At 40.5% G+C, this 60,948-nt stretch overlaps 2 protein-coding genes across 5 annotated transcripts in view; one reads left to right on the top strand and one right to left on the bottom strand.

Moving 5' to 3' along the window:
* Positions 1 to 9,954: 9,954 nt before the first annotated feature.
* PIP4P2 (phosphatidylinositol-4,5-bisphosphate 4-phosphatase 2) lies at positions 9,955 to 35,116 on the bottom strand. 2 transcript variants are annotated; one of them, XM_075743749.1, is made up of 7 exons: positions 34,784 to 35,116; positions 28,687 to 28,832; positions 27,202 to 27,308; positions 25,306 to 25,429; positions 19,588 to 19,640; positions 12,678 to 12,768; positions 9,955 to 11,534 (listed from the first exon to the last, which is right to left on the bottom strand). In XM_075743749.1, exons 1-7 carry the CDS (start codon positions 34,887 to 34,889, stop codon positions 11,391 to 11,393), a joined length of 771 nt encoding a protein of 256 aa, XP_075599864.1. In that variant the 5' UTR covers positions 34,890 to 35,116; the 3' UTR covers positions 9,955 to 11,390. The 2 variants fall into 2 exon arrangements, with proteins under 2 accessions (XP_075599864.1, XP_075599863.1); XM_075743748.1 differs by having other exon boundaries at positions 28,687 to 28,835; positions 34,784 to 35,113.
* Positions 35,117 to 52,161: 17,045 nt separating this feature from the next.
* Positions 52,162 to 60,948, top strand: part of OTUD6B (OTU deubiquitinase 6B) — a 13,420-nt gene continuing 4,633 nt past the window's right edge. The window contains exons 1-4 of one of the 3 annotated variants that reach the window (XM_075743745.1): positions 52,162 to 52,337; positions 54,853 to 55,079; positions 57,003 to 57,098; positions 58,532 to 58,844. In XM_075743745.1, the coding sequence (XP_075599860.1) occupies positions 52,247 to 52,337; positions 54,853 to 55,079; positions 57,003 to 57,098; positions 58,532 to 58,844 (727 nt within the window). In that variant the 5' untranslated portion in view covers positions 52,162 to 52,246. Of the gene's footprint in view, positions 52,338 to 52,513; positions 52,637 to 54,852; positions 55,080 to 57,002; positions 57,099 to 58,531; positions 58,845 to 60,948 lie in introns of those variants that run through there. The other 2 variants (XM_075743746.1, XM_075743747.1) reach the window with 2 other exon arrangements.

Genomic DNA, 60,948 nt, shown 5'->3' with positions numbered 1-60,948 from the left:
AAGTGATCCAAGAAATAGCAGTGAAGAGGAATAGAGAAGAAAGTCTAGCACTGGAAGTTCAGTCTATCCACTTAGCAGCTGCCTTTTCTCTGCCAGAAGCAGCAGTTTGAGAGAAATAACTCCTGCCTGGGCAGGGACTCCTTGCAATAGAAACTAATTGCCAGAAGCAGGAAGGCTCTGGCAAGCGAAGGCTTGCACTGGGGTGCACCAAGGGAAAATTAATGCATTGTGGGGCTTGGCATTGCCTACGGGAGATTACCCTGCTAACAGAAGCCAGAAACTGTACAGTTTATGCTCCGATACACTCAGCATTTACTTACTCTCAGTTATCTAAGCTTGCCACTTCATTGTAGCAATGGACCCATCAAATTTCAGCTGTTTATGTACTCAGGACACCAGGTTATTCTGGCCAAGAAGGTTGTTTTTCTCACCCACGTGCTCTGGATCTTCTCTTGTAATTTACTGTGTGCTTCTTAATCACTGACAAAGGCAGGGGAAAAGCAAAGGTCACCAAACAGCAAATGAGAAGGAACAGGAGCAGGCCATAAACAAAAGAATTGCTGCTGTCATTAACCAAACATAGGATTAATTAAAATACCACAAAAAAGCCAAAATAGTGCCTAGAAGCCCTATCCTGGAACAGAAGCCATACAAGCACCACAGGAATCAAAATTAATTTGATTTTTTGAATACACAAAAGTCTCTTTTTCAGTGTATGAATTGGAAAAAGAAACTCGCCGCCTGCAAAATGAACAGTTGAAATCTTCAACGCCATTGAGAATTAGCACAGAATGTGGCCCCCTAACTGGGAAAACCAAAAGGATTTTAGATTCATCTTATTAAAAATAAAAAGGAAATTGAAAAAAATCATAATGTTCTCATTTCTGTGTAGGGAATATTGTTTATTAATCACTCTCTTCTCTGAGGGTATGCTTACAGAGGCATTTGGCCACGCAAGGTAGTTACATGTGTTCCTTTGTTTTCATTTATAAATCTTATTTTCAAAGGCTTTAAAGTATTGCAGTAATACTATGCCTTGGTCTGGAACAAATTTATATCAGTACATCATAGCTCTCTATGTTATATTTTCCTACCACAGCTTATAGTACGAGTTTTTAAAAAAAAATATTTTGGGATAAATATTTTTACAAAGAGTTTTAATCCAGATTTAATGTTTATCCTACAAGTGTAGTGAAAGTAATTTGAAAAAGAAGTCTGTTTATATAAGATGTAGTAAAAATGACGTTGTTCCTCAAAGGTTGTAAATATAAAAAAGATTTTTAGACAGGTATTTTACTTTTCATGCTGTCTTTTAACTGCCACTGCTAATTAAAAACAAGGTTTGTGAGAAACCTAAACTTTTATGGAATAGTCTTTGTAATAACATATTAACTGCAGGTTAGTCAACAAATATAACGTCTTTTCAGATTTATTTAGTTTTGAATCCAAAGTTTTTAATTAAGCACAGAAGCATTTAGGAAGTTGAGATTTTGAGGGAGTCTTCTCAGCCATTCTTCACAGAAGTCTGTTACTGCTCTTTGGAAATCAGTTTCAACGAGAAACAAAGCAGCTTGTGAGCTGCTTGGACCTCCTCTCCACCCCCTCACAACCAGGAGTAGATACGTGTGTTTTGGAAGTTAATCACGGATGTCGGTATCCCACTCTAAACATTAAGCATTCCCTGGGTCAGGAATTTGTTGTTCAGTCTGATCTCGCTCCTGGAAAGCGACTTCCAAGGACTCCAGTCTCGTATCAGCAATAACATTTTTTGCAGGATCAGTAAATCATAACATTTAATGTCTTGAATCCAAGCAAAGTTAGGAATATGGCCATCGTTGAAACTGTATTATAGATAGGTGTTCTAAACAGAAAATGTTATATCACTCTAGTCAAAAAGTATCGGAGAGAAAGAAATGGTTATATTCACGAAAGCATGTTCCTCATCAATTTAGAAGAGATTAGAGACTTAGAATGGTAGGGATTCCATAAATAATGATGAAATAGGAAACTCAGGGTTCAGTCAGCTCACATGGATGTATCATTAAATCAGCTCACACCAAGGCTTTCCTTCAAGCCATGATTAGGATCTGCTGCTATTTGAAAATTCCATCCAAGCTTCCTAGCTCAGCCAGCCTGCGCACTTAAAAGCGTGCAACTAAAAGCAGATAATCCTAGAAGGGAAGTGTGACGGTGTGCTCCCCACACCCCGTTCTTTATTTCCCATAACGTCGCTCAAACGATAACCACCAGTGGCGATGGTAACGGTGTTGATGGCTGCATCCAGCTCAAAGTGGATTCAGAGGCAGGTAACAATGCAATAGCCAAGGGCTAATTTGAGCAATGCACCCACCTAATCGCAGTGCTGGTCAATGTCCAACTCCAGCCAAATTTGGAAGAAACTAACATCTGTGGTTGGTATGCGAATATGATGAGTAGTCAATCATCTCACCCCAATAAATAGTGAGCACCCAAGAGCACTTTGAGCTCTCCTGCACGGCAGCGGGCTGCACACCAGGATGTCTTCTTCAGTAGGGGACACCTCTCAAGGTTACTCCTCGAGGCTGAGCAGTTCCTTGCCACAACAGATTCTTGGTAAGTGAATTGGGTTATTCCCAACTTTGAAAATCTGAGCTAAGTGATATAAAGGATCGATTGCGCACATACAATCCTTTAGACGTAAACCATTGACCAAGTCTGAGCCTAGGATTGGATCCAGCTGCATGTAGACTCCTCTGCGCAGGAGTTGAGAAAGCAAGGGGGTCCCCTCTGCACCTCAGGGCTCAATGGGAGGGTCTCCCTGACAGTTTTGTCTGTCCCTGTCCTCTATGCAGTAAATAATCAAGTGTACCTTGCCATCGAATCTCGTTAAACCACTGTCGCATTTACCATCGAACTTTGTTATTAATAAAATACATTGCTGCTTCTCTCTTGCAAGTGAAGGGTATCACTATCACTCCATCCGTGACAGGAAATAAATTAAATTTCATCAATATACACACTGAAATTGTAAATTTTATCATTTTCCTCTTCTTGGCCTACTCCCCAGAATCTAATCAGTATTAGTTACAGTCCAATACACTTAATGCAGTATTAAAAATACATGAGCTGTTTTGGGCACAACAAGATTATAAGGGCAGCGTCACACCAAGCCAGTGCCATGCTGTCTGTGCAGGACAGAAACATTACTTTTCCCACATGCGGTGAAGCACAGCATTGAGTTCTCCACACTCTTGACCTGCTCTGTCTTCTTAACACTAAAAGCATAGGAAAATTCAGTAGTTTGTTTGGCAATGTCTGAACGAGAGGAGGCAACAATGTTCTTTCTGTAATTCATCAGGAAACTATGAATTGGAAAGCTTTCATTTATTCTCTCCCAAAATAAGATATATCCCAAGCTTTCAGTTTGGATTTCTCTTTTTAAAAAAAGGTATTTAATTTTTTTCCAAATCAATTGCACTAAATTTTTGTTTTAAACTAAATTGGAACAGAAGGGCTGCAGTAGTTTTGTTTCGGTTTAATGACATTGGTTTAAAACTCACTATATTTAATAAATTACATTTTCTGCTTTTTCCTTTAAAACAAAGATGAGGAAGAAAGGTTCATTCTCACTAATTTTTACTTCAGTAATTTGGAAAAAGCATTCTTGTTAAGCTTCCTGCCACAGATGTAATACCAGAACTATATAGCATCTTATGACTAAGCCATTTCTGCCTTTGCAAAGTAAATTATAGTGTGTTTGTACATCTGAGGTTTTATTATCGGTAGTAGCTGCTACTATTATTGTTATATTTTCCAAATTTGGAGAGAAAAACCTATTTGTAAGGTTGTGTCGTCTTTTCACTGTTAACAGTCACAAAACACAGTAATTTGCTGCAAGCCTACCAGTCACTGAAGTCTGTTGCGTGTCGCCTCTGATATTGGTGAGAGGGCACTTTAAACAAAACTGGAAATATTTTGCATAGAAATGCAGATTCTAACGATTTTTCAGGAAACCTACAGCATCTTTTCTGTTCAGCAATATATAAATGAGACCACTCCAGTGTTTTTCTAATTAGAATCAAATTCATGAATTTGGGGACAGCTCTGATGTTAGCACTGTATAAGACAGTAGGTACACAGTGATGCTTACAGTGATGCTGGCAGTGATGAGTGTTTCATCAGCCTTGTCAGGGCTGGTAAAGAAGGCTGCCTGCACACAAACTTGGACATTAATGCATAACAATGATGAGAAATCTTTTTTTTTTTTTTTTTTGTGAGAGCCAGAACTCTGAGGAAAATCTAAGCCATTTCACAGCAGGCTCTGATTTTTTATTTTATTTCTTTTTGTACCATGTATGCATTTTTAACAATTTTGCATAGTTCCATCAGCTTCCTAGTGTCCAGTTTATACAATCTAAATATAACATTAAATACAACAGCTTTGTAAGTGACATTCATTGAATTTAAAAAATGCAAAAATCAAGATTGCTCTTGTAGTTCTTGGTTTGGCCCTTTGGAGGTGGATTTAACTCTAAAGTTTATATAGTCTCCCCCTTTTCCTGGGACATGCAGGATGTGCTGGCATGCTGTCAAGCTCTGGGCATTTCTGCCAGCAACTCCAAGATGCCTCGGTCCCGTAGGACACTGCTGATGGAGGGAACTTGTGGGGATCACAGGTATGCTTTTAATCTCAGGGAGGGATGTCTTGCTTCTACAGGTCTTCCATCTCCCGTTACCCGATACAGGACAGATTGATGCAGACAGTGGCACTACCCCAGATAAAGCTCAGAATAGCAGCTCATAGCCGAGGTTCTCTCCCCCCTCATCCTTTCGTGGTGAAGTCAGGTGGATAATGATCGGGAGTTCTAAAAGCATCTTCTCAGAGATGCTGCAATCCTCTCTGGACTAGATATTATGCCAAAAGGCATAAAAAAGTAGCAGTCTGTATGAAGTTGGTTTAAGAATTTAATGTTGATAAGAAATTATTAGGTATTTCTTCCTCATTTTCCATAGAGTGATTTCCTCTATTCCTATTCTTTGGTGTGACTCTTGCAGATTGTTTTGTGCCTGTGTTTTTGTATCACTATCCCCCTCCAGGCTGCTGCTTCATCCTGACGCTCCTTGTTACTTTTTTTTTTTTTTCCTTCCTTCACATTGCCCATTTGCCAACAAAATAGTCTGCAGTGCTGGAGGAGGCAGTCCTTTTCTTCTTTCAGGTACGGTAGAAGGAGTCGTCACAAAAGCCACGTGTATTCCCTGCACCTCCAGAATGAAGGTACCCATTTGACCAGTTCAGAGAAAATAGGAAATGTTCCAGGATTTTAGCTGATGACTTCTAACGAACATCTGCAGCGAACACATAGGTGAATTTTTTCTAACTCTCATAACTCAGCCATTTTTCAACTCACTTTCACAGGAGAGTTGAAAACATGTCTGACGTAATGCCAACTGATGCTGCCAAACTGCTCCAAAGCATGGGGCAGGGATAGCTGGAATTTTCTGGCTACGTGGTTTTATTTAAGCATAAACAAATAAAGAGGTTTTCCCCTGCTCTCATTCCTGGAAAACCAGTGCTATTTAAACTGAAACTGCACTGAATATAGGCCTGAGACACCTGGGATGGAAAATTTTCATCTAAATGGTTAGCATTTGACATTATAAGTATCAAAACAGAAATAAGAGACAAATAAAGCTCAGCGAATGGAAACGTTAGGCAAGTTAAATATTTTTTAAAGCACGCTTTCAAGTTCATTGACCTTTCCATCAAAATAACAGTACCGTGCATTTATGTTAGAAGGAATGTAAAGTACTGTTCTCTTACTCCTAAATAAGAAAGGTACACAAACTATAAATAGCACTGTAGGTTCTTTCAACCCTCTTCAGCACTGATTAGACCTAGCTGAGTAATTTCTGATGGAAAAAAAAAATAATCAGAGAATGACAGTTTGTCAGACTCAGATTCCTGAAGAGAAGCCTCCCAGGGTGATTGCATTTGCAATGAAATACAGCCAGAGAACCGTGAAAAGCGGCACGCTCTCCGCTGGCTCATCTGGTGGGTGTTTGGGGTTCCCTGCCACGCAGCCTGCTCAGGGCGAGAGGCTCCAAGCTTGCAGAGCTTCTCAGGAGGTGTGTTACAGCTTTGAAATTCACACTCAATAGAAATCCTGTTATTAAAGAGTCCTTTCTTCAAGGTGCTTTATGTTTTATCTCTCTGAAATGGTTAGAAATTACGTTCAGTATGCTGTAAAGGCATCCCTTAAATAGGCAAGAAGTCGAAGTATTTCAAAAGTTTAACTCGAGAAACTGGCAGATACTACACACAGTAGTATCAGTTACAGGTATAAAATTTAAAAATATCTGAAGAAAAATATGATAACCATATTACAAAAATAAAGAGGACCCAAAATACTCCACTAATACTACATAGGCAAAATTTTGGAGGCAAATATAAAAATCAAATTATCTACCTATTTCCTATCTAGGCAACTATGCTAATTTTTTAAATGAAGTATGACAAGAAAGATGTATTATACACAGGTAAGAGACTTCATTAGGTAACAGTTCAAGTTTAAAGGTGTCCCTTTGGAAATACTAGAAATTCAATCTGATCTCTCTGTCATGGTAAGTTGCTGTTTGTCATTTGACCTGGACCCCCAAGCCTGATAGCAACTTCTTTCTCACACGGTTTTTATTCAAACCAGTCTTGAAATTCCATCAGCCACATCATTTTCCCTAGTAAATATTGCAAGAAAAATAAGCAGCATGCCCTCAGAGCTGTTTTTCTAACCTCAGTCTCTTTGTCCCTCCCCCAGTTTTTTTATAAACACTAAGCAGCACACTGAAATTCAAGTAAGCTGGAACTATAACCATGTCATTACAAATTGATATAAAGCTACCATTACATTTACTTTGAAATAAATTGTTATTTCTCCATTACAAGATACACTGTTATCGGATAAAACCATAATATACAACTGTCCTTATGAACCCACGCTTCTCATCCAGTTTAACTTCTGGCCATTATTTACACTAAGTGTTCTTAAACCCATTTAATAATCATTTTACTAAATCATTGCAATGACATACTACTTGTCATCTGGATCAGCAATTTCCAGTCCATACTCTGTCCCGTTACTTCTGTTCACAAGATTTAGCTGAACACAGTTCTCGCTAATAACCTGTTAAAAAAGAACCATAAAACCCCACAGTACAGGTCCAGATCCAAAATCTGTTTAGGCCAATGATTTTCCAAAAGCAGCCCACAGCGAACGCCTACAGATGAACATAAAAGCAGGAGGAGGGATACAGGGATACCTCCCTGGTAGGGTTCTCCAGCTTCCAGTGAAGTGTAACATGATGAGTTGCTTGCTAATCAGGCTAACGAGTAACTTTATTGTTCTAAAATAAAAGCCCTTTTGTGGTAAAAGCTGTAGGAAACTGAGCCTAGGTATTCTTTGCTTGTTGGCTCAAATAACCATAACAAAATCTTGCAAATAACTGAAATCAGATTAAGTTCCTCTCGCCTCTCTCCTTCACGACCTCCAGCTTTTTGTTCCTTCACCTTCATGCCATCTGCTGCACATGGACTGCACCAATAAAATCACTGAAAGAATTCTGAATTAAGGAGGCACTTCTTAAGTTATTTTCAAGCAGGTTTCCCCCCCCCCAGTGACGGGTGTACAGAGCAGTCGCTCACCCTCCAGCAGCACAGCTCTGCCACCGGGCCGTGCTACAGGGATAGACACAGCTGGAAGGCGGAGGAACGGGGACACCTTAATCCAAGAGGGCTACAGCCACAAAGGTGGTTTGTAACTCCACTAAAAAGAAAATAATCTTTGGTATGAAGGGGTATTTAATATCATGAGTCCAACTTCCAAACATTACACAGTATACTGTTACGATTACAATTTTCTATTGCAAGTAGTTAAGTGATACTCATTTCTTCAACATTGATCTACTTCTCCACAAAAACTGTTTTTAAAGGGAAAGCCTAGTCCCTGGCCTTGCAAATCTGAGTCACACATAAGAAGGAAAATAAGCAAGAAAATGGGATGGGTTAGCTTAATCCAGTTGTTGAGCTTGCTCTCAGTTTCTGTCAGCTGGGAGTGAAATAAATGAAGTAAACAGCATGCTAACTTTACAAAAATACTGTTTCTAAATAGCTGGCTCATATTGCCACATTCTCCACTTTGATAATCGCTATCTTTGAATAACATTACTGATGTGTTTCTCAAGCTTGCTTGGAAAAACATTTCACAAATATTTTTAAAGGGCTCATTGCATTCAGCGCAGTATTTTTGCCCCATCAGAAAAGGCAGCTAGATTGATCAAACATCACAAATCATCTATGCTGCTATTTATTATTCAAGTCCTTCTAGTTAAGTCACAGGGATTTTCTAGCACTTGACGTGAACATGCTGCCTTGGCTTTCCCTCTGTTTGCGAAGACGTACACCATGTTTGAAATACATGAAATACAAGAAGCAAGTATTGCTCATCATCCATTTCTCAGCAATACCCACTCCATGGTTACTACAGCATCTTCTCCAGGCACTTCATGGTGAATTTCTATCAGGCTGATTTGAAACCTCTAGCTTCTTTCAACACGCTGCTTGTGACAAAGATCTGTTCACAATCTAATTTTCAGAAACGCTTCGTTCCAGCCTTTATTTTTAAAGGATGACCTACCAACACGTATGATGAGTACAAACAAAACCAGTGAAACGCTCGCTCATCAGTAGGTTTGTAGTTAAAAAATAAAACACAGTTTAAGGTCTGAAATGTTTCCTAGTGAACGCCACTCTGTTTTTATTTAAACTCTTTGGTGGGAAGGAGGAGAAAAGGGAAGGGGGAAGATAAAAACTTGAAAGCACAGAAGCCCTTTATTTTGAATTCAGGTAGCTCCTTCCCCCATCTAACACAAAAATAATACATTGAAGAAAAGACTATTAAAAGTCAACAAAATAAATGATTATAAAAGCTGAAAGTTGTTCTAGTGGTCAGTGTGCACAGTACAGGATTGTTTTGGTGTTTGTTTTTTTTTTTTTTAAACACAAACTTCTCTAAACTTTAATGGCTTGAGATGTCATTCAGCACAGAACATCATGACTGCCAGCAAACAAGCCTGCTCCACAAATGGCCAGATCTATTCAAGTCCCTTGTCAAGGCCCTTCAGATTCTAGCATTAATTTTTTTTTTTTTTTTTTACACATTTAAAATATGATGATTCTTATGTACCCAGATGTGGTTGAAATGTAACAACACAATACATCTCATTTTACAGAAATAACTACAATGTTTCACTTTGCAAAAGGAAGCAGTAGCAAATATCACGCTATTATCCTGATCCAGACAAAAATGAATTATTTATCTTCCCTTCTGCTCAAAAAGGTTAAGAAGAAAAAGAAGAAACACAAGATAGATAGGAAATAAAGTACAGCTTAACACAGGGGGGGCAAAAAAACCTACAAATTCCTTTGATTCATTAATGTAACGTTATATCCAGGCTCCCTGCCCTCACTTAAGTTAGAAAACCAGTGGATGATTTTCTGTGGAATCCCAGCCTATTTTATTTCAGGACATCAAGGAGGGCAAGCAGTTATTTTGAAATACAAGAAAACTGGAAAGAGTATTCAAAGGTTCAAGATGCAAATGAGCACAGCAAATCCCTACAGTGAAGGGATGTAAATAGCACTGGGAAAAAAAAAGACAGTATATTACCATATTCCCCTCAATAAGCCATTGACTGAAGACAACATAATCCCAACAGTGGTCTCATCCCTTATTTACGTCTTCATTCTTCTCAAAACATCAAGAAAACAGCAACTTGTTCTTGCTCTCTGATATTCCCGAGGCTGCCATTTGGCAAAAATGCAGAGCCCATCTCTGCTGCACAACACTTTTGTTGTTCCCATATCATTCTAGGAAATTCTTCCACTTGTGTATTTATTTATATAGTAATAAAAAATATACTAAGTTTGAATAATAATCTTTATTTCTTTATTAGTTTATTTGTAAAAGGTACATTGTAATCCTGAGCTACTGCTTTTATACATTTAGCATCATACAAAGACAAATCATTTACAGTTTGATCATTTACATTTATTGTGCTCCAAAATCCTTATCTGAATATCATTTTGTCCTATCAGGAACATAGATAATTTAAATTACATGTATCCCTGAAACATCCACATTAATTTACCCATCTGACCCCATTATCTAAATTACTACAGTCGTCTAAATCACTCAGGACATTCCTTCCAAATTTAGCAAAAACTTGTTTAAAACTATAAAGATGGGCAGTGCAAGAACTGGTCCCTCAATCCTTTGTGAATACATCATTAGAAAAAGTTTTCTGTTTCCGTATTCTCTTAGCAAGTCAGTGCTAAATTGACCAGATGTACTTTGATGGAATGGTCCAAGTAATAGTTTACTCATTTTCTTATTACAGCAGTTAATGTGAATTTACAGTGTCTCCCTTTGCAGTGACCAGTGCATAACTCTCCCAAACAGGGAAAATCTGACATGATCAGAGGAAAGTAAGAGCAACCCATCACCATCTTACAGTCACCTATGTGACACTGAACTATTATGAAACAAGTCGTATGAAATGCTTCCCTTAGACCCTGTAAAGGAACTCGTACGAATAGCCGGAGTTAAGTTCCATAATCCGAGCATGGCTTTTAGGATTTGCCAGTTAAAAACCAAAAAACCAAAACCAAACACCTAAGTCCCAGGATCCTTGAGAAGAAAGCATTTAACCTAACTGAAATCCAATCCTGGATAAATGGAAATTTTAATTAGACTACCAAAATAGCATCTCTCTACCTGAAAAATCTCAAAGCATACAGTGTTTACAAATGTCTCTCTAACAACAGTGTCAGTCTTTTAAAGTACACTCATAACTTTCATTTCCTGAATAAGGTCACTATGATCTTAGGCAAAAGATACAGTAAGCAGTTCAAGCAAAATGCTTATTGCTTAGGTTTTAAAGCAAGCCACTTTAATATAATTTTAGGTAAAATGTTAAGTACAAATGTGAAGCTACTGTAGAAACACTTATAAACACTCTTGCTTTTGAATTCTGACTGATCACCTAGAAAAATGGCAGACGGATTTTAACATAACAAAGGAAATGTAAAACTTAATACTGTCTGTTGAAATAAAATTCAACACCTACAAAGACAGAGTTATGAACATGTAAACACAGCTTTAGTATTCAGAGCTAGGGAATCTAGCAGCAAAACAAACTATTTGCATATTATGTAGTGCAATGAACATTTGTTCTTAGAGACCCCCAGTCTTAAAACTACTTTGAACAGAATGGAATCCTTACAGGAAAGGTTTTAAAAGTGTCCAAGATGCAATATCCAGAATTACTAGATGTTAATCCACTATAATCTAACAATTTCTCTATGCAAAACTGTGCTCTGGATAACTGACTTTAATGGCTCCCCAGTAGCAGGCTCGAATGAGGCAGATTAAACCTAAGAGATAAGCAATAGCCCAAGAAACGTATGTTGCATGAAATCGCCTGGCAAAATCTTGTGTACCAACCTAAAAAAGAGAAAACAAAAGTGTCAAACATACAGCACTATCTGCTCTTCAAAAAAGAGCAAACAATATTAAGGAGAAGCATTTCAGCACCTTTTTACTCTGATGAAGATAAATCAGATATTTATTAGCTTAACAATCGTAGGATAATTGAGCTTGGAAGGGACATCATGAGGTCTCTAGTGCCAACTTCCCAATCAAAACAGGGTCAACTCTAAGGTCTGACAAAGCTGCTCGGGGTTTTAACTCATCTGGGTCCCAAAAAGCTCCAAGGATGGAGGCTACACAAGCCTCTGGGAACACCTCATGGCAAAATGTTTTCAATGATTTTCAAACTCAGCAAGGTTGTTAAAAGAAAATTTAAAAAGAAATCTGTCTCTCACTGTTTTTATTAGGGACACTGGAAAATCCTTCTATCGTTGTATAACTCATGTAAGTTCACACATGAAAAATTATTCAGGTTATAACATAAGTTAGAGGTATAGTGAGAATCACACATACGAATTCAACTGCAGGTATTTCCTCATATGTACTTTTCCGGGACTGCCAGGTAGAAAGGTGGCTCTAGTAACCAGTACCAGATACTTCAGAGCCAAGCAAACCAGATAGTTTTCTGAGTAACAGAGTAACAACAATGTGAACCTTTTAATTTGTAAATACCTTATTATCTGGTTTTACTCCTTATAGCTTGTAGAAATTATAAAAAGGCAAACACGTTTCAAACTTTTGGAATCCCATTCCCCAGCACTGCAGTGGAACTTACATGCCTGCTATACAGCAATGGGTATTTCTGGAAAGTTGGCAGTTTTAAGAGCCCTAGCAACAGCAAGATGTTCCAGTATTTCTGCAGTGAAATAAAACCATTCTTCATGAAACTGAAGTTTTTAGAGATGAAGAGTCAAATTTAACATCAGGAAGAGAAGACTCTCAAAGTGCCAGAACATTTTTTGTTTTTTTCAAGGAACATTTCATTTTTCTGGCTAACTCAGATGATTAAGTTCATGGTTTTAATAGAGGTGACAAAAACCACATAAACTTAGGTTTTACTCAAATGCAGGGGAAAGAGCAGCTAGTTGACCAAGGGAACTCCTTTGTACACGCAGCCCTCTGCACACAGTTGCAAGTATATCATAGTACATCACTCACAGTTAATCCGACTCCAATGAAGATGCATATCATCCCAATTGTAATATATGCACAGCAGCGTCTCCGTGGCAGTGCACTTCCAACAGAAGAACTGTTAGAAAATAAATGATGTTTTAAATTAAAAATAAACCAGCAAAAAACCGAACTACATTAATAGTAACCGTTCAGTCTAAATAGGGGAAAGAGAAGAAAATGGCAATATACGCACAGCATCTTAAGTTTATAAAGTTGTAGGCAAAGTCTACAATTATACCAAGCAGTAAAAGTCACAGTCCACATCTTTGTTTTAAAGGGAACTACTGGTGAAAGTTATCTGGTATCTAAAAAATCCACATGCTTACAACAAAGAGTGGTGCCGCACCTACAGTTTGAGTGTGTCTACCTCCTACATCCACAGTGCACCCAGATAAGTATCTTGAATAGCCTTTGGATTGCAAAACCCAATTTGCGTTGCAGCTTCTATGTAGGTTGTAAGACACCCTTTAGAAACTTTTAATACATCAATACATGGTTTTAATACATTCATTGCATCTAAGTAACCGGAAATGAGTTCTACCACCCCTAAATGTCATTAACAATAACAACCTGCACTATTTCCTGGAATAGTTTACTTAATACTGTAGAGTGGCTAACTCTACCCCATTTCTTGTAGATAAAAAACCCAAACGGCTTTAGTCACAAACATTAAAAAAAAGTTTTGTGTTCAACATTTCCAAAGCAAAAATTTTCAATGAATTGAGAGCAGCCCTGAGAAGGACTTGGGCATGTTGGTTGATGAGAAGCTCAATGATGATGAGCCAGAAGTGTGCACTTGCAGCCCAGAAAGCCAACGGTATCCTAGGCTGCATCAAAAGATAAGTGACCAGCAGGTCGAGGGAGGTGATTCTGCCCCTCTACTCCGCTCTTGTGAGACCCCACCTGGAGTACTGCATCCAGCTCTGGGGGCCCCAGTACAGGAGAGACATGGAGCTGTTGGAGAGAGTCCAGAGGAGGGCCACGAAGCTGATCGGTGGGCTGGAGCACCTCTCCTACGAGGACAGGCTGAGAGAGTTGGGATTGTTCAGCCTGGAGAAGAGAAGGCTCCAGGGAGACCTTGTAGCAGCCTTCCAGTACCTGAAGAGGGCTACAGGAAAGATGGGGAGGGGCTGTTTGCAAGAGCATGGAGTGATAGGACAAGGGGGGATGGCCTTCAGCTCAAAGAGGGTAAATTTAGATTAGATATTAGGAAGAAATTCTTCACTATGAGGGTGTCGAGGCACTGGAATAGGTTGCCCAGAGAAGCTGTGGATGCCCCATCCCTGGAAGTGTTCAAGGCCAGGTTGGATGGGGCTTTGGGCAACCTGGTCTAGTGGAGGGTGTCCCTGCCCATGGCAGGGGGGTTGGATCTAGATGGCTTTAAGGTCCCTTCCAACCCAAACTATTCTATGATTCTATGAAATTCTTTAGACACGGTTAAGTCAGTTTTAGTAACTTCAAAAACATGACAAGTTCTTTTTACTCTCTGATTTTCTTTCAGAGTTCTACCACAATTACATGAACTGCACAAATCACTGCTGACAACCACAGTAAATAAATTCCCTGGAAGTTCTGTCACTCATCATCTAGACTATGAACTCTAAGACAGACAGCTTTGTCTCTACCTGCTGCGTTAAGCTAATTATTACAGTGCTTCAGTTAACAGACTATAAAATGCAAATAAAATATTACATTCTTTACTACAGGTTAGAAAAAGATACTCCAGAAGCTCAGCCTTGTTTAGCAAATACATCTTGAGTCACACATTTGCAATCACATACAGCTACACTAATGAGGAAAATAGGAACATGATATAATTCCACTGAAACACAGTGAACATGTGGGTCCGCTGAAAGGACTAGAGAGGCAGAGGTGCTTTCATAAAACAAGTACCATCTACCTTAGAGGTCATTTTGAATCATCCTGAAGCATGCTATCATTAGTTAAGTACTTCATCCCATTCTGGAAGATCAACATCCCTTTGGACTGCTGGGATGCTTGTACTCTGTGTTCACACATGCAAGGGAAAGTCATTTTAATCTCATGATAGTTCAACATATTCAAGATAACGTGTAACAGAAGAAAGCACTGCTGAACTATTGTAAGAGTACATCTGTCATATGACTGACCAAATTTCTGGCTCCAGTTAATTAACAACATAGTAAGGCCTCATATGCTTAGCATGTGACTAGAATTTTTTAAGCATTCATCTTAAAGCCTTCAAATAGATTGGTTTAAGCAGCTTTACTCCAATATTATTTCTTTACAAGGAATTTCTAAAATGCTTCAAGAAAAAAACCCCACCACAGTCCTCAAGCCAACATGCACAGGCTGAGCTTCATCTTGCAAGGCAAGGGTTGAGTGCAGTGACCACTCACAAGCCATCTGTTAGACATGTTTAGAAAAGTCCCAAAACTGTTCTGCTCATTAACTTCACAGAAGAAATTACTTCTTACCAAAAGCCTCACCACACACTCCCAAAATCCACCCTGAATACTTCTACAGCCATTCTAGAAGAGGGGTATGTTGTCTGATTCCAAGTTACATGAGGAAAAAAGAAATAAAAAACCACACACCCCAAACAAAAGAAATTTTATAAAAGGGGACAGGGAAAAGACATCTCCAGAAGCTGAAACTGATAAGCACTGAGCTTGCCAACCTGACCTTAGGTTCCCTCCTTTGCAGGATTTCCTGGCTATGTACTCGGAAAGTTAATTCTATTACAGAGCTGGATACCTTAAGATAAGCTGGTAGAAATGTCATGCTCAATACACCTAAATCACTCATGATATTTACTGCACTCTGTATTTCACATGGAGACAAAGTTCACTTTGGGAAAGAAGCCTTCACTTTCAGACCAATGTGATTTATTATCTTGTTTTTGTAATCATAATACTGCAGGTGCCATGTCTATTTTTCCATCCATATTTCTCTCAAGCTCTGTTCCCTCCTATCCAGTAGGAAAGGCTGGGAGAGAAACTATTATCTCAAATACCGCAAAAAGGAAATATAAAGAACGTCTTAATTTAACTGCCTTTTTCTTTCTACAGAAAGCAAAGATGAAATAAATATGTTAAGTTTCCACAGTCACATAATAGACTAGGAATATTTAACGATCCCAGTAAATCACAATTTATTTTTCATCTCTCAACAGTGATATTAGCCACTAGGCTACTCTAAACAGTGAGGTCTCCCTCCACTCACCCCAAATTACACATAAAAACCCCAAATTAACTTTGAATAAAGCAAGATGAAACCCTACCCCAAAACCTACCAACTATGGCAACCCTGAAAGGCACACTCAGAAATATTAAAACTGGGGACAAAAGGACATTTTTATGTCTCAGAAGCAGCTGTTTCCATTGTGGGACTAGTGGGGGTGAAGTCTCTACAAAGCTCTCCAGAAGGCAGCGGTTCTTTCTTTCCGAGCTGCTGCTAAGGAAGCAAAGGCACCTGCCAGACCTTTGGGCAGTGGCAATAGATATACAAGACACTAAAGCCAATTTAGCATCAGGTAGTAATTAGAAGAGGGGAAAACCATTACAAGGGACAGAGGCTATTGAAGGAATAGCACAGGAAAGAATACAGGGTCTCTTGTGCTCCAAATAATAGGAATTATTGCCAGGATTTCAGACATGCTTTTACAAGGGTTTTTAAGAGGAAAATCAAAATGCTGAGATTTTGAAGATGAATAGCAGTGCTGCAACTAGCGTCCAGAGCAGTGACAGGGTTCCAACATCTCTCTCTTTCCTAAAGGTCCTGCAGAGTTTATGGGGAGAGTGTGTTATAAACTCATTACAGTTCATAATTTTGTCAGACTTTAAAAAGAGAAATAAGTAGGTTCTAAAGGAAAAAAAAAAAAAAAAAGAGAGAGATTTGGCATTCTAAAATAAAATCTGGTTCCATTCAATTCTCTCTTCTAACTAAATTCATGATCCTGAACTTTCTAGATGATTTAATATACAGCTTGGGAAAGACAGCAACAGACAAAAAAAAAAAAAAAAAAGACCAGTTCCTGTTTCTTCTCCATCATAAAATGAGTAAAATACCAGAAGCCTTCCTTAAACCTCTCACTCTTTTGGGAAACAGGCTGGTAAACATCTGGTATTTTGTATTCTGAAACACAAAAGAACATTAAAACAATGAAAGAAACAGTTTCTCCCCCATTCCCAGGTGTCATCCTCTACACTATAAAACAAAAATATATTGCAACAATTTCATCATTAGCTATATCTGTTGTCCCAATGTCGTAGATAACATGCAACTAACGGCCTACGTCAGGCAGAACCACATCAGTGGGGCATCTGCAAACACATTACCTATGCTGGCATGATCAGATTTCTAGGCTGTCTCCAAAGAGATTTGGTCATTTACCAAGTAAGTGATTTTATTCTCTGCATCACAACTAATTTCCTGTATTTACCAAGTTATTTTGCATAAAAATGACGGGGGGGGGGGGGGGCGCGGGAGAAGGGGGATGGCAGTGGACGGGACACATGTTGACAACACAGACAAAAAAAAGTCACAAAATAATAAATTTCTGACTGCAATGGTGGCAAGCAGATGGGATTAAAACCAAGAAACCCAAGATCCTGTTTCTCCCAACATCCAGATATGAAAGGTTCCTTTGTTTACACACTGAGGCACAATTGCTTTATTTTCACTGAACATTGTTTCGTTATTGACCTTTTCGTGTAATAACTCTTAACTTCCCCTGCAGTTTGACAAGGTATTCTTAATATTAAGATCTAGTCTTCATCATCCAAATAGCTTGTTTGTGACCACCTATTTGCAGATATTCACTGTACTTTTAAAAATGTTTGAAACCAAAATCATAGCAATTATTTGAGAACCTAGAAGTCTCAGCAGATATCATCTTTCTACTGTTGCAGCGATTCAAGGTGTCTTTTCCCTCAGTTTGCAGTATCCTTTTTTCAGTAACAATTGTCAACCGAGTCAACAGAAGGAATGAATAGTTTTGCATCTGACTAGTCAGCTACTAATGAAAGAAGTTTTGCATTAATACGCTGAAATAAAGCAGCCCACATTCCCTTCTAACTACTTGGCTACAGGTACAACGACCTCTGACAAAGGGCTGATAGAAAGCAGCAGGTCACTGCAGTTGTTTATTCCATTGTCAGGACTCAAAGCTCTGCCTCACCTATGTGGTGCCCTAAATCCATGCATTAGAAATGTTTATGCTGCTGGAAGTGCAGAACTCCTGACCATCGCATCTAAACCAAGGGAAGACACCAAGCAACTCATTCAAAGCTAAATTAGAATATTCCGTAGTTTGCATCCTCAGCCCAAGGACAGAAATGCCTATTTGCTAAGATTTGGTTTGTATTCTGCAACTCAGTTGCCACGCAAGCTGTAATTTTCACAAACTGCACTGCAGAGATGCTCTGGTTTTACTACATACAGATAGCATGCTTAGTATTTTTGTCTATGAAGTGCAAAGAAATTCTTAGACTCCAGATGGATTTTAAAATACAAACAACATAAACTAACAGAAGACAGACCAAAAGATCACATGGTATGACTTTCAGACAGTCACTTGGAGTGGGGTGTTTTTGTTACTGTTGGGGTTGTTTTAAGGTTAAACAGCAAATAATTTAGACCTAAGGAGAGTCAAGAAAAAAGCCGAGGTCAGCCATCAAGTGTGACATGATAAAGTGTAAAACATAATTGCAATTAGTTTAAAAACAAACCAAACCACAAAAGACCACACACACTCCCCCCAAGGATTGAAAAGCTTGAATGCAAGGTCAGTAAAAACAACAAAAAAAAAGATATCTCTGCAAAGCAACATCTCATCAAGACCATGAATTTATCTAACCTAAGCAAACTAGAACACATCCACTACTCCACACTTGATCGGTTACACTCCTGAGGTTAACCATACTACTAGACTGACTTCTCTACCAAATACTCCAGTAAAATATTTCAATCGCTGTTGTAGGCCATGCCAACATCTACAGTACACTTATCCTAAACCTTCTGCTTCCTAAGGGACATGCTAGTTTTCCTACAACATGCAACACAGCTGTGGTTCTCCATTCCCAGTGGAAAACACATTTGCTCCTTTAACTGGAAGTCGCGCTTGCATATCAAAGGAAGACAAATATTAAAATATATTAGCAGGACAAAAGAAGTAGTATTTAAGTCTTATTTCACACCCTGTGGTTGAGATTCCATACAAATTTAAAAAGTATGTTAGTAGTGTAGCTTATAACAACATTTCAAACTATGTATTCCCAACCTTAAATAAGAAAGGCCAAACAAATATTTAAAAAAGCCTGAAACAAAACCCAAAACATAAAAAAGCTCTTACAGCTCTTGTATTCAAATTTTTCTCCTTCTTACTGAAGTAATAGCAAATGATTAGACACAAGTTATTCCACAGTAATTCATAAACATTAAACAAGTTAATGCATTAAGATACTTAACACAAGTTGTTGAGTTTATGAAATCAGTAAAACCTCTTTTAAATTAAGACAAGATTATTTCCTTTCCTCCTTTTACAATAAAGCAATTCAAGTTCTACATTTAAACAAGACATCTGATTAACTGCATGAAGTGGTAAAATTTCAAGGACATAAGTTGTTAATTTTAGCAACGCATTCCTGTCTATTGTTAGCAGCTTATTTTTGCCTCTAGCGATTCAATCAGACTATTTTAATAAATGCAGGTTGGATTTGTCAAAGTTACTGATTTGTGCATGCAGAGCGGAGAGTTCATGTGCACATAACATACTCTTTAGCCTTGAAATTCAGATGAGCGTGGCAAAATAATCAGCATGGCAGACACATTTTACTCCAAAGACTTTTACGGAAGATACATTGGCAACTTATTTAACAGTTAATATACATAACCTTGCTTTCAGAGAACTTACATTTTTTTGCAGTGCGGGCATTTTGCTAGTGTGTTAAACCTCAGTTCCATCCACTGTAAAAAGAAAAAATAAAAAGGTTGAAAAACCAGCCTGAGAAAATGCCTGTTGTACTTCATGCTAAATGTCACTGTGAAAACATTTTGCTTCTCAGGCTTTCTTTGACTTGTTTCTTGCTTTCCTCCGTAAACGGGATGCCCTTTTGTCAGTGGCAACACAGGACTGGGATTTCCATGTGAAAGTTTCCCATGGCTTGCCTTAGTATTACAAGATTTGCTTGACGTAATGCGGTTTCATCCACAGGCGCAGTATGGGCAACATAATATTAATACTTTCTTTTCTCCTACTTCCATGACTATGAATATAGCCTGAATCAAAATAAGCGTGTTTTCTTTGGCACAATTACACATAGATACGTTTTCCCATCTTTCCCCAACCCTTGCATCATTTGCAATAACTAAGTTAAGTGTGCAGAGAAAGATTAGCTAAAGAATATTTTAGAAAATAGATGTCTCTCTAAGTTTTATATCTGTAAAACAGAGAACCCTATTGGCTACTTACACAACATTTTAAAAAGGTGATACATAGAACCATACATGGTATGGTCATAACCTTCCATGCACAGGCTAAAACCTATTTGGTAAACAGCCTTAGCAAAAGTAACACCTGGAACTACCTCAACCAGAGGATACAGCAATTACTCATTTAAAAACAACAGGTTTTGTTAAATTTCATTCTGGGATAATACAAGTATTTAAAACCTGTTTGCCTTGAATAAGGGGATACAATTATTGTTCTTTGCTCTGTAAGCAGTTATACTGTAAGGCAGCAGAAGAGAGCTGCAATTTCTCAACTGGAGGTAGTTAACACAGCTTCCTGGTTAAATATCATTCTACTCTCCTCTCAATTTCTGCAAAAGTCACACTGCAAGTTACTAGCAGGGGAAGAAGCTACAGCACAGACCACCAATGCCTCCATTCGGATCTTCCTTATTTCTGTAAGAAATCAGAAGTCAGTCTACTGAAGCGACAAGTGTTGTGGTAACTGCTACAAACACAAATCAGAGCCCGTCCTTGTATAGAAAACAGGACCCAGCTACAGCACAGCACCGCTTAAACACTGAGAAGTTATTATTTTATGTGCAAAGAAAGAGGATGTGGCTTGTAAATGCCTTGCCAGCACGAGCAGGTTTAGCTGTGAGCAAGGTTCTGATCTGTAGTATTTAGAGTGCATTTTCCTGCCTCTTGAAGGTCTCCCTCAGTTTTATTTACTTCTAACGGGGCTAGTTCTCCACTAAGAAAAATCCATCATTTATTTTACTGGTTCTGAAGTATCCAATTACAATACCAGTTACACAGTTGTTCTTTAAAATTTATTTGTTTACAAAGACTTGACCGAATTGATTTAGCATAGCTGTATTTTATCCCTTAATAAAATGAAAGCTTCTGTAAGTACTCCCCACCCAAGCAACATGTTTTGGGAACATTAATTCTACTTCCACGTTCCTACCAGAGGAGCAAGTTAACTATTTGCCTGCATCCCTGTCAAAAACTATGCAGTTTAGCTTAGTTCTATACAGCAAAAGTGGGATATGGTGCAGTTGTCAGTACCAGGAAAGGGATGGAGATAGGTCTCTTCAGAGCTGTTCTTTCAGCTTTTTAAACTGCAATTCCAGAAACAGAAGCAAATCTAAATCCAGGACTTAAATTTTATGCATTTGCAATTCAACTTTGTTCCTGTACACTAGTTTTAATCCAGGGTAGGCAACCTGATTTCCAAAGTTACTCATTAATGATCTTTCTAGGGTTTTACTTATTTTAAGATCTCTGATTACTAGCTGTAATTATTAATGGATAGAAAATCAAACACAAATGCATCTGAGATCCAAATTTTGATGGAAAAAAACCCATAATCTGTTTTGAGTTACCTGGAAGTAACAGAAGCACTAACTGTTATGATGCCTTCTGCACACACTTGAAATACTTGCAGAAAAAAAGCAAAAGTGCAAAAAGACACTCAAACTACAAGAATTCAGATCATATTAGCACAATAGGGAAAGGTTATTTTCATGGACATTTTAATTCTTAGACTTTTGGTGGGTTTAACGAGAAGTTTAAATCATACTTAAAGCTGGTATTTTTACTCATATTCAAGAGTGCTTTAAAGTACTTAATCTTGTTTCATGTCATTAAGAAAACTTGAGTTACAGTTATGTGAGATTTAGCTCCCTGCCAACAATACAAACTGTATTATTCCCACTGAAACAATAAATAATAGCCAAAATTGCTGGTTAGATGTACTGAAACACAGATGAGGATTTGAGAGAGCTCCTAAGTGTTTAAACTGTGGACAAAACTAGACATCCATCAAGGGATTTACTAAAAGAATATGTCAAGCTTTCTTCCTTCTGAGCCTAAAATAGCACTCAATGTGTTCAATGCAAGACAGAGAGGGGAAAAAAAAAAAAAAGACATACATACACATCCCTACATACAGCTGCTTCTACCAGAAAAGCTTCCCCTCTGCTCTTCCCAGGTCCTCTAGGAAAGCAAAATACTTCTGCAGATTAAAACATTTCTTCGTTTTCTAAATAATTTGAAGGGTTTTCTATTCAATTATTTTAGAAGATTTTTTTTTTTAAACTAATCAAATATGAAAAGTAAAATTGACAGAGCACAACTGACAAATACAGCCTGCAGCTTACATAGCTTGCTCCTGGCTTCTTGTCCTTGAGGGTCTCCATGAAAGCAGGATGGTAGCAGGAAGGTGGCGGGGGGGACGGGGACAATGGGGACACACACACACAGGGACACCCCTCCCCTGCCTGCCACCATTTCCAAAGGCACTCAGCCTCCCGCAGCCACACATCATCACAGGGAGAGGCCCCTGGGATAAGGGTTGTGGGGAGTGACTTGCTGCTGGTAGAAACAACTCCCCCAGCTACAGCCCAGGTCCAGCAGCTCTCAAAAACGCCCAAACCAGATCAGATTGCAATTCAGCGGGACAGCTGAACTCTCATCCTGCCCTCCTTTTCTGTTCTACCACTTTTTCCACTTGTCTGAACTCCAAATCTTCCAGAAACAGTGGGAATGTTAACACAGAAAAGACTCCAATTGGGTTACCCAAGGAAAAAAATCTGATGAACAAAATGCAAATAACTAGTGATAGTTCAGCTACAGTATCACTTCAGTACTAAGTCATTCTCGCAGCTGAGCCAGCAAAACTTTAAGGCACTCCATTGCATGGGGCTTGCTTTTAATAATTTATAAAAACCATCCCCCACGTGAAGAGACAGGGAAAGCACAGGCCATACTTATGCTTTCATATGGAGGAGGAAAAAAAATAAATCTTGGAAAGGTGGTGAAAAAGTTGATACTCTTAAAAGAGCACAGAACAAGCAACTGACAATTTGACTTTTCCACCCCAGGGATTTTAGCTTTGCTTGTCTATTTTATTTATTTTTTAACTGCCAAGTAAAGGAAAGGAGATACCTTACTGAGTTGCTGAGAGATGCATCTGGTATTACATATTTGCTTTACAATGTGGAGATATCAAAGGGCAGAAATACCCTCACAGAAGCTGAGTTTCCAGGCTGGCTAATACAATTCTGCTTTTTGCTTCTCTGCTCACTCTCAAACCCAAGCAATTTCCTGGTTTTTCTTACCTAAAAAAATTATTTGCAGAATCTCAAACTTAGTAATAGAAAAAGGTAGAAGCAGAAGAGTGGTAAGAAAGCTGCATAAAGAGAAAAAAGGGTTTGTTTCTTGATAACTCAGTATAAAAGAATAAAAGCTTCAAATTTCTAATATTTTGAGGGTTTTGTTTCGGTGTACCATGAAGTGGTAAAGTGGTCTTACCAGTAGATAGGACTATGAAGTTCAAAATGATGCAGTTCCCTAAAGCAACCATTAGATATGAAGTAACATGTACAAATTCCAAATCAGAACACTTAGCCTTTGAAGGCATAATCTAGTAGTTAGGGGCAAAAACAGCCTTTATGGGTTTGGTTTTGGTTTTTTCCTTATGTTCACCTAGTTCTGTAGTTTACACTAGGAACTACTTTAATTTGGGCTGCACTTAAACAAAGTAAATAAGGGATAAATAAAACTCCCATGCTTATGAAAGCCAAAGATAGGCCAATAATTTAGCAATGAGAATTTTACTTCATAACATTGACTTTCCCTAATAAAAAATAAAAATAAACCACATAGTAGAGATGGCCTTTTATGTTAAGAGACCACATTAAAACTTAATACTGCAACTCTTCTACTGTTTTTGCCTGTGCAGTTTTAAAGCTGTGCTAAAAAACCATAATTGCATTACCAAATTAAATTATGACTCTGTATCAAACTACAGTGTTCGTGCAGGTACTTAATTTGTAACATGCTATTATATTTTTAAAAAAAGCTAAAAGAAAAGGTAACTTTTATTAAAAGATGCCTGGTTTAGAATATGTACTTGAGACGGCCTTTTTCTTCTGTACATCAAATAGTTTTCTGTTAATAACATTATTCTATATTGCATACAATGTTCTTACTAGTTAAGGTCATATATAGATTTACATTTTAAAAAAGCAAACAGAAAACCCACTCTTGCTATCTCCAGTTAGAGACTACTGTTCTTTAGCAAGGGTTATAAAAGGAATATCGGGGTTTTTTTAATATATAGGCAGAATTAGTAGATAGAATATTTCTCGAGCATCTCTCTAATGGTTTCTCAGATACTGTATTACTTGTAAATTCATAATCAAATCCCTAGTTGCCTTGTAAAAAAAAGTGTAAAAGCCATCACTTGCTCCCTACGTACCTCATCTACTACAGTAGTTAAGCCTTTATTGCGCACCTCACTGATCCATAAACCTGAAGTAAAGATTTGAAGGAACAAGTCTATTCCATTATAGAGCCCATCACAAGCAAACCCTTCTCTCACTGTGGATACAAGCCAACATGGATTGCCATCCCCTAAGCTTCCTTTTTCTTCCACAAAATGCACTTGAGCATTCTCTGGCCTTTATGTATCTTACAATCCTTTGTTTCAGGAATGTAACTGGTGACTGTGCAGACCCTTCAGCTGTGCCACTTAGCTTCATCATGTAGCAGTGCTAGAATGTTTGGCAAGTTTGTGAGTTATGGGAAATGGCTAACTGGTGTAGTTCAGAAACTGTTCCTAAATCAGAATTTAAGTATGGCAGCCCCTTATCTATGCAAAAGGCTGCAAACAGTTCAACAGCAAAAGAGTATTCTTGCATCCTTCCACTTCAAAAATGGGATCAACTTTCAGCCTCGCACATAACCCAAAATCTCTAGTTCTGTAACAACTGTCAGATATGCTAAGAGCAAGTGCTATAACAAACAGCTTTCAGGGGTCCATACAGCAATAGTAGAACTGCTGTCTTAGCCACTGCAGAACATAACCATCGTGGTGAGTCTAAACAGAACCTGGAAGCATAACTTCTTTTTCTAGCACTGTCCGCTCTCAAATCACTAAGTGGTAAGACTGGCTTTGGGCTTTATCCATGCATGCACAGAAAGCCTGTTAGAAGTTTTCTTGAAATGCATGTAAAGATAACCAGAGACCATACATCCAGAGCAGTACAAGCCCAGAAGAAACTTTAGTTTCTCAATGATGCCATAGAGGCAATATGCTCTTAAAAGTGCTTACAACAAATAGCTTGAGCGATATCAAGGCGAGGAGAGAAGGAGAATCTGGTGCTTTACTTACAAGGAATGTATTTCCACAGTGCCCACATACCACTCTAGTTCCATCTGGTTGAACTGGTAAGGCAGGCTGAGCTGGCTGCTCTTCTGGGATCAGCATTACTGGACCAAGAGTAATGATGCGTCTACTGTGTTAAGAACATTAGATGTACATGTAATTAAGCTAGCAAAAGAGAAGAACGATGCATTTAAGCAATTAGCTCAGTCACTACTAAATATTTTACACTTTTAAACTATAATCTGCTTTTTAAACAGATGATGCACCCAGTTTTGGTCTCTCTCCAAAGTGTTTTCCTTTACAGTGAAAGAAAATGTTTTCAAAACTGAAACATCAGCCAGGCAAGCCAGAACCCCATAGAGATCAAAGACTCACCATCATATGGTGGAAACACTCCTCGGGAAAATGAAACCTTAATACTCAGGCTGAGCAAGCCCATGAATTGGAATTTACATACCCATGTGAAACATGTAGAAAGAGTAAGGACTCTTCCATAACCTAGTTCTCCTTCCCAAGTCAGATACTCCTCCTTCCTACACTACTGACAACCAAGTCAATATAAGCAGCATATCCACACTTCTACAGTAAAAGTGCCATTCAAATTGAAAGAACTAAAAAAGAAAACCACCCTAGGTTGACTAAATGCAATCAATTTACTTAAAAAAAACCACCAACCCACCAGTTTGTAAGTATTTGCTTTTATGTTCAATGTGTTTCCAATTTAATGATACAATTTGTCTGTCCAAAGTGACAGTACCCAAATTAACCAACTCAAAGCAGAATGTGGATCAGACTTCCTAGCATGCAAAAAGTGAAGGGAAAAATTAAAGCATTACTTAATTTGCACAGTATCTCTCTCCATATACAACCAAAATTGTATTCTGAATGGCCTCCCTTCAATCTGGAGACTTCCATTTAAGGCATACTCCCAACTCTCTCCTTTGAAGTACCCCAATTTTGCTCACCTTCTAGTAAGACAAATACACAGGCTATTTTAGGGAAACTGCTCAGATATATGCTTTTGAGACTTTTTAAATAAAATAAGGGAGTTTCTGATTCAGCTTGGTTACCAACCACATGATGCATTTGTGAATACTTCAGTTGTAATAATTGGAATGTTTTGACATTTTCCCCAACACCGCGTTAAAAAAAAAATAAGTCCCCCCTTAGTCTCAAACAATGTTTTAAAACCATAACAGCCAACAGACTGGTGACTAGGGCACTCGGTGCGGTAGAGCTTCCATTCAAGTACGTGCAGACCTAGCCTTCATCTCAGTTTTTCCTGTTAGACCTACACCACTTACAATCAAATTACTCCTGCCTCAGTGGGGTCTCTAGCACCCTAAACCCAATGGTAAGAACACTCACTATAGCAATCGCACTTGTTTCTTCTATAACAAACGTGTAAATTAAAGTCAAGAACTGAGAGGAGATGGAAAACTCAGTACAACAAAGGAGGGGAGACAGGACTGAAGCCAACCTACTGCTCTCTCTCCTGTTTTATTCTGAAGTCCCCACTCTTAACTAGGCAAAGTGAGCAACCGGTGTGCTTACAGTAATTGTTTGCAAGAAATTATGAATGTTAAGTCCCAGAAACAAGAGATTTTCCTCCTCCGTTCTTTATACAATTTGTTCCTTATAAAGTAGCTAAAATGGGAAACACACATTTGAGACTACCACTAAATAAAAAAAAAGAAAATTTTTCCCTCTTTAAAGTTTACCTTCAAAAAAAATTCAAAATTGACTCTACCACAACCTGTTTCTGCAGTAATTCAGTAACGCTCTGTAAGTCTCTACGTACAGAGGCCCAGGCTTGAACCTCTTCCAGTTTTAAATATTCAACACCAAGAACATTGCTTTAAAGAAAACCATCTCAAGGCACTTACAGTTTTTCATTCTTACCAGTTTGGTCTTGGACAGCCTATTTTCCGAGACGTATCCTTACAGATAAGGAGACAATTACATTGACATCTAACATACTTCTTCCCTGAAGGGGGGTTTTTGATTGGCTAAACAAAACAAAAAAAAAAAACCAAACACCAACAAAACACCAGAGAACACACATCAGAAGTCATAGCAATTCACTTTTTTCCCCCATAACAGTATGACAAAGCAGAACAGCCTCAGTGACAACTTCTTGCTGACAGAGAAATACAGTTCCTCTTGGAAGAAACTTAAGAGTCAAGACAAAAATCAATTTTCTCTCTCCGCCCAGAGAAAGAGGTGCAAATTTCCACACTAGAACAAACAAGAGATTCTGCAAATTTATGGAAAAACCAATCATATTTTAGCAATGAAGAATTCAAGACTTCAGTTTAGTTATTTTTTTAAAATGTGAACTCTAGTAGTAATATATTTTTTAAAAAACAGTTAAAACATCAAGCAAGCCTCCTTGCCTGATACAACAGCTTTACTCAACAGTGAAAGGATACAGTCTGCCTCTTAGTGACTAAGAGTCTATGCAGGCATCACTGAACTGTCATCTTATTTTAAACCGTACTGAAGTTATCTTTCTGTAACCTGCAAGTCAAGCTTCTGAGTCCCTTTCACACAGCAAGTCACAAGTCTCAAAAGCTGCAAGATACTTTCTTTGGCCTGAAATACTATATATTGGTAGGGAAAGTGTCTAGTAATAGCAGGTTCTCTACTAAGTGGAAGAAAAAAAAAAAAGCTGTTTTCCTACAGATTTAAGGCTTCCTGTTTTCTGGACATAATTTTAAGTTCTTTTCATAAAATAAATCCAATCCAGTGTTCTTCAGCCCCCAGTAGCTGTGGAGTGCTGCAATATCAGATTCTGAAACTAAAACTGGCAGGAAGGAAAAAATAGAGCAGGAGGCCGAAAGCTGAAGACTTGAATTAAGAAAAGGGGAGGCAGAGCAAAAAGGTCTCTGATCAGTGAAACAGAACCTACAATTTCTGCATTTCAAAATTGTTGTGTTGTGGTTTGTTAGCAAGCTAACAAATTGACTGCAGTATTGCAGGAGGGAAGCAGACATCCAGGGAAAGATGTGGGTTAGTTATTGTGTTTCTCCCACTCTTAAAATAATTCAATTCTTCATTTCTCTTCACCCCACCAAAACCAGATTCATCTTTCTTTACAGAGGAGTAATTACTTAACAACATCTTTGCTTTTTGTTCTCTGCCTCACAAGAAAGAGTCCCATGCAGCCTCATCAACAGCACAAAGATTTGAGCTGCTTATAGCCATCCTTGTGCCAGCAACCCTTGAACTTGCACACCATCTACACCAGCTGCCAGCTGTGCTGACAGATCCTTTGCAGGGATGGCAGGAAGGGACTCACTCTTTGTAGGTGAGGATATGAAGGATGTACTTCTACCTCCCCACCACTTCCCTCCACAAAAAGAAAAAGCTAAAAATCCATTTTACCGTAGCTTCATTGCAAACTGTGCACTTAACCACATGTTGGTGTAGCTTGCCATCCAAATTGATTAGCGACTGGCACACGCGGCAGTTTATTACAGGAACACCACTGGCATCTGGACTTGCAATGGCAGTATACGGAGGAGGAAGCTCTGCTGCAAAAGATCAGGAAATCTCAGTTGAAAAACTAAACAGGATCCTAAAAGACCATCAGCAAAGATAGTCTCTAACAGTCACAGCCTCAAAAAATTTTTTTAAAAAATAGAAATTGAAGTTAATAGTAAGTATAAACATAAGACAAACATGTTTGCTTTCCCCTTCCCCATAACTTCTGTGTACCCGAACATCTACCACATAAAGCATATCAGCAACACAAACACACCGTAAAGCACCTCAGAAAAGCGGATCAGACAAAAGGCTTATCCATGCAACTTTATTTTCAAACCAACTTTTTACAGTCTTTAGAAAAGGGGCGGGAAAAAGCCCCAAACAAACCCCAAACCCACCACGGATTAGCAGCAGCCAGACTGGCTTCTAAAGAAAAAAACCCAAAAGATAAAACAAGACACAGGTAGGCAGAAGAGCCATAACCAGCATTTACAAGTATCTGGAGAGACTGAAACATAGTCAACTATTTATCTTATAGTATCAAATACTACAGGTGAAAATACAGAAGAGTCCTGTTAAGGAAACAGGTCTTGGGTGGGAAGTGGCATGAACTGCTGCTTTTTTTGAATGCAACAACAGCAAAATTATGCTATCTTGAAGAAAAAAGATGAAGTGAGCCCTCAGAGCTTCTGCTTTTAAGGGTTCCAAATATTTTTGTTGACCACGATCCAAAGCACAGACGCACAAGGGCATTTTTAAGTCACTTAAGACAGGCTAACACAAGGGAGAACATCATGGCCTCAGGCCCCCATGAAAGAACAGATTTCAGCTTCGCCAGTCCTGAGCCCATGGCAAACTGGGGAAGAAATGCTCAAGATCCTTCTCAGTTTAAGAATCTGTGGAATGAAAACAATTCAACACAGCAACTTCTCACAAGCTTATTACCACAATTATTTGGCACGCAGTAGTACCGACTTTTATTTCATCAAGAAGTTCAGGGTTCTTCAGGTAAGCAAACAAGGAATGGGCATATTTAGTAGTTCATAGCTAACTTTTTTAATACTAATAATTTGAAATTATTAGCCTTGGACTTCAATAAATGATTTCATAATTACATCCAAGCAATCAACAAAATATTCAGGGAAGCAATGAGAGATCAACCTACTTTCAGTTTACAAACAGCACTGAACAGAGCAATGTCTGCTGGAGGGGTGGTGAAGGAAATCACAGGCTGAAATCAAAGCTGACAAGCCCAACTATTAAATTTAAGTCTGTAAGAAAGCACTCATCTATCACTCCTTCACTCTGTTTTAAAGTGAATGTCATAAGCTGGAGGGATATAAGAAACCCTGCCTGCCCTTCAGATCCAAAAATCATCACAAACCTCTGAGGCAGCGTTGCTGTTCAGTGCTCTCTCTGCTACTTGGCCTGCAAAAGGTCAGGACCTGTACTTGATTTTAAACTCACAGAGGCAGTGGAAGGAAGGTGGGCACCTTCAGGGTCTCAGAATCACACCCAACATACCTGAACTATTTCAGATGAGAAGTAAAATTAACTTATATGTAGCAATGCAATTCTGAAGTCATCATAGAAACTGATGCTCCATTACTTGAGCAAGTGAACATCACACCTTCAGCCTTGATATATCGGTTACAAAAAACAATGTCCTTAAGAAATACTAGGTAACTTAGAGCGTTCTGATTTTTTCTGTTTCTGAGGAATTACACTCTGAGAAAATACAGCAAATAAAAAATACTGTTTTAAGACTAACAGTATTTTGCAGTACTGCAATACCCTATTTTCAGTACAAGACTGCAACATGCAAGAGAGGAGTATTACAAGATATTAACAAACAAAAATAAATGCAAGACAAAACCCCAACCCCCACACACTTTGGCAGCTGGGAACAATCTCAAGCCTACTAGATCACTGCAGAAACCAGGTCTGAGATTAGGATGGGAACAGCAGCATCTCAGTTGTGAGTGGCAGAGTCAAGGCTGCTGCAAGGGGGTTTTGGCCATAAGCAGCCTGCTTAACTGCTCCTATAGCAAGCAGCTGACACACATTGTGGCTAGGAGAATAGATAGCCATAAAACAAAAGGCATGTCTAGCAGACCGAATACCAAACTCTCTGTCAAGACACTGCTATGGTTCAATCCCAGCTTCGAGGTTGCTTTTCTGAAAGGCAACAATCGTGTTACAGAACTTCTTTGCTTTGTCCTCTCCATTTAAAGTGCGATTTCTCAACTCTACCAGCTAGGCACAGGGCAGCTGTACTAAGGAAAGGCAAACAGTATCTTGAAGGGTACTAAAAGTAAAAAGATACGTACCCACCCTCCAGCCTTTCAGCTTTCCGTGATCCTCGCATACTTTGAGAACTGGCAGCTGTGCCCTTCTAGACATTTATAATACTCCATACCCTACCTGACAACTCTTAGGATTTTGAAAGTTAGTTAAATGAGGTGAGTGAGCACCTACAGACACCGCCAGCCACTTCTCCAGCCTCATACTGGAGTTGCTCGGCTTCCAGGTAAGCAGCCTCACTGTTCCTGTCCTGCTGGCTCAGCAAATTGCAGATAGCAAGCGAATAATGGCTGCTTTTAGAGTGGTGCTGCAGCAAATAACATTTGCTATGGAGCAGAAAGCCGGAGGTATCTTGGCACTGCAACCTTCATGCTTAAAGAAAAAGCACATTTGAAAGAGCTCCAAAAAACAAACCAGCAAAAGCCACCAAAATTAAGTTTAAAGACAAGTATATAGGGGGGAGGGAAGTGAAAAGAAAAATAAAGGTATTGTTTCAGAGTTCGCTGTTAACAAAAAGGTTTCAAAGTACATTAACACAGTTTGGAATTACTTTTTTTGACAGCCTGAATTTCAGGCTAACTATAACATCTAAACCTGATCATAAAGGTCCATCATGTTGGATGTGACTGGATGGTAGGCAAGTTTCATGTACGCATCAGAGGTTTCAGGACACGTTTAATGAGATACTGAATTTCCTGCTCTTACATACCAGTTTACAACTACATTATCAGTTTTTCTTTTAAAAAATAAAAATAAAATCCAACAGCGACTAGTTCAGCAAGATTAGCAGAGTGCCCTACCATGCTGCACATCTGACTCTAACCTACAATTCCCTCCTCACGCCCATGGGATAGAGATGCAGTGGAAGACATCACATAATCAACCTTAGAAATTCCTTGTGGTGCTTGTGCACTTCCCTCCCGTGGTATCTCAAGGGTGGAAACCAAAGGGAACCACTCACAGCTTACCTGAGTCAAGCAGAAACAAGTTTGTTTTCATTATCTGATTAAAAAAAAAAAAAAGATTTTTTTTTATCCTGACCTGGGAGGGGGTGGGTGAGGGAAAAAGAGTTAGTGATCTGTGTCAGAGAGAGGTATTTAAAAAAACTGAGAAAGCCTGAAGAAAACCCCTAACAAAAAAAAAAGCGAACACTGAATAACCACCCTACTACAGGGAGCAGAGCTGATGCTTCCATTCTTTGTCTATGTGAAAAGTTTCTTAAATACTGTGCCCTGCATCAATATCAAAAAGATTTTTTTCTTGCTTCCATCATTAGGAACAAACACTGAGCCATCACCAGGATTCAACCACCCACCAGTTTACACTGAAAAGGATCAGCTGGGTCTCAGCTGCAGCCCAACAAGGGAAAAGGAGGCTACTGTCAAACCATGGCCCCTCTAATTTAAAGATGAGGATGACATATTGGCCACAGTAGATAATTACAGGGATAAATCTATTAATGTACATTCAGGTGGTAGTTTGGAGGGCAAAAGGCTTCTTCCTCCTTCCTCTGCAGCTCCACACCAGTCAGGTGATGTTAAGCAAGGAAGCCCTACAGAAAGGGGTTTGGAAGCAAACCCCATCTCCCCATGAGAATGCTTCTTCCCCCCTACATTACACATGCACTAGAGAGAGAGACATAGACCACCCATTAGCTAAAAAGGTTGTTTAGCTTGCATAGATCCTTTCACTAAGGATAACTGACAGAGCAAGGAAAGTAGAGCTATGGGGTCTATGCCACAGCTCTGCAATGTCTTGTTCTGCAGGTTATCTTTTTGTAAGTTTTGTAGAGCAGTTTTGAAGAGCTACCTAGCATGGTTGCTCGTGGACTGATCAAACGAGAGATCCTCAACTTGTGAGGAGATGTTTGACATGTAAGAAAGCTCTATGGTTCTTCCTCACTTTAGGGAACAAGCCACTTATCTCAAGCACCACACTGCACCACCAGTGCCAAGCTAGTTCACAGGATTTACGGGTGTGGACCGAAGGCGCAGCAGGACATGGCTGCCAACCAAGATAAGTATTTGGGGACTAGCTTGTTGCCGGGTCACGAGTTTTACCCAGGGTTCAAGCAAGAGTCACTGATCCAATGCATTTTCATTACTTTTGAAATCTGTAAAGACCTTTTTAAAAAATAGATTGAAATGTACACAAAAGTAATAGTTACAAGATACAGACTACTAAGACTAAAACAGTTTAAGGTGGATTTCTGGATTTCGTTTTAAACTAGAAAACTTAAGGGATTATGCCAATCCTACGCAATTTGATTGAAAAAACCCCAAAACCCTCTGCTGTTTTTCAGGCTGATACTAGTTTGTGCAATTCAAATGAAAGTGAACAATCAACACCAGCTACAGCACCAACTGAAATACATTTTTATATCAAGGCAAAGAGGACTAGCTTTCCACGGGTTTAAATATTATTCAAAACAGACAGATGCTCACTCATAGCATTCTAGTTACATACATATGCAATAAAATTATACAATTACATCAAAACCCTTAAGAAAGGGCCAACACACTGGAGCCAGTGAGATCAAGACTGTAATCTTACATTTTAAAGGCTACTGCTAGCAAAGCTACACTAATCTTATTTAGTCTCGATTCCTTCAGCTTTCTTCCTCCCTCGCTTTCTGCTCTAAAATGTTTAACTGGAAAAAACCCAAACTACTAATGTATTTTGTAAACTTCCCAATTTATATTTTCTAAGTAAAATTTTTTCACCTACTTACTAAATATTCAGTATTGATCAACAAGATGATTTTCCTGAGTCTGTAAAAGAATGTTAATACCGTATCTTTAAGCTACGATCCCAGATTTGCAACCAATGTGACTTGCTTTCAAGATAACGCCAAAACCATCTACGGCCTTGAAATGTGTTTGCAAGGACATCCTAGTGGTTTTGGACTTCCAACTACCACACCGCTCAGAGCCCCTTCGTTATTTTCGTGTGGCTGCCAGAACAGGAGCCGATGGGCTGGCACCTCCCGGTTAGCACACTTGCACGGTCACCGGAGATGAAGCAGAGATCTGCGTACTTTATTCTGCTGAGACGATTCTGCGTTACCCCCCTACCTATGCCACCCCGCAGCTCGCTGTACTGAGTTTTGTTGTTCATAGCTGAGGACCTTTTACTTAATCCTGCTCCTAATTAATGGGGAACCGAAGTCTAACAATTACCTTGCAAGCTACGACATGCGAGTGAGTTACAATAAGCAGACCGGTTCGGGCTTGTTCTACCACTGCAAACAATCATTTTTTTTTTTTCTTTTTTCTCCTTTTGAAGAGTTCACGCTGGAGCGCGGAGCACGGCCTACCCGGCCCCGAGCGGCGTTAACCTGTTGTTCCCCAGCTCGTCCCCCGCCGCCGGGGCAGGGCGAGGGCTCCCCCCGGCCAACAGCTCCCGGCCCCGCCGCGGCGGGCAACTTCGCCCGTCGACAAAGGCGGAGGAAGCCTCCGCGCCGCAGCAACCGGGCGGAGGCGCCGCGTCCCCCCCACCCCGCAGGCTCAGGGGCCCGGCCCCCCCCGCCCCGAGGGCCGCACCGAGCCCCGAGGGGCCTGTCCGACCCACCCCGCCGCCAGACCCGCGGCGCCCGGGCCGGCAGCCGCCCCCCTGCCCGGCACAGGTCCGGGGTGGCGGCTCGGCGACACCGGGCGAGCGGAGAGGGCGGCGACGGCGGCGGCCGCCTTACCTCGGGGGCTGCTGTCCGGCAAATAGGGCGGCGCGGTCGGGGTGACATTGCCGGAGCCAGGTGCGGAAAGCAGGGGGGAGCGCTCGTCCACCCCCTCGGCGGCCATGGCTGCGGCGCGAAGGGCCCTTCCCGCTGCCGGGCTCTCGGCGTGGGGCGGGGAGGCGGCCGGGCCGGCAGCGCCGGGGAAGGGGAAGGAACGCAAAGGAAGGGGCTGGGAATGAATGGGACCGGGGCGGGGAGGAGGGACGGCGGGGCGGAGGCTAGGCTAGGCTAGCCGAGCCTGCCTCCCCCCGTCCCCCCGTCACGGGCTAATGAGCGGGGCAGGCCGGGAGGGCCGGGCTTCCTCCGGCGGAGCAGAAGGGGGAGTGTCGCTACGATGGGCCGGGCCGCGCCGCGCCGGGGCTTCCCGGGCCGGGGAGCTTAAATGCGGCTTGCTGGCAGCCGCAGCGCCGCCGGAGGAGGGTCCGCGGCGGGGAGGCGAGGGCCGGGCCGGGGAGCCTCCTCGCTGTCCAGGGGAGCCGTGCCCCGAGGGGGAAAGACCCTCAGCCCGTCTGTGATGGCCGTAGCACGGAGCGGTAAATCGAGGGCAAGTTCAGCAGGAAGGTGTCTGGAGGAGAAACGTAACAATCTTCTGTTTTAAATAAATTTAAAAAACAAAAAAAATTATTATTTTTTTTTCCCCCTGAAATGCTGTGGTTATAAATGTCAAAGCAGGGAATTGCTGCTGTTGATTTAACTGCTACCAGTAGGCTTTTCCAGGAGTCTGAGGATGCGGACCAGCGGCGAGGGGCTGGACTGAGGCGGTACTCACCGAGGTGTGAAAATGGTGGTAACCTTTAAGGGCACCGTAAACGTCAGGAGATAAATCTACACGTTATCAAATCCGCTGCTCAACCGAGAAGTCTCTCTCTAGTGTCACTGAGCTCTCTGCGGACCTAAGGACTTAATTTCCTGCTGGACAGCCCATTCAGGCACCATCTGGAAGTCTCCAGCAAAGAGGGAAAATAGCCATCCCTGGTGAATTTTTCAGCCTATATTGAGATAAGACAGATGTTTGTCACCCGTGTGTCGAGTCCATCCATTGTCCGTACGTCAGAGATTGCCAGGCTGCAGTAATACCAGAACATCAGCAGTTACTTTGAACCCAAGCAGACATGACTGCCAAGTGCGGTTTTTTACAAAAAAACTTTGAATCTAGGAAATCAAACCGTTCTAGAAAAACAGACTGATGTATTTGAGAGTCTATGAGAAATAATCAAAACATTAAATTAAATGGAGGCTGATGTATTTTATTTCTCTAAGAATTAAATTATTTATTTTTACTTTAGAATATGGAATTCTTTAATAACTATAATAAGGAATTAACAAGGCATGGTAATATTGTGATGGCAAAAGACAGTGTTTTCATAGCTTATTTTAATGTTTCCAAGAAAAGAAAAAAAAGGTTTTATTTTGAGGCAAATTTTGAAATATTTTTCATAGATCTTCATAGATCATCCATAGATAATCTCCAGAGGTCTCTTCCGTCCCCTACCATTCTGTGATTCTGTGATTCATTCTTTCTCATTTGGGACAAAATTGCATTTTTGAATGTTGTTATATAAACTCCATAAACTCCAAATTTGAGCAAGCTCTGATGTTATCATGTAAGGAATAATGTGCTGGAACAAGGCAGCTGGTTGTGTTACACCATCTTCGTCACATGAGAAATGCAGTCATGCCACGTCAAACTGCTCTTCCCTTGGAAAATGTGGTAACTAACTTGGGAGATGCTTTTTTGGTATAAAGTAATTAAGCTTTCAGTTTTCAGTCAGCTTAAAAAGAACTCTCTCAAGCTCAAATCAATACTTAAAAGCTTTTTTTTGTGTGAGGATTTTTAGGGCTCAAGGTGTTTGTGTCCCCAAATCTTTCGTCTGGCTGAGGTACTGTGAGGCTGACATTGGCAGCTCAAAAGAAGATCCTTAATATTACTAGTCAGGACATATCTTCAGTGCATCTTCAGCCCATGATTTTGCTGTCATGTGCCCAGTTTTCCGTAAGTACAGAGCAGCAGGCTTTCTTCTGGAGTCCTAATGCAGGAACTGGCATTTGCAACCAGGTTTCTTTACCATTTTTCTTGTTCAGGGAAAAGTAGAAAAGATTTTATATCTTGTTAAAGCTGCCAACTAGGCAGCGCTGAGTTCCACTGATGCCCAGTCCATCCCGGTGCAATTACAGCAAATTGTCTGTGTGGGACCTCCTTCTCCACTGAACTGCTGTTCTGTGCCTCAGAATAAGACTGAAAACGTTACCATCGCTCCCAGGAGCCCGCAGGGAAAGCTATGTCACAACTCCGTCTGACAGCTCAAGCCTGCACATACAGCTGAGAATTATTGTTATTAACCATCCCAGCATGCTGACCTATACTTGGAAATATGATTGTCATCTAAATAAGTACCCGTTTGGGATAAAATACAAAAAAAGCATTCCTCCAGCCCCTGAGACTTGTCAGAGTCCTTTAAAGCCTAATCACCTGAGCTGCTAAACAGTCTAAATAGCAGAAATTGGGTAATAGTGCTGTCATCTGCCTCTGGTTTTCAGTATTTTACATCCATGCCCTTAAGGCAGGCAAAAGTCTGCAGGACTTTCCACCTCAAACATTGCAGCCTGACGTGTAGATCTGCTAGCACTGTCTGCAGTGTCCACGTGAAGCTGGATGGACCCAGCTGGTAACAACCAGAGGGTACAAAAGGTGTGCCGGGAAATAAGGCGATGCACTCGGCTGGTAACAAACCTTCGCTGGACGCTACTCAGGCTCTAAAGGGAAGAATTTAAACATCAGAGAGTGCCAGGCTGAAGACAACTTAGGCAGTGAGGACTTGCCACTTTCTTCCTCTGGACACAAATGCTTTATGATATGTGTTTAATTACACCGCTGTGCAGTTTTCCTTCTATGAAAATCCTGCCTTGTCCTGTGGGTAGGATGCTCTGCCCTGAGCAGCCCTGCTTGTGATTGAACTATCCAGAGCATACGTCACTGCTTGAGTTTGGTGCCATAGCACAGGTCACAGAGCATGGCACATCACGGTGGTTTTCTACACTTTGCCTCGTTGTCCCTTGGCTCCTTCAACCAGCGAGTCACAGCGCACCCTGCATATGCCTCACTCTTGTACTGCCGTATGTCTTTATGCTGCCAAGGCATCTCCTGGGTTCCCAGCAATACAGGCTGAATGATAAAGGCTGTGGATCCAACCATGTGCCTTCATGGAAAATGTCTCTGTAAGTGCAGGTAAACTGGAACAGGCTGCCACAGAGCTCTGAAAATGGCACAGGCAAGTGAACCTGTATCTCTCAGAACAACCTTACGGAAAGTTTCTCAAGGTGTCTTCATCTGTGCCACAGAACTGAATCACACGTGTACCTCTCCATCCTGCCCCAAAGTTGGGTTGTTTCATATAAACTTCAGCACTAAATAAATGAGGGCTGAGTGAGACAGCACATCAGTTACTAACAAGGCCTACATCAAATAGAGGCACAAAATTAAGAGGTCATAACAAATTTCTTCTCCTATTTTTATTAATTTCCCATGTATGGGAAAATAAAATTATGGAAAATAATATTAATATTAATTATAGTATGACCTTTAGAGAAGCTTGGTAATGCTCAAGTTTTCTTTTTTTTTTTTTCATTTTGAAAATATCCTCACTGGTTATTTTCTTTTTTTATTTTCCCTAGATAAAAGAAAGAATCAAATTCGTTTACTATGAGAAAAACCACTGCAAATGTTGAAGCTCACTGTCAGCAGCAGAAGTATTTGCATACTAATACTATAGACAACTACAACTCTTTGTTAATCTTGCCTCTAATAAGTACTAAGAGCAAAAAATATTGCATGGAGTCTATTTGTGTTCTATGGACTTTTTTCAGGTAATCTAGTAAATGTATGTGTTGTATTTAAGAACAAATAACCTCCAACAATGACCTTTTATCTGTCTATTGTTTTTATTTTCATAATAATGCTTAGAGACCACAAGCCTCAATCCATTGTAGTAGGAGCTGTTCAAAGACACAGAGGAATACCCTGACCATTTAAAAGACCAAAAAGAAGAAAAAAAATATTCAGGCCTAATACGGGTTATGCAAATTCACATAATATCTCACTGGTAGCATAAGAAATGGAACAGAGTTTTTCTCAAGTCCAGTCAAAGGGCTGTTTGCTAAACCAAGTTTCTTCCTGATGGCTGAAGGAAGAAGAAAGAAAAGCCTGGGATCATTTGTCTCACACATGGCCCAGCTCCCTGCCCCACCATGGCCTGAGCACAGTTTTCAGATGCTATGCAAAAAGTATAATAATCTAAATAGACAGAAGTTAAAGTTGTGTTATATGTCTAAACCTTTGGATGGTAAAATCTTACTTGAGAATGGCTGAAAACAATGAAAAGCCCATCTGCTGGTTTTGATAGTGAATAAGACAGTAAAAGAGAACAATACAAAGCTGCTTTAATAAGTTTGCAGAATTTATGTCAGTTCAAATCCTTTTTGAAGGATCTGGCTATGGTCTATGGCTAACTGTTAAAATATCTGAATTTCTAGAGATGTCAGATATTGAATATGGCCATGCTGGGAACGAGAAGGTAAATTGCGACTAAAGCTTTCTGAGATTGCTTTTGTATTAATGTTTTTTTTCCTGTGTTACTGAAATATATTAATTTCTGTTCTGCTACTTGGCAAGTATATTGAATAAAACTAGAAGGAAAAATGTTTATTCTTACATTTTTCCAGATCCACTACATTAAAAAGAGGCACAGGAAGATAACACAAGACCTGGCTTATTTTTAAAAACTGTAATACAGAGAGGTGCATAGGACCAGCGTATATAGGGTACACAAAATCCCCTCATGATTTTCATTTGCAGAGGTATCCTATGCTGCAAGGTTAAGTCTATAACAAGATAAAATTCTGTACTGTACATAGTCTGGAAAATGTAATAACATTATTTTGTATATTATGAAATATAGAAAATAATAATTAGCACCAGTTATAAAACTAACTATAGGTTTGCATATGTGGTTTCAGGTAAGATAATGCAACATAATCTAATATCTATGATACAGTATCCAGGAGAGTATTTGAGATCATACTTTGACAGATCAGCAAGTCTTTTGAAAATGCTTCTCACTTCTGTCCTTAGTGCTGTGCCACAACCTGGCACAGGCTTCTTACTCAAGATAGGATTGTAAGTTGGCATTAACAAGCACAACCGTGTGATAACCTCTGGAACTGTTAGCATTTTGGGATGTTTATTTTTTTTTCTTTTAACATAAGTGTCTTTGTCATTAATTTGTATAGAAAAGTATACAGCACCACGAAAATGGGAATGTGATGCAGTTCCATATTTATCTGTACTTGGGAAAGGGCTGATTCCTCTCCATACAGCAAAAATTACATAGTAGGTCTACAGAGCACAGGAATTAAATATGAACCTCTTATGTGCAGAAGAATTTTATCTCTAGTCCCGTCAACACTGCTCATCCCATTACGGTCGTGTGATAAGTCACCCTCCCACTGGCAAAACAGACAAAGAACATTATGTTATTCAATGATGACTTAGAGGTTGACAGCAGCGAATGCTGCAGAAAGCGGCTGTTCCTTCCAACCCACTCCTTCCCACCTGCAGGGCTGCGAAGGCAGGAGAGCAGCACACCAGAGCAGCAGGAAGGGTCACGCTCACTGCACTGACAGCCTCTGCTTGTCACCATCCTCTGTTCCCAAAAGTGATGTGTAGCATTTGGCCGGTGACTCGAAAAGTCTATTTTTGGTAACTTTTTATCCCATATATTCTATTCCTGTCACCACAGAGCACTCATGCAAATGTATGTATGGAGGCTGCTGCAATTTACTGGTTTGCATCAATTTTACTACAGTAGATTATGCCAGACGGAAATTATCATGGTAGAGATGTCATCATTTACACAAAGGGAGACCTCTTCTGTTATTCCTAACTGGAACTGTGATTCCTGTAATGCTTATTCTTGTTATCATCTTCTCCTGATTGCACATCTGTCATTTCTTTTACAGTCTTGGTGCTATGTCTAGTTAACCTTATTTTTAGAATAATGGAGGAATTTTCAGTCTCAATTCAGAAGCAGTTCACACTGGAAAATGTAATCTTGATTGGCAGGGAAATTGTTTATGGGTTTTAAATTCCTTTCCAGCCCAGCTCTGTATCAGTGTATTACCATAACCACTAAGCGCTTTCTTGGTCAGCCTGAAGACACCAGCTGCTTTTAAAAATCTTTATTTGATATATTCATCTCCTCTTAATCACATTACATATATTCAAGATTCCTTCCTTTATTATTTGTCAGAGGTTGCTATTCAATAAATACCTGTATCTAGATCCTTCCTTCTGTAAAATCATTCCATTTGTTTATGAATGTCAGTCAAATGATATTGTACTCGTAGCTTTTGAATAACCTTTTAATTCCTTTTTTCTACTTTCTTTTCTATTCTTGAATGGATATTACAGAAATGATTAGATACTTCTAAATGTGTAGACACTTCTAAATGTTGGCATCATATATGATTTTAATTTGGTCTCTGATTTTTAGTTCTGAGGGTGGGGTTTTTGGGGGAAGAACAAGGAAAAAGTTGTCTTACACTTTTATTTGAGCATTTCTTTCAGTTTCAGTTGTAATTACTTTTTAGCCAAACCCAACTCTGAGTCTTCGGTCATGAAATCAAGCAGTATCAGGCTTAGTCAATACCTAGATAAGATACATCCAAGAAAAATAGGTAAAGATCTAAAGTTACTGCTGGTGCTTCAGTAGATGGCACCCTTTGCTCTAAGGAGGAACGGAGCTGCTGTACCCTCCTGGTACCAGATAAAGACTAAGTATAAAGAAGGAAGCTTAAAACTGAAGTCAAGGTTACAACAGCTTTTGCTCATGAGCTATCCCATGACACACATCACCAGAATAGCAGCATCTTGGTCAAATTCCAGTTTGGATTATTAATCATCTGACTTGAAATTCCCTTTGCCATTTCAGTCTCAATGAGCAGCCTCCTTCGCTTTCAACCAGAACTAATTTCATGCAAACATGTACATTAAAGGATTGCGCCATTTCAGGAGTGGATGAAGTGATTAACATGAAGATCATGATTTGTCCAGGAAAATAAAAAAGAGTGACAAGGTTTGCTACTCTAACTATTTTGAAGTGAGCATCGTTCTCTATTTCAGATAAGCAGAAGTTTTGCTGATGATCTAATGCTTCATAGATTCATGACAATATTGCAAATTATACTGCAAAGACGGTTCCACATAGATATGGATTGTGTGGATTGAAGTGGCTGCTTTTTAAACTTAACTGTGTTTGTTAATACAGTGCTCAAATGTGATCAAGACTAGTCCTATTTAACTGGCGATCTTTCAATCACCAGCACTTTGGAAGTAAACATTTGAAATCAGACTAAGGGAGTGAAAATGCTGGTGATGGCCTGTCTCCAAGATAAGCTTTACTACTGGGAGCTGCCAAAAGAGATGTTGCTGCTGAAGGAATGTGCAGATGTTGGAAATCTGATTGAATGAAATTCATAAAGAGCATTGGGTGCCTCGAGCTTGGCTCCATGTCCTGGTTTTCGGCTGGGGTAGAGTTAATTTTCACAAGAAGCTGGGAGGGGACACAGCCAGGATGGTTGACTGAAACTAGGCAAAGGGATATTTGGTACCATCATGACATGCTCAGTATACAAGGGAGGAACTGGCTGGGGAGCAGGGGTCGCTGCTCGGGCGCAGGCTGGGCATCGGGTGGTGAGCAAATTCCGTTGTGTATCACCAGTTGTGTATATTTTAAGTACCGTTGTTACTATTTTCCTCTTCGTTTGCTGTCTCAGTAAACTGTCCTTATCCCAACCCACAAGTTTTACCTTTTTCTTCCGATTCTCTTCCCCATCCCACCAGGGTGAGGGGAAGAGTGAGCAAGCGGCCGCGCAGTGCTCGGCTGCCAGCTGGGGCTGAACCACGACAGTCCGCTGTGGCTGGGGGTTCTGCAAGACTTCTGTGAGTTAGAAAACCTCCACATAACTGGATGGGAAAGAAAAGAGGTTGAGGGGGGATGAGTTTACTATAGATACCCAGAAATTAAACTGTTTACATCTAAATATTGTCTGCACCTGCAGAACCTCTTTAATTGATTCTTTTCATAAAGAAAGAATTTAGTTTTGAAGATATGGAGTCCTGCTGTGTGTCTCTCAGCGTGCAATGCAAGGGTGGCAACAGCTAATCACAGCCACCAATAAAGAGGAAATTGTCATTAACTACAAAACATAGTAGCAATGAGAAACCAGACAAATTAGAAGCCTGGAGGAAGTCCAGCTACTAGAAAGCTGCACTTCCCACTGTAAGAATAAAAATAACAGCAATATTTTTTTTTGTCTGTGTCTATATCATATCAGTACAGATTGAGAATGGAAAAATGGAAACACGCGTTATTATCCCATTGATAGAAAAGATGTGAAAAGCATGCCAATAGTATCATGATCTTCAGCAGAAGAATACTTTACAGCTTTTTGATACAAAACTTGATATTCTCCTGAGAAAGGTCAAAACAGAGCCAGGAGCTACTTATCAGTTGACCAATCTTAAGATTGTTGGGAAAAAATGTAGGATGTATAACAAGGAGAAAGAATGCAAAGTGGTGCAATTAAGGTAACAACTGAATAGAAAAAAATGCCTTTTCCAATACTACAGTTAATTTTCAAGATCCATGCAATTGAAGAAAGGTGCAATGAAATGGGTGTACTTAATGCCATTGCAGCATCTTTATAAGTAGTTCTCCTAATGAAGAGCTAATAAATGTGTCTTTGCACATTGTTACTCAGCACATAATGCATGAAACATGATTCCTGTAATCTTTTTATCTGGGAAAAAAACGAGAGACTTAGTTGTTCCAGTGCATCTCTGCAAAAGTTACTTTGCTGTGTATCAGCGTTGCGAGCCAATGACTTAATTTTCTCGTTGTGATCTTGCTATCTTGCTAGGTTACTCAAGTTATAATATTTTAATCTCTCCCTGCAGAGCTGGAAGATGTTGCATCGTGCTCCTATTTAATGTGCATATAGCAGTACAGATAGGTTCCACTTCCCTTATCTCCTGCAGGCAGTAATTACTATTCCAGCTCTGCCTTCCTTCCACAACCCTTCCCAGATGACCTGCTATACCATTCGAAGTCTTTAGTATGCTATCTAATACAGATCACAAAAAAAAAAAAGAGAATACTTTTGTATGAAATTTATCATGTCTGTATTCTCTGATATGTCCTTAGCATCTGACAGTGATCAGATATGGCATCATCTCTGGGCACATTATTAGAAGAGGTGACAGACCAAAACCAAATGCAATTCTCCAACATATTTTTGAGAGCATGTTATTGGAACCTGAGGAGTTTTGGAGTTCAAAGGCACTGATTTAGGATTTCCAAGGAAATGGAAAATTCAGTTCAGCCACAGATTCAAGCCCTAAAAGCACCTTTCCTACTCAAAACCACCCCAAAAAACTCACCCCCCCCAAAAAAAAAAACCCCACCAAACCCCAAACTGGAAGGAATAATGTCAGTTGTTTCTGCAACTTTCTTATAAGTATGGAAAATGTATTTTTGTGAAGTGTTTGATCAGATGAATGGAAATACACATCAGCTTTGTTTGTGTATTGCCTTGGTTTCGGGGAAACTGCTGGATTTTTTTTTTTTGTCCTGCATGCTACACAGCAAAGGTACAGACAGCTTTGGCAGGTGCTTATAAATAGGTTCTATAAATCTTCTTCATGAAGCAGTTTGAGAGAAGGATTGAAAGATGGCTGATGTTATGTACCGACACCGGTTTGAAACATTTGAAGTAGTGCTAATGTAGTTGCAGCCCCATAGTTGCAATGTACAGCTTTATGAGTCCTTTGACCTATTCTCTTCATTTACCAAGCGTTGTATCCTCCGTATGTTCTGCACCTTTTCAAATAATTCAGTTGTGCTCATTGTCTAGTCATTTATTGTTTTACTCCATCTCATCCCTCTCCACAATTCAGTCATAAATCATTCCATGTAGAGGGTGTTCACTCCAACACGCTGCAAGAGCAAACAAAAGTCTCTTGCCAAACTCACCAACTAACTTAATCAGCTCTTTGTTTGTAAATGTTGAGCGTAGTGTGAGAGTTTTCTTTGGAGTGTGTGCAGCAATGTCTCTGTATGTCAGTCAGAATACATGTGCAGCCCACTTGTTTTGGGATTGCACTGCAGAGTTTTGGAGTTCCTCTGTCTGTTTTGTTAATCTCTTTTAACCACCTCCTTGCCCCAGTACACGTTTTCCCACTCTAGGTCCTTACCCTGTTTTACTTGCTTTTGTCCTTCATGTGCATGATTCCTTGATTCTCTCTGGCTTCTCACTCAGCTTATCCCAATTTTCTCTTGCAGCCTTACTTCTTGCCAGAACCCAGCTGCACCTATCTGTGACAGGGATCAGTGATTCCTCATCTCCTTCTCTGACTAGTCCTAGTCCCATTGTTCATCCTCTATTTTAAAATTCACAGTCATAGAATAATTTGGGTTGGAAGGGACCTTTAAAGGTCATCTAGTCCACCCCCCCTGCAATGAGCAGGGACATCTTCAACCAGATCATCTTGCTCAGATACCTGTCCAGCCTGACCTTGAATGTTTCCAGGGATGGGGCATCTACCACCTCTCCAGGCAACCTGTGCCAGTGTTTCATCACGTTCATTGTAAAAAAAATTCTTCCTTACATCTACTGTGAATCTGCCTTCTTTTAGTTTAAAACCATTATCCCTTGTCCTATCGCTATGGGCCCTATTAAAAAGTCTGTCCCCTAAATTCCCCTCCTTTTGACAAACACGCCTTCTCCAAGTCCCTCTTCTATTTTCTGTACTAGCTCCAGACCTTCCTTCCTCTTGTCACAGCCATGATCTCTCTCCAACTCACACCTCTCTAGGCCAACGTTCCCTTCACAGCTCTCAGTCAGAGTTTTCCCTTTCGCTTCCCCGTGTCTGGGTCTCCAGACTCCTTTTCTGAATCTGCTGCTTGTCTTTTCCTTGTCCTCAGGGCACTTAAGTTAGGCAGATTCCCTTCTTCCCTCCCCAGGTACCCAGCAGATGAGAGCACTAGAGGTGGCTCTGGTACTCAGCCCTGTGGAGGGTAACGGCAGCCCAGTGTTGGGATTAGAGGATGGGTCTAGCTTAGTGCTTCATCCCTGGCCAGACCGTGCTCCACCAGCCTGTGGGACCAGTCATACCCAGATGGAGCAGCGCCAGGACTGCTGACGCAATCTTGCATGCTGACAAGCAACTTGGAAAAAAATGAATCTGAGAATAAAATTTTTCTGGTAATCGTACTATCTGCCATGTCCATACTAAAGGTGTTTCTGATACCGTAGCTAATTAAGGATCTGTTTTGGTGGCTTCCTCATTTTTGTGCTCAAACATTAAATTAGGAGAGCAAAAACTTACTCCTAGCTACAAGTTCTTTGCACAGCATTGTAGATGAAGGTCCTACTTGCAGATCTAAACGTGTCACGGTCTGTACACTAGGTGGGATTTGAAACTATTTACAGACCACCAGCATTTAGGATTGTCACCCAGCAGGTTTGCTGTTGAACCCCCTCTATGTCCCCGCCCATTGCTGCTGAGTATGCACACATGGGTAGGTTCTCTGCTCAAGTACATCAGCAGGTTGTCTGACATGGACAAATATTTTTGGTTGAATTGTGACAATGATGGAGAGAATTAACCGGTGGTCTGTATGCTGGGCAGCAATGGTTTGGACTAAGGTGTAATTGTATTTTATTGATATAAGAAGTTATATTGCACAGTTCAAATTTTTAGTCATATATTTGTCTTGAAGTCTATGTACAAGTAAAATGCAATTTTAGCTGGAATGCTTACTGTTGAATGCTACTTTGAGAGTCTCAGAGATTATAGTAATGGTCCAGTTATATTTTTTAGCAGTTTACGAAGTACCTAGGGTCCCTCTTTTCTTTTCTTTCATTATCATGAGACCTGGGAAGATTACCTAGCAAAAAAAAAAGTCTGCTTAACATGGGACACTCTCTTTTATTGTTTTATAGCTGTAACCTGAGCTATAGTTGGCAACTCCACACTCTAGAAAGTAAATAAAGAGCATAGTGAAAATGACAGCAGCTTCGAGGGGTTTAGCAGAGCGTGGATTATTGGCCAAGATTCTTGCCAAGACTGCACCAGCAAAATGTGATGACATATAGTGCTAACCTGGTGAAACCTGATTGACAGTCTCTGCTGAATGCATTAAGTGACCGTACTTAAGTAGTGGAAATCCCAAGTGTCCCTTTTTTTTTTTTTTAATATTTTTTCTGCTGAAAGCAGTGTGAAGAGCTGGACCTGGGCTTTTTCTTTTTTTTTTATTGTTTCTGAGCAGTTAGGATGCATTCAGGTCACCTCTTGTCAAACATAGGTCATATCTCTCAGTCAGATAGCTTAAAAATCCAGACTCGTGGGTTTTCATGAAATCACACCATTCCAGCTGCTGAGATTTAAAGCAAAACACTGCAAAGCTCACAATACATTTGCAGAGGCTGGCAAAATTGTGCTACCACTAACGCAAACATTTCTCAATAGCACTCTTCATAGAAATCAAGGACGTCTCCAGGTAACAGCCACAGTTTCTCTGCATCCCAGTGTCCGTAAGATAACAGAATAATGAGTGACCCTGAATCTGTTTGCATTAACAGAGACCAGAGATTCTTTTTACACCTTCTGGTGCTACAAATAGAAAAGGTAAATACATTGTGCTTTGTGAGCTCCAAAATGTCAACTCCAGAAATAAACCCCACTATTTTGTTTCACTGATAAATATGATTCATTACAGATTTTAACAAGTGATGGGATTTGCATTAGGTCCTGACTCTTCTCAGATTTGTGTTAGAAAATAGTTTCATAGATCAGTGACCTCAGCTGCAGATGTCCCGCTGCAAAAATCTGTTAGCATTGTTTCCAGCAAATATTAACAACAGGAAAAAGCTCAGCTAGTTCATTTACAGATATAAGTGAACTTTCAGACAACAATATATAGCACATATACCATGCTAGGAGATTTTAGGTGCCAAATGGAATGTGCTGTATTGATCCTCATGTTCTATGGAGGCTTCATTGCAAGGTTAGGTATACTCCTTAATTCGTGTAGAGTAACTGCAAATATTACTACCAGCCAATTTTATGACAATGAGTGAAGGAAAGTTTAGCTACTTTTGCTTTAATATCTGGGATCAAGTGACCCAGATTGACTAGTCATGTAGTACATATACCAGAAAACTCTCAACAAAACCTCAGTGAAATAACAGAGCCACTTAAAAAGAGTTCTGTGTATGGCTACAACAGGTCTACAAATCACTTTAGTGCTCAGCAAGAAACATCTTGGAAATAATGGGGGGAAATGAGATACACGCTTACCTAAAAGTAGTAAGCCACCTTCTTTGCTTGACCAACATTTTATATCATTTAGCTGAAGAAAGATTTGGATATTCTTTACTGCTGTTTTGAAAACTGTCCGCTAGACAGCCTTCGCTTATTAGTTTTACAACCAAAGAAACAAAGTCAAGATTTTTAGAGTGATAGAATTACCAGGGGTCCACCCCAACTTATAAAATACCAATGAATGAATGACCTTCCTGATTTTTGGGGGTTGGACTAGATGATCACCAGAGGGCCCTTCCAACCCCTACCATTCAGTAATTCTGATTTTCAGCATGCTTACTAAGCAATGGGAGACCACTGGGAGAAAGATACTAGAAAGGATGTCAAAGTGTAATACTTTAAATAGCCATTGATGTTTTCCTCCCCAGAAAAGAAATATGAAACAAAGAGAACATGACAGCTGGTTAATTGAATGTCCAAGTCAGCTGTTATCAGAGGTAACCCTCAGTCACTGACTTCTGTGACTAACTTGGTAATATTCAGTCACATTTCAACAGTGCCCCTTAATTCTGAAAATTTCAATTTTGACAGTGTGTAGGACACAGACTGTGCTTAGTATAGAGCATCTTGCAGCTATCATTGAGGTTCAAGTTCCTACAAAATGGATTAATGAAGTCATAAATTTTAATACCAGAAAGGGCTGTTATGGTAATCCAGTCGGAATTCTGAGCAACGTCAGTGAATGTTGCTTGCATGGAGCCTATAATTTACAGCTGAGCTACTATGTATCCATAGGAAGGCATCCAGTCTTGATTTAAAGATTTGTGTGACAATGAACCTATCACCTCCTAGATAAAATGCTTCACAGCTGGTTACCTCAGATTTCAGTTCTTTTTTAAAAATTTTATTTCAGCTTCTAACCACTATATTCTATTATGACCTTACCTGTTCAACTACCCTTTCTAGCCAGGAGTCATAATTAGCCAAGTTGAGCTCACACGCAGTTAGGCTTTATTTAAGTGTTTTGTTGTTAGGAAAAACGCACAGAATTTGTGGGGAGGAAAAGGCATGTACACTGATGTACATGGTCCTGATAAGCTGGCAGGTCGAGAGGTCCCTGAGGAGCCAGGGATGCTGGGGCAAGCGGCCAGGGAGCGGCAGGGCCCGTGGCACAGGCAGGGAGAGCAGGTGGCATGCCAGCAGCCCTGGCAATCCCACACAGACGTCATAACTGCAGATCCCCATGATGACAGCTTCCCCAAATTCAGAATTTTTTCCTTTCATAAGAAGCTTTCTAGGCAGCCAGCAGCCCTTGGTCTCCACCCTGAAGCCATACACATACCGTGTGACACAGGACAGTGTTACTTTCTCAGGTCTCAGCAAACGCTTCCTCCCTGTTGCTTGGTTGTTTTTCTCTCGCTCAGCTGCTGTTTCCTTTGGCATGCTCAAAGCAGCCATCTTCATAACTTGCGATGTTGTGGTTTTTTTCAACCAATAACTGGCCATCAGTTAGTTGTTCATAATGTTGGGTCCTCTGTTTTCAATGATACTTTCAAGGCCTTTCCCGTTATCCCATGTTAAACTCCAGTCCCTAGCTGCTGTCTGGCACACGGCCGCAGTTCACAGGGCAGGTTCTCACCACTGGCTGATAACAAGCCTGGTGGGCCAGGACTGGGGCCCTGTGAAGTTGGCACCGAGCCTGCGCCTCCTGCTAGCACGGGCATGGCTCTTAGCAACTTGCGTTTAGCTTTCAGTTTTCTCAAAAGCTTTTCAGGTCCTAGGTTGTATGACAGCAGAGGACACTCATCTTTAGCTGCGGGTGCAGCATGACCTCCCCAGCATTTATCATACCACTATTTTTTAAATTGTACTCCCTCATACTTAGCGTGCCCCAAAACCTCCATTCCTATGTAACTTTGAGTTCAACTGCATTAAGATGTTCAAATGAGACTAGCATAGCGTGAGATCACTTCAATCACCCTACCTTAGTCATCACTTAGCACTTCATGTTTGGTCACCTGAGGTATTTATTTATTTGGTTGTTGGTATTTTTTTCTATATTCTCTTTTGGCTGACTGCCAAAGACAGGGCAGGAGTCAGGACTAAAGCCAGTAGTCACTACAGGGACCTCACCGATGCATCCCCTTTGACTGGGGATAGCTGTGCCGGAGGGAAGAAGCCTCTGGTACCTTTTTTTTTTATTGAAAGATTTAAGCCTGTAGTCCCCCAAAACACGGGAGAGCTCAGCCTGCTTGAAGGATGGCACTGGGTCATATGCCTGAACATCCAATTACAGTGTCTTCTTATGGCAAAGACAATGTTTTTTTCTATGCAGTAATTTTATAAAGTTCCAAAAGAAACTAAAATGTAGAAGGTATAAACCAGTATTTATTACTTTTCAATATAGAGCATTTTAAGAACATGTATTACATGTCAGCTATTCATATATACCTACACGTGTGGACAAACATATGTGACTGACAAACTTATATAGAGCACATATATACGTTAGTCAAAGCAAATCTAACCTGGATCTGTCCTTATTCTGGATTTGCCAGTAGTATACAGAAACATTTATAGGGCCACCCTAGCGATTTCCAGTGCTAACCTATTTTCCTAGCTTAAAGCCCCCCCCCCAATTCCTTTTGGATGAGACTTTTTTTTTTTCCCCAGCTGGTCTGTGATCTGGTTTTATTCCAACAGACTGGAAAACACAAGTGGAGGTAAAGGGTAAAATATATTATGTATCCAGGTACAGATATACAAATCTGAAAATTATTTACATTTCAACAGAATTGTAAAGGAGGGTCCAAAAATTGGGTCGTTCTGTACAGCAAGAGAGTCTGATCCATCATCTTACTATTCTGCTTTAGATATGTTTCCTTTGCACTTGACACTGTACTTCCTGTAGAGGATCTGTTCACAAGAACATAAAAGAATAATAGCAATGCCGTAACACTTAAGCACAAACTTAGTTTCCATTACCAAGGTTTTTGCTCAATTTGAATAATTTTAAACCCAATTAAAATATTAAAGTTCATCAGTTATATTTTGCCCAGATGAACCAAACATTCCACAAAATAATGTTGGTGACTGCACTGAACAGAAAAGCATCTCACTCTGCACTTGCAGTCAACAAGAATTTGTAGTTCCCACTGAGGTGGGGATTTGACCCCAGCCAGGAAGTTTGGATTTTACTGTAATAAAAATGTAACGAGACATAATTTCACAGTGGTGAGGAGACACAAATCACAAACATGACAACTTGGAAAATTAGAAGTCTTTCTGGGAATTTTTTTTCATTTTAAGTAATTTTGAGTAAAAAACTTGCACACACAGGGCATAGTATATTTTGCATAAAAGTGAAAAGGTCAAGTATTTTTTTTTCCCTCAACATGATAAATAATGTGAAAACCTCAACCAATTCTTTTCTCACCTCCATCTTTCCTCTTTAACAGGATTTACCTCTAGTTGAGCTAAACACACTATTTTTTCTTAGTGAAGACACATCCGCACTAAGTCCAGGTGACCGCAGCAAGTAGGTCCGCAGTTATTTTTGTCAGGGTACAGAAACAAGGTCGCTTTCCCCGTAAAAAAGGCCTCAAGCCGAGGAGAGATGCTTCCCTTTCCTAGTGCGACCCGAGATCACGGCCCGTAACGTGCGGGCTCAGAGGCCTCTTATCCCGCCGGCGAGGCAGGCGGGGCCGCCTCAGCGGCGACACGCAGATCAACCGGTCCCGGAGGGCGGCATGCAGCAGCCGGAGGAGCCCCATCGGGCGAGGAAGGGAAGAAGGGAAGAAGGGAAGGGAAGGGAAGGGAAGGGAAGGGAAGGGAAGGGAAGGGAAGGGAAGGGAAGGGAAGGGAAGGGCATTCTTCCCGTCACGGCTGAGGCGGCGACCGAGCGACTGCTGGCGGTGGGCGGGGCCAGGCGGGGCGGCGCTGCCGGAAGCGCGGCGAGCTCCCGCCTCACGCCGGGGTCGGGGGTTACGGGTGCCGCCGTGGGGTGAGCGCGTCCCGCGGGTGGGGGCCTCCGGGCGCCCATGGAGGGCTCCGGGGATGAGGAGCCGGGGGCCGACGGGCCGCTGCAGCAGCTGGTGAAGCGGCAGCGCAAGGAGAAGCGGGAGCTCCAGGGTGAGGGGCGCCCCGGACCCGGCGAAGGGCGGGCAGGGGAAAAGGCTCGGGAGTGGGGGAGGGGAGAGCGGCTCCCTGGGGCGCCCGCCTCGCCCGGGGCGGGTGGCGGGGAGACGCGGGGCGGGCTCGGCGTCCCGCTCGCAGCCTTCCCCTGGAGGACGCTCCGCGGAAGCCCCGAACTGCAGCGGGAGCAGCTCGGAGGGGGCGGGAGGGGCGATGCGGGCGCGTTCGGCACGGCACGGCTGTGGAGAAGCAGGGAGCAGCCCTTGCGCTGCCCTAGCGAGGGGAAGAGGACGCCGGTGCGGAAAACACCGCGCCGCGGCAGGGGTGTCGAAGCTGTGCTTTGCTGCCAGGGGTGGTTCTGGCCAAGCAGGCGATCTGCTGAGCTCGCCTTAGCGTAATCTTGGGAGCCTAACCATGCTTGAGAGCTGTAACATAATGCCAGACGTTAACATTTTGCTAATTTTCTTTTAAGTTAAAGGAGGTATGTTTTTGTAAGGTATCCTAGATTGAAAAGCCTGTATAAGGATCCTTGCTGCCCAGGCAGCTAACTTTCTCCAAAGTGCAGTTGACCTGAAATGAACTTTCACATTCTGTCCAGCCATAGCGAAGTACCTATAGCAGAACACCTGTGTGGTCTTGCAGTGCTACATATGAACTGTTCATGACCCACATTTTACTTACCCTATTACAGTAGATGAATATAATTAAGTAGTTTTGTTGGCTAGATTCTATTGGCTTGAGTTTTACAGTTGATTATAACCTTTTTGTTAAGTCTTTTTCATTGCTAGTATATTGGTATGGCCTTTTCCTTGTTTGGCATTTTTGGCATGCAATGAAATAGGCCCATCTGCAGCCTTTTATCAGTTAGAGGGTTTAAGAAGAGGAGAGACACAATTGGATTGCATATCGACAGTAAATCTATAGGAACTTACTGTTTTGAGATGCCTTTTCCTCCCTCAAATTTGGTTGGAATTTCAAAGAGGGGTAGCAATCAAGCACTGTGGTTAGGTGGCTGGAGCACATGGCACATTGATTGGGAGAGGCTGAGGAACAAGAGGGTTTTTCCACCGTGGTGGAAGGTGATAAGGGGATATTTAATTGCAGTCCTCCACTACCTAAGGTGGGAGGGGCATACAGAAGACAGAGCCCCAGTCTTCCCAGTTGAGAGGCAGGTGACCTATAGGCACGCATTCTTCTACTTGAAAAACACATTTGTGATATGTGCAATGATTAACTGTTTGACAGATAGCAAAACGGTTTGATTGTAAGAATTAACACAAGGTGCACCTCAGTCTCTGAAAATCCAGCATCTCCTCCAGTTGATGATCCATGTCTCTACCACCCCACATATACTCTCCTTGTGTATTTGTGTGCTGCTGAAGTCTAGGCTTTTCTAATTCCCCTTTATGTTAATTTTTATGAACAAAACTGCTTCTCTGTCAGTTAAACTCAGCTGATTCATCTGTGAGGCTGAATGCTTAACAAATTTTTCAGCGTGAGCATTCTTGCTGCCTCCTCTCAAAAAGTTTCATTATCGTTGCCATCATCTTCAGCTCAACTGTGTTAGTCAAGGGTAAAGCACAGGAAAATGTACAGGTGTTGAATAGCAAGCAGAGTGTTAAATTATTGGTGCTGTAACTCTAAAACAGTGAATTGATGAGAGCTAGCAGGGAGTGTTCATGTAAAAGCACAAGCTGTGAAAGCTGTGTTCAGCCTGGAGAAGAGAAGACTATGGGGGATCTGTTTGTAGTTTCCACTGTGTAATGAATGGAGCGAGACTCTTCAAAGTAGAGCGTAGAGAATAGACTAGAGACAATGGCTGAAAGTGATAACAAGAAAAATCCTCATGGGAGGAAAAAGGGAAAATATTTTTCCTAACAAGAACGGTTAAACATTGGAAAAAAAACTGCCCAGAAAGGTTGCAGAATGTGTATCCCTGGAGACTTTGCACAGTAATCTGAATAAATTCCAGATCAATCTGAATTAACGTAACCTGATGTAGCTTTGAATTCAGCCCCACTTTGAGCAGGAGGTTGAACTAGATGACCTCTGGACATCCTTTCTAACCAAACTATTCTATGATTTGAGAAATGGAGCCTTGACTTACAGCCTAGAAATACTTATGGAATTGAAGGAAGTTGAGGGGTTTTGTTCTTGAATACACATTTTGCTCTTAGAAACTTTAAGGATGGGTAGACTCTGTTTTTACTTTTAATCTGCTGCTTGTGGGATTAAAAATTTACACATCTTTCCTGCGACAGGATTTGAGATCTCAATGCCCAAATAATCTTTTTGAAGGCAACAGGCTGAGGTCTGCTGCATTGATGAAGTTCATAACTTGTGCCAGGTTACTATTATACATATTTTTTCTCTTCTTCAGATATAATGTTTGCATCTGTTAAGAAAAATATAGCTGCTTTAAAATGTGATCATAACAGGTAGTCTCAGAGCTAAACTGTTAAAACGTACTAGTATGTTGATATTTGTAAATTTTTTTCTGTGTGACTTGCAGCTTTCTTTTCTACAATGACTGTGGAGTATCTATATTTAGAGGTAATGTTTTATTACACTACTTCTCTAACAGCAAAAATTCAAGGCATGAAAAATGCTGTTCCCAAGAATGATAAAAAGAGACGAAAACAGTTGGCTGATGAAGTTGCCAAACTAGAGGCAGAACTTGAACAGAAGCACAAGGAGGAATTAAAGCAGCTGAAGGAAGCTTTACCTGAGCAGAATAAGGTAGGTGCCTTAACTTTAGTTGAAGTTGTACAGACACAATTTGTGTTCTTTAACTTTTAAAAATTATAATGAAGTAACACTTTAAAGTATTTCTTTTTTTCCTCGCAGTGTTAGTAATTCTTTCCATCTTTGGAAAGATTCTGCTGTTATGATGGGTGGGCATTGCTAGAAAGGGTATTTAATGGCAGGGGTTTGTTGCTGTTGTTGAGCAGTGTTTGCTCTTAAGGCTGCCTTAGTAGCTCAGTCATCTTAAAGAATTTTTTTTTTTAAGTTCCTGTTATATTGTCACTCATCTTATATAGACTACTAGAGTATTGTTGGCCTTCAGTAGGCATTTGACTGATGCGGTATGCTTTTTCTTGCAATTCTGTCAACAGTGTAACTGACCTTTTTGTGAGAAGACACTTTCTGTGGTGATGAGAATGGTCATCTTAAATGCTACTGTTCTGCCGTGTTGGCAACATAGCTACATACTTAAATGTTTCCAGTTTGCTGATTGATAGAAAACTAATTTTTAACAGAGGCTTAGCATTATTCAAATTTAGCTGCAGGAAATAAGACCACCAAAGTAAACTAGATACTCTTAAATACTTGTGTGACATACAAAAATTCACCTGTGTTTTAACATTTAATTAATAAGTAGAGTGTTGGAAACTCCTGCCGTAGCAAATTTGCAATACATAGACTTAATTCTGTATACCCAGTACTGAAAAGACTCTTAGTATCATGTGCCTGAATTTAAGGACCATTTGTGCAAGTGGGCGTGTTCATATACTTTCTCCTACCTAAACAGGAATAGAGCTTATGGCTAAATTAGTGCAATACAGTTATCTGTGAATAATGCTAATGTTCCATGCTCATACATTTCCTTAAGTGTTTCCCTAACAGTGTGAGTCTTTTGGCTGTTTAAATCTTGTAAAGAAACAAAAACCTGTCTGCCTGACACTTTCTGGACTAGGCGTTTTCTGATTAGTGACCCAACAAAGAGTTAAGCAGAATGTACTTTTGTTTGAAAATGGGAATTAAAACATTTCTGAATTACTTTTAGGGAAATAGACTTGGTTGAGAAGCATCTGCTGAGAATCTTTGTGAAGAAAAAGTTTTCAATTGCAAGAGTTACGACCCTGTAACAATCTTCTGTAGTAGTTCTTAATCGGATGCTTAAGTAGATGATTAGTGCATAAGCATTAAACATAATACTTCTGTTTACCTGTGTCTTAGATTAGCTTCAAGAGTTTGTTTTGTTTTGCTAAATGAACTGTCAAAACTTTCTGATGGAGGACCTTTCAAGCTAAAATCCTTTACCCTGGACATAGCTTTGCCTGAGAGGATTTTGTTTTGAGGTGTATGGTTTCTTTCACTTCTCACCTTCTTTGTTCAGACTGAAACATGCCTATGCTTCCAAGAGTCACATCTAGTTCATACTGTTATGGGGTTAGCTTTGTCATTTTTCTTGAAGTGTCAACTCCCTGTCTTTTCCAACTGCTGGTTGTGCTTTGGTATGGAAGGTGGAACCTTCTCCTGCTTTAATTGTCACAGAACTTGCTAATGAAGTACCAGCATACTTCAGTTGGCTGGTATGGTGAGGAAAACTTTCCCTTTCAGCCAGTAAGCAGTGTTCACACTTCAGTGTGGAAGCTTGTAAGAGAATATATGCCTTAAATTTGAGATGTGCAGTTCATAACTGTCTCTTTGTTGAGACCATAGAAAAAGTAATATAACGCATGACAGTGGTTTGGGATGTGAAATGCTTTACTTTTGGCTTTGACGGGTTCTGTGCTGTACACAGATCATCATGGTTAAATGTCATAAATATATCCTGGGATTACTTAGGAACAGAACTTAAAACTGTTTCAGGAAATGCACATCTCAGTTATCATTTATACTAATAACACTTAACCTTTTTTTTTCTTTTCTTTTTAGACAGAATCTATAGCTGATGGGGTTGCAAATTTAGAGCTTGAAGGAGTAGAGCAACAGATTCAGCATCCTCGAATATCAAAAGCACAGAAGAGGCGGGTATGACTTAACATTTGAAAATTTTACAAATATTTGATTCAAGTTATATTCACTTAACTGCAATAACCAAAGTTAAACAATTTTGCAGAGGACATTACCGGGCTAATTCAGTATTGATGCTGTACTTACTGGGTGCCTTGAAATCTGTAAAGCTGCTACCTAGAGATATGTAAGCATTTTATAAATAGTTGTACTTTTTTACCCTCAGCCATGAGCTGGGAATCAGAATAGGTCAGGAGACGGGAGCCAGGAAAAACAAATGATGTGAAGCAAATGATTTTAAAAGAATTTCACTAAAATCGTTAATAGAGAAATAAAGCAATTGAATTCAAATAATGTAAAATATTACATGGAAAATATGAAAGTAGTAGAACACACATTTAACAAAAGAACTTTAATACTGAAATTCTTGTGAATTTTTGAGTTGTTAAGAAACACTACCTGGTATCCAGACCATTAGGGTTAAATCTTGTTAAGCTTCAGATGTTAAATGGCGATGGATTAACATTCTCATTGTACCTGCATAAACGTTGGTACAGGGCCAGAGGAGCAGTGCTTTATTGCGGAGTCCATCCCCCATTACATGATTGCTACTGCAGAGCTGCCGTGTAACAAACATGATGAAAGGATGTTCTTAATTCATCGCACCATGTCTAGGCAAACTAGACTCTGTAGTCTAGTTTTCTTAAATTGTGGTTGCCTAAACCAGTCTGGTCTTGATCTGTGCTTAATTTTAAGTGCAAAAGTGAAAAGATCATTTTCTGTACTGCTTCCTTTTTTATTTGCTCATTTACTTTGACTCTTATTCCCTTGTTAACTTAAGTGTAAACTTACAAAGCATTCTATAAAAGTCATTTTTGTGTTATGTGTTATTACATCCCCTCTAGTATTCTCTGTATGCATTTGTATCCGTCCTTTAGGTTAGGAGCAGTTTTTTATGATGTATAGTACCTAGCCTGAGGGAGTTTCAGTTTCATGACATGAGCTCCATTATGCAATCATACGCGTAAGTGGTAGATCTCACACTTATTATGAAAGAGCAATATTTTCTGTTATTTAATTACAATTCCCATGCTTGTGTTGTTTGCCAATGTGGTGAAATAGGTGATCCTGAAGAAAGGACTGCTATTTAATAGCCTTTGTATGGGTGTTGTAAAGTGTTATTTTTGCATGTTGATGTAATTAAAATTTCTCCCATCACATAATTTTGAGTGTGGTGTCAGAGGCAATTAGGATATATTAGTCACCATTTGCTAAAGTTTGGGTTTAGGACATCTCTAAGATCTGGTAGTACTAATTCGGGAGAACATTTCACAGATATGAATGTACTGAGAAACATTTGAAGAGTTAGAAGCAAGCACTAAGCCAGGAACTGTACCAGCATCTTCTAAATTATACCATTTAATGTAATTTTTATGTGTTTTTAATCTAAGGAAAAAAAAGCTGCCTTGGAGAAAGAAAGAGAAGAAAGGATAGCTGTAGCAGAGATAGAAAATTTAACGGGTGCTAGACATCTTGAAAGTCAGAAACTTGCTTCCCTATTGGCAGCAAGGCACTTAGAGATCAAACAGATCCCTTCAGATGGCCATTGCATGTACAGAGCTATTGAAGATCAGCTCAAGGATTGCCAGAATTCCTGGACTGTTGCAACTCTGAGGAACCAAACAGCAAAGTATATGCAAAGTCACTTTGATGACTTCCTGCCGTTTCTTACAAACCCTAGTACTGGAGATATGTATAGCAAAGGTAAGACTTGTGGCATAAGAGATTTTAAAAACTGTTATAACTATTTCTGATAGTTCTTGATTGCAGTTACAGCTGAATTGGGACTAACCCATTATGGTGTTTGTTCCTGAACTTTGTTACTTTGTTGGTTCGGCTGTGTTCTATGGAACACAGAATTATGATCCCCTATGAAACTTGGTACACCTGGATCTTTGTAACTTATCTCTTTTTTTTTTCCTCCTTTTTTTCCCCTAATCTAGCAAACATTATCTGTTTAAAAAAAAATCAGAACTTACTCGTTACTAGATGGTAATCATGTTCTGGGATGTGATTTAAGTTGTATTCACAGAATGGTAGGGGTTGGAAGGGACCTCTAGCGATCATCTAGTCCAACTCCTGTACTAGAGCAGGTTGCACAGGATCCTGTCCGGGTCGGTTTTGAATATCTCCAGAGAAGGAGACTCCACAACCTGTCTGGGCAGCCTGTTCCAGTGCTCTGTCACCCTGACAGTAAAGAAGTTTTTCCTCATGTTCAGACAGAACTTCCTGTGTACCAGTTTGTGCCCATTGCCCCTTGTCCTGTCTCTGGGCACCACTGGAAAGAGTCTGGTCCCACTCTCTTGACACCCACCCTTTAGGTATTTATAAGCGTTGATGAGATCCCCTCTCAGTTTTCTCTTCTCCAGGCTAAACAGCCCCAGGTCTCTCAGCCTTTCCTCATACGAGAGATGCTCCAGTCCCCTAATCATCTTTGTATCATAGAATCATAGAACGGTTTGGGCTGGAAGGGACATCAAAGATCATCTAGTTCCAACCCCACTGCTGTGGGCAGGGACACCCTCCACTAGACCACGTTGCCCAAAGCCTCATCCAACCTGGTCTTAAACACTTCCAGGGATGGGGCCTCCACAACCTCTCTGGGCAACCTGTGCCAGTGCCTCGCCACTCTAACAATAAAGAATTCCTTTCTAACATCTAATCTAAATCGACCCTCCTTCAGCTTAAACCCATTACCCCTTGTCCTGTCACTACAGTCCCTGATAAACAGTCCCTCACCATCTTCCCTGTAGGCCCCCTTCAGGTACTGGTAAGCCCCAATTAGATGTCCCCGGAGCCTTCTTTTCTCCAGGCTGAACAATCCCAACTCTCTCAGCCTGTCTTCATAGGAGAGATGCTCCAGCCCTCTGATCAGCTTCGTGGCCCTCCTCTGGACTCTCTCCAACAGCTCCACGTCTCTCCTGTACTGGGGCCCCCAGAGCTGGACGCAGTACTCCAGGTGGGGTCTCACAAGAGCAGAGTAGAGGGGCAGGATCACCTCCCTCGACCTGCTGGTCACACCTCTTTTGATGCAGCCCAGGACATGGTTGGCTTTCTGGGCTGCAAGCGCACACTGCCGGCTCATGTTGAGCTTCTCATCAATCAATACCCCCAAGTCCTTCTCCTCAGGGCTGCTTTTAATCCATTCTCTGCCAAGCCTATAATTGTGCTTGAGATTGCGCGTGCAGGACCTTGCCGTTGGCCTTGTTGAACTTCATGAGGTTCATATGGGCCCACCTCTGAAGCCTGTCAAGGTCCCTCTGGATGGCGGTCCCTCTCTGTAGCCCTCCGCTGGACTCTCTCCAGTAGTTCCCTGTCTTTCTTAAACTGAACGCTATTCCAGACATGGCCTCACCAGGGCAGAGTAGAGGGGGAGGATAACCTGCTGGCCACACTCTTAATGTACCCCAGGATACCATTGGCCTTCTTGGCCACAAGAGCACATTGCTGGCTCATAGAGAGCTTGTTGTCCACCAGGAGTCCCAGGTCCTTCTCTGCAGAGCTGCTGCCCAGCAGGTCAACCCCTAACCTGTACTGGTGCCTGGAGTTGTCCTTCCCTAGGTGCAGGACCCTACACTTGCCCTTGTTGAATTTCATTTGGTTCTTCTTTTCCCAATTCTCTAGTCTGTCAAGACCTTGCTGAATGGCAGCGCAGCCTTCTAGTGTATCAGCCACTCCTCCCAGTAAACAGCTTGTCTACCATGTTAGGGATGATGTTTTGTCAACTTCTTTATCAATGTTTTCAATTTACCTAGGAAAGCTGTTAAAAAGTGAGTGTGAAATTCAAGCAAATCTATTTTATTGTAGT

Source organism: Balearica regulorum, chromosome 2, assembly GCF_011004875.1.
Source record: "Balearica regulorum gibbericeps isolate bBalReg1 chromosome 2, bBalReg1.pri, whole genome shotgun sequence".
NCBI lineage: Eukaryota > Metazoa > Chordata > Aves > Gruiformes > Gruidae > Balearica > Balearica regulorum.
Note: the sequence above shows the minus strand (reverse complement) of the source record. Positions and strands in the feature narration are given on the sequence as shown.

Coding starts and splice junctions, on each gene's coding strand:
- PIP4P2 (XM_075743748.1), bottom strand. CDS start 34,889: ATGGCCGCCGAGGGGGTGGACGAGCGCTCCCCCCTGCTTTCCGCACCT. Junction 27,309..28,686: donor CAGTTTGCAATGAAGCTACG/GTAAAATGGATT, acceptor TGTTTTGTTTAG/CCAATCAAAAACCCCCCTTC. Junction 25,430..27,201: donor GGCTGTCCAAGACCAAACTG/GTAAGAATGAAA, acceptor TTCTTAACACAG/TAGACGCATCATTACTCTTG.